Source organism: Equus przewalskii, chromosome 18 (genome assembly GCF_037783145.1).
Source record: "Equus przewalskii isolate Varuska chromosome 18, EquPr2, whole genome shotgun sequence".
NCBI classification, from domain to species: Eukaryota; Metazoa; Chordata; class Mammalia; order Perissodactyla; family Equidae; genus Equus; species Equus przewalskii.
In genome coordinates, this window is record NC_091848.1 from 1,371,740 (window position 1) to 1,443,828 (window position 72,089).

Genomic DNA, 72,089 nt, shown 5'->3' on the forward strand with positions numbered 1-72,089 from the left:
ATCAGTGGGCAGGCAAGGGTCCTCCTCCATGAGGCCCTGCAAGTTCATGTCAATAGGCAAGGATACAGAGCCCATGTGCAGAAGCAGCCGAATAACCGTGAGGGAAAACAATCTGTGCCGCAGCAGGCAGTCTCAAGGCGGTGTGATAAACCAAGGGAAGAAGAGTTTAGGGCATGATGGGAGGTCGAAGGAAGCCCAACTAACTCTGATAGAACTGGGGATTCTGGGAAGGCTTCTCAGAATAAGTGGGGATTAGTCAAGTGAACAGGGTTGGAGGAAAGGGCAATGATTTAGGCAAGAAAAAAAGGCATCTACGAAATGTCCTAGGCAAGGGGAAATGTGGCATATTTGTACTCTGGAGCATGGAACTGAAGGCTGGGGTGGGGCTAAGACTGCAGGGCTTGGGGTCTTATAAATAGGCTGTCCGCATAATTTATCTCCCACTGTGTCTTCCAACTCTAACTACCTTTGAGAGTGGAAGGAGGCACCGTTAATAAACACACTGGGACAATAGGAATGAATCAGGACTAGCCCAGGCAAACCAGCGAGGAGGTCATCCAACAAACACGCCCTGCGCGGCTTGGACTTTGTCCTGCGGACGAGTCTTCAAAGGGCTCTACACGGGGAAGAGGCAGGTTTACACTTTAGGATCCATATTCTGACTGCAATGAGGAGAATGGATTGGGAGGGGGAAGAACAGAGTCATGGAGACCACAGATCCTAGTAATGATCCAGGTGAGAGAAGATGGAGGGCTGGACACAGATATGCACACACACACTCACACACACACACTCACTCACACACACACACATTCTCTCACACACACACACTCACACACACTCACACACACTCACTCACACACACACACTCACTCTCACACACACACCCTCACACACACACTCTCACACACACACACACACACTCACACACACACACACACACACACACACACACACACACGTCTTGTTTATTATATAGAAAAGATGAACTCACTTCTGCCAAATGAAATACTCCTGGCCTACAACTGTCCCATAAAGTCATAGGTTTTTTTCCCAGAGTCCTCAGGAACAAAAGGAGAGACTAACATCTTCAGATCATCACATATAGCCTAAGGAATATTTTGGCGATTAGGGGAGTCCTTCCAGTCACTAACCACATGAGGAAGACTCAAAAATGTGTAAACACATACGACTCTTGGCTCCAGGAAACTGGCTTTCCCTGAGGATTTCTAAGGTAAAATGCGATTGCTATGTACATCCAGTAGAAATACCATCATGCCTTGTGCCCAAGACAGCTCAGAATGGGGTGGGTTCTGACTGCCTGGCTTGGTAGCATTATTGATTCACGTCTGGGTTCTGCTGGGTGCATGTGCTGAGAGCCCTACAGGGAGAGGGCTCAGCATGACCAGCTGGACCCTCCTGCCTGTGGCCTCTTTCAGACAAACACGTGCTTCTCTGTGGTTCCAGGTAAGCTGCCAAGGTTGCGATGTTGCGCTGTATTCTGGGTGAGAACCTGGTGGTGAGTAGAAATTTCTAACCGAGCAATTCTGATCAGGGAGAATTACCCCTAACTGTTGGCAGAACCGACAAGGAATGATTCCAAGGCTCGAGGAGGCCTCCCCCCAACCTAGATGGTGTCATTCCTCTCACGTCAGGCTTGGCTTCCTTTCTCTCTCTGTTTCTGGGGGGCTTTCCCGTTTGGGGAGGTTTTTTTTTTTTGCATTTTTCAAGCACATATTCCATTCTATCAGCCGTATACAGAAGTCTTTGAAATAAAAGTATAGCAGGAACATTCAGCCACTCATCCCTTTCTCTACCTGCTGCAGCAGCCGCATTCCTTCCGGGTCCTGTTCCCATCCACCGCCACATTATACAGCATGCCCTCTTGCTTGTCTGCAATTTTGGAGCTCCATCTGACATGCTCACCATGCTATGCTACGTGCCTCTCTCCCTTGCCTCTGCCATTCTCCTCCTCTTTTCCTCCCAGGACCTTCCCAGGCAGGCTTTGTAGCTGTTACAATCTCATGCAGCTTCCTAGTCCAGTGCTCTCGTCTTCTTGCCACCAGCAGCTTCATTGCTGACCCTCTTGCTCCTTTTTCTTTCCACCAGGCAGCCTCATACAGTTCCCAAAATGTTTTAAAAGCAAATGCCTTTGAATAATAATGATAGCTACCACTTTCTGACAGCTTACAATGTGACAGGATGAGCAATGAGCTCTTTGCTCATTTCATCCTCACCACAGTCAATGAGGAAGGTGCTTTTATTAGCTTTGTTTTATAGAATTGGAAACTAAAGTCAAGTACACAGCCAGAAAGTGTAGAACTGGGTAGGCAAATCACCAATTTCAGTGCCTGATGTAGAGTATGCGTGTGAGTTAGAATTGCGTATGGCTGCAAGTAATAGGAAGAAAACAACAGCTCCAATGTTTTCAAGAGTGGCATCCTCTTCTCACATTGCAAGAAACCCAGCGATAAGAATTGGTTCACCGAGAAAACAATGCCAGGAGTGATGTCTCCCAAGATGGCTGCACAGCTCAGTGACACATCGACCTTCGGAGCTGGAAGAAAAAGGACTTGCCCATAACAGTCTTTGTCTTTTGGGGAGGGGTACTGTGCACACCCCACCCGCAGCCACTACCACCACCAGCAAACTTCCCTTACTTCTCATTGGCTGGAACTGGCCACACCATCTGCCACCAAAGATCATTTACCGTCCAGTGGTAATGGGTTGACCAGGTCTGATTTAGATGGACCATAACTTGTTCCTTGGAGCTCGGGTGGATACCTAGGCTCTGTGAGCTTAAGTTGTCTTTACTCAGTAACTGAATGAACTGGAATTATGTTGCTGGGAAGAAGGGAGAAAGATAGCCATTGGGGAGGCAATTACAGCATCTGCCGACTCAACAGATTTTCGTTCCCATCCCTGCCCCCTTTAGGGTAGAGAGGAATCAACCCGGGTGTGCTCTCCATGGTAAGTTTTCACTATAGCAGCTGGATCCAGGTCGCTGGCCTTTGTAGATGGCACCAGATAAGTCTGAATCCTGGGGAAGGTCAGTCAAATTCTCAGAAAACGGCTAACAACGTCCCTCCATCCCTCCCAATATCTGAGAGTGTCTGACCCCAAGGTCATTCAGGAACATATTTTAAAACTCTAAGTATTTTGTGGGATTCAATGCAAATTGTCTGCTAATTTGAAACACCAAAGACTAAATATATTCCCTAACACATTTTGATCTCTGATTATCTGATATGTTTATTAACAAGTGATTTGTCATCTTGTCAGCTGAATGACTGGCTGTCATTTTTGTGGCTCCCTCCCCAATAGCTGCTTTCCTCTTTTGCCTTGGGTGGTAAAAGTCGTAATGAAAAGATTCACTCTTCCAGCGTCCGTTCGAGGCTGCCAGGCTGTGGATGTGGCTCCTAGAGATGCAGCAACCAACTTGCAACCGCAAAGCAGCAGGCGCGTGGGAGGAGCCAGTGCCGAGGGGACAGTGCAGAGAACTGGAAGGAGACTGGGACATGGAGACATCACGGAGCTGCTGACCAGGCCTGGACCACCTGACCCCTGCACTTCCTGAGAGCTGAAAGAATTCGGTAGTTAAAGCCCTGTCCCCAGCAGCCTGATAGAGCTGCAAGGGATGTCGTTTCCAATGGTGTGGAAGTTAAAATAATTGCCATGTGGGTGGAGGTGGAATTTCAGAACCTTTGGGGTGCAAAACACCTTGCACCTCACCCTATGAAGTAATTTTCATTTACAATTTGTCCCTAGCCCAGAGTAGAGGTGGTCAGCCCTAAACGTCCTCCTGGGCCCTCCCTCCTCCTTTTGCCTCTCCTCCTTAATAAAGAGAGAATCACTGAAAATCCCTTAGCTTAGTGTCTGACCTGAGTGAAGCACTCAGAAAATAGTATCGATTATTAAGTTATTTAGGTAATTTCATTTCATTTTCACTATCTTTAAAATAATTGGAATAGTATTCTGCTGAATTGTCAGGATTAATTGAAGTGACATACGTGAAGCAGCCAGAACGTTCAGTCACGTACTCGGCAAACAGTCACCGAGTGTCCTCTGCGAGCCGGCACTGTGCTAGACACCGGGATACAGCAGCAAACGGACAGACAGAGACTGTTCTCCTGGTGGAGCAGACAGACCGTCAACTACAAACAGCTGAGCCAACCAGATCCTGTCTGCTGGTGGTCGGCGCCGCCGAGAAACCAGAACAGGTGCTGGGAGAGAGGCATGAGCAGGGGTGGATTTTAGTCCCTGTCAGGGAAGGCTTCACGGAGGAGGCGACATCTGAGCTAAAACTGAACAACAAGAGAGTGCAAAGGGAGGCATAGAACTTGATACATAATCATTCTACTATTTATTTACACTGTCTTCTCACTTAAGTCTCGCAACAACTTCATTCTATTATTCCCATTTTACAAATAGAGAAAATTGAGGTCTAGTGAGGTTAAATAACTTGGTTGAGATTACAAAGCAAATACATGGCACAGAGGCAGCATTTGAACACCAATTTAACCTGAAATGAGACCTGGACTCCAACACTCTGGAAGGGAGAGCCCCAAGGCCCAGACGTTTGGGTGCTGCTGCAGGTCCAAGCACACGAGAGGGAGCTCTCGGGCTGGCGGGCCTCAGCGAGGGTTGGGACCGAGCCTTAGACATAACTGAGCTGAGCAGCCAGAGCACAGGGGCCTTGCCTGGCCATGTGGGTCCCTCTGGTCTCTGGATGCCTGACAGACAGGGTTGGGAGCTTAATGAGATGCCCAACGTCACCAAGATGGCCTGCATCTCCGGAAACTCTGGAAAGATAGGCCATCGGTTCCATCCCAATTGTCAGTCCCACGCTAGACTCACCAGTGCCGTATCAACGGTGCCACCAGCCGTGTTCTCAGGGGACTTGAAGGCTGGTCCTGCCTGGTAAACAGGTAATGAGGAGAAAGGAAGCTTGAGAAGGACATCTTGATGTCACCGCACCCCTTCCAAACTCTAACATTCCTTTCTTCATTCAACAAATATTTATTAGCACCAAATATTTATTGAGCACCTACAATGTGTCAAATACAGTGATGAAAAGACAGTCCAGTTCTGTGTTTTCATCCCGAATAGGGGAAAGGAGATGAGAAATAAGAAACAAATTAACAAGAGAAGCTCAGCAATAAAGTGCTAGGAGGAAAATAAAGTCAGGAAACGAGAGGGGTGGGAGGACTCCATCAGAGAAGGCGGCCAGGGAGGACATGTGACCTGAGGCCTGGGGACCAAGATGACAAGGAGGAACCAGCCGTGAGAACATTCGAGCAAAGAATATGCCACAGTCCTTCCCAACCTCAGCACAGCCTGAGGAAAGAGAAAGCTGGTCACAGTCAAGGAACATAAAGGACAGGCCAGTGGACGGACCGTAAGAGCTCGGGGTGGAGGACTGAGATGAGGTTGAAGAGACAGATTGGGGCCAGCTCATGTGGGGCCTTGCTGGTTGCAGTGAGAAAGTGGAACTGACTCTTAGTCTGGTGAAAAGCCCCTGGGTGCCACTGTGCCACACACTCATGTGCTCCCTTGTTTGTGCTGGGAGAGTTTGGGGGACCCCAGGCCCACCCTCCACTTACGCCCTGAGGGGCCTCCATGAGTCCCTCGGTGTCCACTAAGATAATTGGAAGATGACTGAAGCTCTCCGGGTGATATGGAGCTCCATCTTCCTGCCTGTGTGACCATCCATCACTTGGAGGTGACAGCCACTCCAGGAGGCTCAAAGCCAAGGAAAATATATTCCTGTATTTCTTTCTGCACTTCAGCATTTATAATTCAAGAAGCAAGCATTTGCCTCACCAGCCTGTCCTGCAGCCATCCTGAGCTTCTCTGGGGTGAAGGGCGTGGGTTTCCATGCTAAGCTGGCAGAGCACACTGACTACTGACGAAGCATGTCCCGGTCAAGCCCGTGGAATCATTTGTCGAGAATATCTTTGGGTAGAAAATGTCCTTCTTAGGCTATTTATCTCTTATCTGAGGTTATCCCAAAGATACTCTCAAGAACCCAGAAATGTCAGGTATTTTAGTCCAAGCCCATCTCTAATTAATTGCAGTATTTATGTTGAAATAGATCAATAGCCAAGTTTGACCTCAATGTGCAACGTGAGCTATTACAGTATCACTGCACTGTGAAGGGAGCTGCAATACGTGGGCCAGCCAAACCACTTCTATTGAACGCAGCAACGCAGGCGAGCAGTTTTCGTTCCAGTGAACGTTGTAGTTCAGTGTTCAAACTGAGAAGGCCGTTCTCAGGCTCCACCGCCAGCTAAGCTCCGAGCCCAAAGGGAGCAGGAAGAGCCTGGCGACAGCCTGGGCTCCTCCGAGCTGCGAGTTGACCTGGCCAACTGGAACCACAGCACAGTGCAGAGGCAGTCTGTCTGCTCAAAGAGGACAAAGTAGAGACAGAGGAACAACTCCTCCATAACCTACACAGGTTATTCTTCTGTATTTCCCGATTATTGTTAAAATGCTTTTTAAATGAGCCATACTTGTGGGAAATTGGAACCCTAGCATGGTGGGTTGGGACCAGATTGGACTGAGAAGAAATGTTAACATCTTTTCAAGAATATTTACTTTGCTAGATGGTCCTAAGGACAGGAGCCCTCCCGAAAAGAGCAACAGGAAGGGCAGTGGGCAGCACAGTGTCTGATGCTCTTTCTGAAATTGCACCTTTAAAATTCTGTACTTCAAATTTTCAATTTGGTTCTGTTTCCTGGGGACATTTATTAAAATACAAATGTTCTTGGGGCTGGCCCGGTGGCATAATGGTTAAGTTGGTGCACTCCACTTGGGAACCCCGGGGTTTGCAGGTTTGGGTCCTGGGCACAGACCTACACACCACTCGTCAAGCCATGCTGTGGCAGGCGCCACATATAAAATGGAGGAAGAAGAACATGATGTTCACTGAGCAACAACCTTCCTCAAGCGAAAAAAAAATACAAATGTTCTTAAGGAAGAGTAATCAATTTCTATCAACTACCAAGTTATTAATGAAGAATTTAGGCAAAAAATACAACTTCATACAGGAACAGGGCACTTGTATATGTGCTTGCTTGTCTGTGCATGTGTGTGTGTATCTGTGTGCATGTGTGTGTATGTCGCCATGTGGACGTGTCTCTGTGATTGTGTGTGTGCATGTGTGTGGTGCACGTGCACGTTTTGTGTAGCTCTGCAGTGGGGGGCCAGATAACAGGTATTTCTAATTGGAGCAAATCACATGCCTTCTCTGACCTCAGTTTTCTTACTTGTAAAAGGAGGAGACTGGACAGACCATTTCAGGTCTCTTCATGCTCAAACGCTCTGAGAGCCCGTGACACTATGGCAAGGGAGGTGGCAAGCCCAGAGCCCAGCTCTACTCTTTGCAATCTCACCCAGAGCCAGCCTTCCTGGCATGTGTAGTAAACTTAACTGTCTGATTTAAAATTAAGTCATCACTTCCATCTCTCACCAATAATAAGCACACATCATTAACCAATTGTGAAAAAAAAAATCCATTGAGATGCTGACTTTTTTAAAGGCAGGGAGCAAAATGAGCAACATCTCACCATCATTTTTAATTTCTCTTCTGCACTTTCTGGAAGAGCTGTTGAGTATTTTTCTGAGCATAGATGCTAAACTCCTCCCTCGTATTCTGTGGTATCCCTTCAGGAAATAAATGATGTGCCAGAGCTCCGACTGGACCTCTGTCAGTGAAGGCTGCTGGACAAACACAGCACCCAGCTTCTGTAAGGAAGGCCTTCCCTGAGGAAAAGGGAAGGAGGAAGCGGGGAAATCGTTGCAGCTCCCCTCTCTACAACGTACGAAGAGCAGAATATCAGCAAATCACGCTGACCCAAGACTGGTCGGTGTTCCAATTATATTTGTCACACCACCTGTATGATTCCCAGGGCTGCCATACACTAGCTATGTGATCTTAGGCAGGCTTCTTCCTACTTGTACCTACTGTATAGGGTCAGTGTGAGGTTTAGAGGGGTTATTTTATACAAAGCCCTTAGAATAGTGCCTGGCACCTACCACACATGATATACTTGTTAGATATAGTGTCTAATTTTGGCATTCTAAATATGAGTATTTTCACACCAGTGAAGTGAACCATTGGAAAGGGTAAACCTGGGAACCAAGGGCCAGGGAATTCCAGGGACCCTTTCTCTCTGAGTTTACATCGATAAATTATAATCCTACAGAATTTTGCTAGCTGCATTTCTGTGTTATGCATAAAGTTGGGGGCCAAGTGCCAGAAAATCTGGCAACTGTGTGGTGTTTCCTGGGGTGGTTACAGCAGATGTCCATGGCCACAAGCCACACGCATGCCAGGGAAGCTTAGAATAGCCTGTGATCCTCATTGCCTCCCCCTCCCCACTGACCTGATGGAATTCAGAAATGGCGGTTCCCTGCAGCTTTTGAGCAAATAGTGCACTTAATTTTGCTAGTGTAGAAACATGAGTCTCATTTTAATGCCACGCTTGGGTTTTTGGTAGCTAGTGAAAGCGTTTTCCTGTAGGACAAAGGTGTTCTTGCTGAGCCAGGCCGTCCTGGAGGAACGGCATCCCTCCCACACTGACTGGGTGTGGCCACTTGCTGGGCTCTGCTCCACCCACTCTCAGCAGCAGGTGAAATTACACAGTCATGACATAGATGGGCCTAAATAGAAGGTTCTTTATCTTTCTATGAATCCGTTCAGTGGAGCTCTTGAAGCCACGTTTCCATGTGTAGCTAAAAATTTTATCATCAAATAACTCAGTTCCTTGGACTCAGTGATAGATCCAACTCAGAATTCTCCCTCCTTTCCTCAGGGGGTGAGTGAGTGACTACAGATCGCTGCCCTGACTTGGAGTAAGGCGTCTTACCCTTCAGTCCTCCTCAGCCACCTCGGCCGTCGCTGCAGTATGGATTGTCCCTCCTGCCCGCCTCCCTTCCGATGCCAGTCTTACTTCCGGTTCTGATGTCCCCAGCTGATGCCACTTGCGGCCTGCTGTCGCTGACCTGTCAACATGGGGATTTCTCATCCCTGCCTCAGGCGGAGAGGGGCGCATGTGCAGATCAGCTCTATGGAACCCCCACCTCTGACCTGCCCTTTGGAGCTCATTCTCTTCCTCGGCTTGGCCAAGTCCTCTGCAGCTCAGGGTGAGCCCCCCCACAGCCTGGGATGCAAGAAACCTCCGCGTAACCTCACCACCATCAGGGCTGAGCATGTTGCTCTCAGACCTCAACTACCTGCCGAGACCATCCCCAGTGGTCCCGTGAACTTTCCAGATGTTCTCCAGGGTCTGGGAATCGAGAGAGCTTGGCGAGGATAGGAGGGTGTATGCACACCTCTACCTCAGGACATCTCACATCCTCTCTGCCTGCAAACAACAGGGCCCCACTTCCACTTTAAGGCTTGTGTGGGACAAGCTGGGCTTTGTAGGGTGTAACTGAAAGCACCTTTGTTCTTTCCTCATGACTGCCCACCTGCCCATTCCACAGGCTAGTTCTTTCCCTGCCGCCTGCCAACTCGTGAGACAAGAAACAGGCAGGGCCGTGACTTTCCTGGTGGCCCTCGGCTGAGAGGCCCTCTGGGCACCTTAGTCCTCGAAAAGCCTCAGATCCATAATGAATGTGTCCAGCCCGGCTACGAATGAGCACTCTGCCCTCTCCTGCAGGCCCCAGCTTCTCTCCTCGTGCAGTTCGCTCTCACTGTAAGTTGACGAAGCCTGTGGTGGGACAGGGGCCGTGGTCTACTGCTCTGTTACCCCCTCATCCTGTCTAGCGGTCTCGGTTTCTGACTCCTTGTAGGAGCAGGAGCAGGAACTGCATGACTTGACTGGCTTCTGTATGGTGTTGCTTCGTCCTGCTGCAGACGGTTAAAGATAACTCTTTCTTCTGGGCGGCCCTGCCCTCGTCTTCCATTTCCCTGCGTCGTCTCGGACAGGTCACTTACCATGCCGCCTGCAGCCCCTGCCCACTCCAGGCTTGTTCAGCCAAGGTCTCCTCACTTCTGCCTAGGGTCTTCTTAGATGGTGTTACGGGTCGAACTGTGTCCCCCCACCAAAAAAGGTATGCTGAAGTCCTAGCCTCCAGTACGTCAGAATGAGCCCTCATTTGGAAATAGGGTCTTTGCAGATGTAATCAAGTTAAGAAGAGATCATACTGGAGCAGAGTGAGCCCTAATCCAATGACCAGTGTCCTTGGAAGAAAAGGGAAATTTGGACACCAACATGCACAAGGAGAGAGCCACGCGCTGACACAGGCGGAGACTGGAGTTTTGCTGTTACAAGCCGAGGAACACCAGGGACCGCGGGCATCCACCAGCAACTGGGAGAAAAGATTCTCCTTCAGAGTCGCCACAAAGGAAGCAGCCTGGCCGACACCGCGAGCTCCGAGTTCCGAGCTCCGGGACTGTGAGAGAATACATTTCTGTTGTCAGCCTCCCGGTTTGCGGTGTTTCGTTAGGGCAGCCCCACAGCGCACATCCACGCAAATCCTCCCTCAGGGAGCCCCTCCTCCTGCAGGCCCACCCACCCAGCACGGTGGAACACACGAGTCCTCTCACTAAATGTTGAGTGAACCAGTGAGATCTACGTGGTTGGAGAAAACACTCAGGTATTTGGTGATGATTGGCTGTCTAATCGAACAGTTCACTTTTCATTTTGCCAATTCAGTCCTGTACGAAAGAGCTATTCAGTTATAAAACTTTTTTTAAGTCAAGAAAAAGGTGTAGGGGCCGGCCCCATGGCCGAGTGGTTAAGCTCACACTCCTCTTCTGCGGCCCATGGTTTCACTGGTTCAGATCCTGGGCACGGACATGGCACCGCTCATCAGGCCATGCTGAGGCGGCGTCCCACATGCCACAACTAGATGGACCTACAGCTAGAATATATGAACTGGGGGACTTTGGGGAGAAGAAGAAGGAAGGCAGAAAAGAAAAAAACAAGATTGGCAACAGATGTTAGCTCAGGTGCCAATCTTCATGAAAAAAAAAAGAAAGAAAAAGATGTATTACTTACATAACTAAAATAAACCTTTGTTAACTAAGGTTTACAATAGTTAAATGATTCAGTAATCCAATTATGTTTGAGTTTCTTACATGCTGCCCCTATTTAAAGAAATCTCTCCTAATTTGAAAGAAGTGCTACATAAAATTACAGTTGACTGAATTTTGAACGTCCTTTTAAAGGGAGGAACATCGTGATGATACCAGCAGCCAGCAAAACAGTGCCAATCCACAGAACGCTGCTTCCTTGCTTGCCTTCTTACTCTCTCTTTCTTTTGTTCTTAAATTGTTTTCAAATTAAAGCAACTTTGCAAATTCCCAGCCGTCAGAGCGTTCAGACTGAATGCCCCACCTGGCCTAATCCATACACAACGGTCCTTACTGCCCCCAGGAAGAGGCAGCAGGTCTCTTCCTCTCTCTTTCTGGTTAGTTCCGCTTCTTTTCTTGTTCCTCTCCATCGTCGATACGTTTATATTATCAGATGCAAAAGCGTTGAAATCCTGCGAGCCCATATACAGCTCATAGAGGGAGGGGAGCTGAGGCCGCATTCTTCACTGAAATAAGTCTGCACCCCGCCTGGTAGGCTGCAAAGGGCAGGACAGACAAATTACGCAGACATGTCTTTAGCCCTTTCCTCACCAAATCCCTCAGATAATGTGATTATAAATTAATAACCCCAAAGGCAAAAGCTTCCACCGCCCAGAGACGTTCAGGACCTGGGCAATGTGTTCTGTATTCAGTCAACACGTGACGTGGGAAGAAATCGTCCTTGTGCTATCACAGAGCTGATAGGATAGAAGATGCTAACAAACCCAGGGAGGATTTAATTGGTAGGGAAGAAACAGGCTTGGTGGATTTCAGCTTCTGCGCCGGGAAGGTGGGTCATCGATGTAACATACTTTTAATTAAGGAAGTTTGAGAAGCTTCTTTATCACATGGGTAAACAATTTCTTAGAGTAATATAGAGGTTGTCAATGATTCTTTTATGTTCAAACAACCCTATATTGTGCTGTAGGTCAATGAGAAGCTGTGGAAGGTGAGATCTGTTCAATACTCCTGGCCTAAGGTCTGCAGAAATTTCCATAATATAAGGAAGGATCCTACAGGGACGAGAATGCTAAACTGCAGAGATTTTTTTCTCCTGGCTATCTCTGCCCCTTTGCCTCATCTTCCATAAACATCCCTAACAACATGGACCGCTAAATTGCTTTCTTTTAAATAAACCCAGGGATTAAAATTAAAACTTTGGCCAATCAATCTGTCTTAATAAATAAGTCATATCAACCCCAGCAGGCATCAGACAGTTGGGGGAAAAATTGTGGGGATAGAATGAGATTTTACAATGCGATTACAGACGAGGCAGCTGTTTACTTGATTATCTCCTATCTTAGAATCTCGGACTTGAGCTCTATAAATGCCTGGTGGGCTATTTACCCACTGTCAGGATTTCTCTTTGCCTTGTATTTCTATTTTATTTCCACTCTTGTTCCAAACCAATTGTTTTGGGGGATCTAATGATCAAATAAATATTCTAAAAAGAACCATATTTTCGGGGCTGGCCCCGTGGCCGAGTGGTTTAGTTCGCGCACTCCGCTGCAGGCGGCCCAGTGTTTCGTTGGTTCGAATCTGGGGCGTGGACATGGCACTGCTCATCAAACCACGCTGAGGCAGCGTCCCACATGTCACAACTAGAAGGACCCACAAGAAAGAATATACAACTATGTACTGGGGGGCTTTGGGGAGAAAAAGGAAAAAAAAAATAAAATCTTTAAAAAAAATCATATTTTCTTAGTTTTCTTTCAAACCATGGCTGCACATCCAACTCCTTCGTCTCCTGGGCCCATCAAAAGAACATGCTGTTCTTAGCAAATAAAGACAAAAGCGTAAATAGGAAATTCCACCCAATTTAAAATCTGATCTAGATCAGCCCAAAATGAAGAATTCTAACATGAGAGCAACAGATGTCATTCAGCTAAGTTTGCTCGAGTACAGTATTTGGGGAAAAAAAGAATCTCTTCCTGCATCCATCACTACTGACGATGATTCCTCCCTTTTTCCAAGGAAAGCCAGGCGGCTGGGCTCTCTCTGCAGCTCAAGGGGAGGGCCTGACATGTCTCTGTAGCTACGATTGAGGGCATTAAAGGTCCTTTTCCTGGCAGCACTGACTGGGGGACGTTTGTGTTTTTTTCTGCCAAGTGCTCCATACCCTCGGGGACTTCCTGCCTTTTGAGTTTCAGAGTCAGGTAGAGGCCACTCCACCGCCAAAAGTGGAAACTGCCACATGGTTGCTTCCCTACGTCCCTTGCTGAGTGGGTGTGATCTTGTGAACCAGCCTCCAAGAGTCAGAGCCAAGCATACCGGACAGAATCGGAAGCCAAAGGTACAGAGAAGGGGACACTATATGGATCCCTTCTCTCGTGGCCAGGATGGTTGGTGGTTGCAGGGCCACCAGGTTCCAGGTGCTGAAGTGGCTGTGCCTTAAGTGGCATCATCTTGTGCTTGCTGGGTGCAGCCATGGTTTTTCTCATCAGGCCTGCTCCGTGGCATGATTGTGGCTGTCGTCTCTGGCTACTTAGCCTTAAGTGCATTTCTCCAGCCCTCATGGTGATCTGTAAAGTACTCAAGGACTTTTCATACATGTCTTGCTGCTGAAATCAGCTAGAGTTCTATTGCTTGCAACTGTGAGCACGGATGTTCATAAATAAATATCAGCACTTCTTTTCTCTAACTGCTGTGTAGGGTATGGGAAAATTTTCATTTATATCCCCTAAGGGAATGTTGTTACTGAATGTTGATTGCTTTTCTTTAGTCTAAATTAATTAAATGACACAATATCCATTGTAGAAAATAAACAAAGATCATTTTACACAGTATACCATAAATAGTGATTATAATGTGTGATCTTTCCAGAGAAATAGTAGGAAACAATGTGTTCATTCAGACAGCTCCTGTTGGAAATTGCAAGGCTGTCCTCTACATTGTAACCCATTTCCTCCTCAGCTTTGATGCAGCAAACATGGCAGTGGTTTACTAACAAAGTGACAGCAGTGAAATCCAAGGTGGGGGTAAGTGTTGGAAACAAAGTGGCACATGAATCCTGCTCTATGAAAGACATGTGGGAGGGCACAAACATTTCTCCTTAAAAGACGTGAAGACAAGGAGCCAAGCTATTGTCTCTGACTTGTGGACCAATGAAGGCTACTCTCCATGCTCAGCTCCAGCCTTGGGTCCACCCAAAAGCCAGAGACTCAGGATGCCGGGTGAGCTTGTTGTTAAAGGAATTCTATGCACTGAGACTTTGCTGTTCTTTAAAGCTGACCTGGGGGAGAAGCTGCTCATAATGCTGACCAGTGGAAGTGCCAGACCACTCTGCCACACAGAGGGCCCCTCCTTTCATCTAGCCTCATCTGTATTGCTTTCTTGGCACTTCACTCACTTCCTATATTTGATTATATGCTATTCAGCATCCACAGGCTACTGACTGTGGCCCTGTCTCTTCAACCCCTTGGTCTTCATCGAGAGCACAGTTGACCCTTAATATGCATTTATTGGCTAAGTCAGAAGAGCTCATGGATATGTATTCAGACTGGAGCTGAACTTTATCTGTTTATTCATTTATTCACTTATTTATTTTTGGCTGAGGATGATTTGCCCTGAGCTAACATCCACTGTCAATCTTCCTCTTTTTGTATGTGAGCCACCACCACACCACGGCCACTGACAGACAAGTGGTGTAGGTCCGCACCTGGGAACTGAACCTGGGGTGCCTAAGTGGAGCATGCCAAGCTTAACCATTAGGCCACCAGGGCTGGCCCTGAGCTAAACTTTTAGGGAAAGGAGATAATGAAATAAATATCCCAGCCACATGAAGGAGATTTGGATCTAGAACCACGCTGAAGGAGAGGACACCAGCAAGAGTGTAAGGAATGTGGACACATATGTGGGCTCTGGGAGAAAGTGGGAAGGGTGGGGACTTTCCTCTTCTTACTAAGAAAAGCAAAAGCCAGGTTGCAGGCAATTAGTCAGCTAGTTGGTTAGCTAATTTGTCTGTTTGGTTTGGTTCAGTCTCCCACACAAAGCACCAGAGCTAACAGGGAGGGTCCAGCACAGGACATCATTGTTGTCATCAGCACCTTCTATCAGGTGGAACCAACGAGCACGGCATGAGAAGCGGCTTACCAACAGCATTCTACATTTATTGGACATCTATTAAGCTCAGAGCACTATGGGACGTGTTAATTTATTTAATCCTCACACCCTCATGTTGCAGATTTTCTTTCTATCCCACTTTGCAGAGAAGAAAATTGAGGCTCAGGATGTCAACCTCTGCCTGACAGTCTGAGGTGGTAGATGGCACCATGGGACACACACTCCAGGCCTTCTTAAACCATTCCTGCTGCTTTGTCACATCTCTCATCAAATTCCTTTCTAAATACAAAAACTAGCTGTTGTAAAAGAGTAATGAGAGCTCTCATTCACTCATGTATTTGTAATACATTTTCCATACCGGAATACTCAGGTTTTTTTTTTTTATTTTTTTTTATTTTTTTATTTTTTTTAAAGATTTTATTTTTTCCTTTTTCTCCCCAAAGCCCCCCGGTACATAGTTGTGTATTCTTTGTTGTGGGTTCTTCTAGTTGTGGCATGTGGGACGCTGCCTCAGCGTGGTCTGATGAGCAGTGCCATGTCCGCGCCCAGGATTCGAACCAACGAAACACTGGGCCGCCTGCAGCGGAGCGCGCGAACTTAACCACTCGGCCACGGGGCCAGCCCCTCGGAATACTCAGGTTTTAATGACTAGGAAATGTGTGACAAGTAGACAACTCGAAATAGATGAGAATGAATTGAGTTACTTAAGTGTGACAGTCCCAGGGGTGGTTCAGTCCTCTGCTCTCTTCCCAGAGAATGTTCATCCTCTGAGAAGGTGGAGCCTGTGTCGTAGTTCATCTCAATCCCGATGCCTCCCGAAGGTCTGTCTCCAGGCCCCTCCTGCCCCCTTCCCTGGTGTTCCAGCTCTCTGGCCGCCACTGCTACCTTCACTTGAAGCCTCTCAGCCAGTCTTGGACGTGGCTTCCCGAGGGGGAAAGCATATGATGGCCTTTCCCTAGGACTGGATTGTACTCTGGACCACTTCCGCCCCCACCCCAACTTTTTGGGAGCTGGCGACATCTTTTGTTTAATGTCATTCTGAGAAATAATTAAGTTCCCTTGTACCAGCTTGACCCTGAAATACAGAAAACAACAGAGTAGCTTCAGAATAGGTGAAGGAAAGAAAAAATACAATAGTTATTCAGGTAGTTCCTAAGAAACCCAGATGGAAAACAATTTGGGATAATTTTCTGCATGTGGAATAACCCAATTAAGCCTAAAATCTGAAAGAACAGAAATACTGTTTATTATTTATTCAAAAATGGTTATTGGCACCTACATATACCAGACAATTTATACAAGCTATCTTATTTGAGCCTGGCAACAACCTGGCCGGTATTAGTAATATTCTTCCCGTATTTATGCATGAAGGAAGACAGGCTTGGAGGGATTTTGTGTTCAAGAGCACCTAAGTAGTGAGGAGTGTTAGGACTGGACCCTGGTGGGGCCCCCAAGCCATGCATGCTCCTCCCCCTCATTAGTGCCACTGCCCTGGTCCACTTCATCTACTCAACCAAGATGAGCATTTACATATGCCTTTCAAAAGCCAATGTCAATATCTGCCAAGGATTTATCACCTGAAAATTAGTTATTGAACAAGTTTATCTCTTCCTACTTGACCTCTTGTAGGCCTGAGTTACACTTAACTTTATTATAAGCAAACCTCTGCTCACCCCACTTATCCGTCCCAAGGTCTGAGCCCCAGGATCTCTACATGAGTGCGGAGAATTGAAGAAGAGACACGGAACAGGTCATAGGACATCTCAGCAAAGAGTCACATTGAATACTGGCTTTACCTGGTATTTGTAAATTTACATTGTAAACGGGGAGTCGATTTGCCTGAATCTGGCTAACGTGGGGAAGGGAGATCTTTCAACTATGTAGACAGTCCGAAACTTTGAGTTAGAAGGTCAGGCTACATAAGTTTTTAAAAAGAACAATGAGACTCCAAAAAACAGCAACATCTGCTTACAGAAGGAAATAAAACAAATAAATAAAACCTTTGGAACTCTTTCTTTTTTTTTTGGTTTACAAATGACAAAACAATGAAACCAATATCCACGTCTCTGCACTGTGTCGGAGGGATTGCTAGAACACCTCTAAGCAACTTCATGGAGTGCAAAACTTGCTGAAGACAGGTGATAAAATTGCAGCATGGATCTCGCCCTCTTCCTCCCCAAACAAATATATGTGGTTACATTTAAGAAATCGAAAAGCATCTTTTAAGTAACATTTAAATCTTTTTCCTTCTTTCTTTTTATGTCTGCTACACCCCTTCACCAATTTTCTAAAATTCTAAAATTTTAGGCATTTGGCAGTAGGAATTATTCTGGAAAGCAGATAATCCTGATGTTGATGAAGTCAACATCTAATAATAATTAAAACATACTAGCTCATAAATACTATCAAATTTATTGGGTTTCCAGGAGCTGTGCTTTCATGAGTTCTATGCCCAAGCTTAGCCAATGTTCATTTCAACTTTTCCATTTATTCCCTCTTCCAAATCATCCTTTCCATAATGTTTGCAGTATGCAAGAACCACCCCCTGCCGCCGCCACACACACGAAGATCTCAAGCACCTCTTTTCTTCCACTGTTTCATAAGGTTTGCGTAAGAAAAGTACTAAGAGCAAACATATGCAATATTTCTCTGACTCACATCAATGAGAATAAGGATATATCTGTATTTGAGCAAAGTACAAGATTTCTGTGTGCCGTATGCACACGAAGCTCTGCATCTGTGTGGCTGCTTTTCTTTCTGTGTTTCATCTCCTTTCACAGTATTTATGAAATGTCTCCATAAGACAATGTTTCTTTTTATTTTATGATTTTATAATTGTAAGTATTGCCCAAGCAATATCGTAATAATAGCAGACATTTTCAAATGAGGACATTCATCATTCCACTTCTCAACAAATCAGGCCTCCATTTTTCCTTTTCTCTCCCATCTCTGTCCATGTGCATATGTAATATTTACACAGCTGTAATTCTTTCTTTCTTTTTTATTTTAAAGATTGGCACCTGAGCTAACATCTGTTGCCAATCTTATTATTTTTTCTTCTTCTTCTTCTCCCCAAAGCGCCCCCCCGCCCCCAGTATATAGTTGTATACTCTAGTTGCGAGTGCCTCTGGTTATGGCATGTGGGATGCCGGCTCAGCATGGCTTGATGAGTGATGCCATGTCCGCGCCCAGGATCTGAACCGGCCAAACCCTGGTCCGCCGAAGTGGAGTGCGCAAACTTAACCACTCAGCCACAGGGCCGGCCCCTGTAATTCTTCACTAAGACAAATCTTGCCAATTAGTGTATTACCCAACATTGTGACGTATTTTTATGTATAATACCGGGCTGTCCATAGTCAAATTAACCTTGCCCATCTCAACCCTGATAACTTGAGAGGCATTATTTAATTATTTCCAAAAGGCTGTCATTATACAACAACTTTTGAGCTCCCATTTCGTAAATTATTTTTGAGTTTGCTGTCATGTGTTGGATCTGTCTCCAGTGTGAGAAATCTTTGTATTTGGAGGGGCATTTGATTTTTGGACTCCATCATACTTTGTCAAGTCAAGTTTGGTAAGTAACATTAAAGTTGGTTAGAAAAGCAGGCAAAAGTAAAAAGCAATGCAGCTGATGGGTAACACCTTGAGACACTGAGCTTCCCATGTGACACCGAGATTGGCTCCCAAGGTCATTTCCAAAGAGAGGTTCAAAAGTTGCTTGAGAAATGGCAGAATCAGTGTAACAATGTTGGTCTCCCACGGGACTGGGCAGAAGGGTACAATGCTCATTTGGAAATCCCAATCCTTGCATGTGATTTGTAAAAGCAGTTCTATTAATTCATAACTTGACACCCCAGCCCACCATGCCACCAATGGCTGTCTCGTGCTTGGCTCTGGAGGGACAGCTGCCCCTGAGGCTCTGGGGTCCCAGGAGTACACACCCCTCAAACACCTCAGGTCTAAGGTTTTTTTTTTTTTCCTGCTTTGTCTCCCCAAACCTCCCCTGTACACAGTTGTCCATCTTAGTTGCAGGTCCTTCTAGTTGTGGGATGTGGGACGCCACCTCAACGTGGCCTGACGAGCGGTGCCATGTCCGCGCCCAGGATCCGAATCCTGGGCCGCCGCAGCGGAGCACACAAACTTAACCACTCGGCCACGGAGCTGGCCCCAGGTCTAAGGTTTAAACATCTGCTGTTAGAGAAGTCAGGCTCTTCCCAGATTAGCTACATTTGGGGAGAGAACCCAAAGGAGAATCTCTAATATTCTTTGCACTTCATTTTAGTCTCCGAGGGCCTGGTCATCTGTAGTGAAAGTATGGTGGTTCATGCAAAGAGCCTCAGTGTGTGAGGATCAAAAGTCTAGATTCTAGGTCCAGCCCTGTGGCCAAGTGGTTAAGTTCACAGGCTCTGCTTCAGCAGCCCAGGGTTTCGCTGGTTCAGATCCTGGGTGTGTACCTGGCACCGCTCATCAGGCCATCCTGGGGTGGCATCCCACATAGCACAACCAGATGGACCTACAACTACAATATACAACTATGTACTGGGGGCTTTGGGGAGAAGAAGAAGAGAGAAAAAAGATCGGCAACAGATGTTAGCTCAGGCGCCAATCTTTTTTTTTTATTTTTTTAAAGACTAGATTCTAGTCCTATCCATACACCAACTCGCTTTTGGGAAGCCATTTCTCCTCTCTGGCTGCAGCTTCTGAACTGGCAATTCTCCACTGATTCCCCCAGCTTTGTTCTCTGTCTTGCTCTGCCCTGCTTGGGCCCTGGGAGCTGACCCTTGTGAGCCTTTCCTACCCTCTGGCTTCTCATTGAGTTTGGCAAAAGGGAGCTACCTGCAGGAGATCAGAAGATACAAGGAGAGAGGTTGCAGTATTAACTTCACACACACACACACTCTCTCTCCTTCTCCCTGTGGGTGCTTTGCCAGTGGCTGTGTTCCCCTGTGGCCTCTGCTCCCATTAGGTGAGCCCTGTCCACAACTTCAGCTCTTGCCAGATTCTAGTAATGGTCCTCGGTCCTTGAGCCGAAGAGTGGTAAAAGCTTCCCAGTGTTGCTCGTGCCCAAGAGCTTCAACATCCCTAACTGCCCACACCTCTGAATTGGTCCCTTCGAAAAGCTCTCTGTAGTTAAACCTTTCCATGTGCCGTCTGTGCCCCGGGGGAGGGGCGGGGAGGGGGGCGGGGGCCCCTGTCTGATGGGGTTGTCTAACGTGTGTAATAAAGGGTTCGGACAAGTTGACCCTGAGGCCGCTTTAAGTCCTCCTGTTCTCTGACTGCACTATGTTTGCTGATGGGAGCAGGTAATTTTACAACCGCAGACTTGCTTAAAGAACAGCTTTTCTAAGGAGACCTTGACTTTCAACTTCATTATTTTTAAAGTCAACCTGAGATGACTTTAATAGTCAGTAGTCATCATCCATTACAGGAAACTGCTTATCCAAAATATTTGGCTTCGAGTTGGCAAATAGACCCAAAAGCTATTTCTTTTTATCTCAGTCTTTTTAACGAACCTCAGGATTAAAAAGCCTATAATTAATTAGGGCCCGTTTTCTTTTGCTTCATGATTCATGAGGTCCACCTTGCCCCCGTCATATCCCAGCTGACCTGTCTGCAGGTTTGTCAGTCTGTCTCGCTGGACCCCCTCCATCTGGCCTATCTAATTGTAACCGCTGGGATGTAAGTGGACACCAGTGGCATTCTTCTCTGTGAGTAATCGCATCAGTGAGTTATACTAGCTGTCATATTAAAGTAGCTCTCTGCTAACCTCCAGTAATATGAGAACGTAGTCGCCATTAGCTTTCCTTTCAGTTGAGTAACACTATCTCCCTAATGTTTTTGCCTCCTTAATCCAAACTGAGAAAAAGAACGGAAAAGTAAGGGAGTTTTAGAGTGGTTCCATATTTCATTTCTGTAGCTATTTTTTTTTTCTCAAAAAACAAAACCAAACCCGTTAAGTAGCGATCTGGGGGAGCTTCAGAATGGTGATTTCCTGGGAGATCGAGCACACCTTCTCTCGGGCAGCGAGGAAGGGTGATACAGGCTTTGGGAACATAAAGTTGGAGATAAGTGGGGTGGGGAGGGGAGAATGGATCTAATCATTCTGTCAGTTTTATCATTTTGCCCCTTCCCCAACAATATTAGACCAGAATTAAAATAAATATCAGCAGCTTACTTAACTGACATATTTTATTACTCATCCAAGATGAAAAAGTAAGTGGTTTCCAGTTTTTCATCTCTTCAAACATGGATTCAAAATCATTTTACTGGATTTTGAAGGAGTGTTTACAAAAATTCCTGGGATTGCATTTTTTCCTATTTAAAATGGATCAAATATACTTTGTTTTCAATGTCTTGTGACTCCTTTATATTTCTCAATGAGTGTGATTTGAAAATAACAAATGCCAATTTTTCATAAGCTAATGTCACCTGTCATAAATTCAAATTCTCAAACCTTGTTAAACTCAGACTCTTGCTACTTGGCACTGTCACGGCCCCACCATCTTTCTGCACTTGCCCTGGAGGCAAGAAGATGGGAAACAGGAAAATCAAACTGAGAACATAGATGGGACGTGAGAAGAACTTGAGGGGATTACTTTGTGTAGAAAATTCAAAATAGCCGTCCTCTAGCTGCACACACACTCCCTCTCCCCGCCGCGTGGAGGAACGCTGTTGGGTAAACCACAGTTTCAAGGAAGAGAAACAGACAGAATTATTCAGTTCAGTAAAAATGCTTCCAATTAAAAAGTTATAAGTTTTGGTAGCTCTTTCTTTTCTTTCCTCCCTTCCTCCTCTTTCCCTCTCTCCCTATCTCTCTCCTTCTTTTCTTTTTCCCTTCCTTCCCTCCATTTTTATTCAGTAAAGTGGCTAACGCCAGAACAATAGAATTATATAAATAGGAACATTGCGATAGAATTGGATTCCTTTAAAATGTATTAATTAGATAGCAATCATAGCATCTTGTGTATTATGCCCTATTGCAAATGTTGAGAAAAGGGTGACTCTGTGTTTGGCGTTACCTGCCTATGTCCCATTAGTATAAATACACAGATTGAATTCCCACTCTTTTGGCAACCACTTCTGCTGTTTTTAGCAGCAGCTGCTCTCCTGCCACTGCTACAATTTGCCACCACCACCCTGCTCTGTCTTTCTTGGTAGAAAGTCGGTTTGGTAAACTGCCAGCTCCAGAGAGGATTTCTATAGTAATAGGATGCCCCGGGCCATGGAATTACACACAGGATCATCAACTTCTGTCTAAATTGAACAACTGTGATAACTATAGTAAAATAAAGCCTTTATAATTAAATGCTTTAAGAACAGAGCCAGGCAGAGAAAGGGAGGAGGCAGGAAATCTCCCTAATGAATGAAACTCTAATCACATAATGCAGTCTTCTTACTTCCAGCAATGTATTTGTTATAAGCAAGACAAGGAAGTAATTCCTACTTTGGTCTTTTTCTGTTTGAAAATATCTTTCTAACAATGAACGTGAATATACCAAGCCCTGTTTAAACTCTGAATTTAACCCCAAATGGCATTTAGTCCTGTCTCACATGCCTATATTCACGGCATTAGGACTGCAAGTGGTCTGAAGCAGTCATTTGGCCCAAGAAAATGAGAACCTTCCAGAACAGATATTTTTCTAGTCTTTTCTTGAAGACCTCCAGGATTTGAGATTCTATAGCCTTCCTCAGTGATGTATTCCAGTGTTACATGATTGTGGGACACAATGCATCTGTTCTAGGTTAAAGAGGGATCTGTTTCCTGTCCTTTGTTCCTCTGAAAAGTAGAAGACAGTGACTTCACCGTACCAGACCTCATCTTCTGCTTTTCTATAAAATGAGGAAGACTGATGAGATGATGTACAAACCCCGCTCTCAAAGATTCTGATTCCTGTTCATTGATATTTTGGCTTCTCTTAAAAAGCAAACTATCCTCTATGCAGACAGAAGTCCTGACACGTAGAAGGAACCAGGAACGTTTGCTGCATGCATGAATAAGCAAATGTATGGATGTCCCTTCTAAACCTTGTTCACTTGACCTAGCAATTAAATTTCCCTCAAAAATTTTTTTTTCGCTTGACTAATTTTTCTTCATAAAAAGCAGGGAGATTAGGATGCATAGGGGGAAGAAAATGGGCTTCCACTCTACATCTATTAATTATATAAACTGGAACAAGTTGATTAACCTCTCTGTAGCTTAGTTTTCCCTTTGTAATTTGGACCAATGAAACTGACCTCAGGGTTGTTGAATAACATATGTAAAGAGCCTGGTGCACGTTGAAAAAGCACAAAATTTTATTCCTATTCTCTTAAACTCCCCAGTTACTCCATTCTTTTTAGAGGAGAGCATGGCAGAGACTGCTATTTTCCTATCCCTATCTGCTTCCTTTCCTTCCCTGCCTTCTAATAATGAGACCCCAATTTTGAGCTGGCCAAGCTAAAGACTACATTTGCTAGCCTCCCTTGCAGCTCTACATAGCCATATGAAAAAGTTCTGCCAGTAAATAGAAACGAAAGGATCATGCGTCTTCCTCCAGAAGGTCTCCTCAAAAGGAGAATAGCATCCTTCTTTCTTTCTTCTTCCTGTTGCTTGGACCGTAGATACTGTAGCTGCAGCTTCAGCTTCCATCTTGAACACAAGGGATGCAAATCACACAGTAGGGATGGCAGAATGGAAAGCTGGAAGGGATTTAGTGACTCTTTGAGGTTCTACACAGGCCTCGTCTGCCTATACTCAGAATTCCTTTGTTTGAGAAGTAGACTTCTATCTTGTTTATGCTATTGTTATTTTGGTGCTTTCTATTATATGCAGCCAGGCTCAGAAGATAACCTCAAGTGTACAAAATATGTATTAAATTTTAACGCTAACTAACAAGTAATTAGCGTGTATTCCTTAACCACTTATATATTATGCTTCTTTTCCTCCCTGTCATCATGTTGACTTTGACTACAGTAAAGCTACAATGATGGCTCACACTTAACCTGTAATACTTATATTTTTCCTTTAATATTTGTAACTAGGCTGTATTAAGTTTCATGCTCATTTTGGCCTCTTCTAGACAGGCCAAAGTCATTTCAATTTGAATTAATTTTTCAGTTATTAATAATATTACTAATTCATAACAGTTTAGATTGGTAGATGTGGTAGAGTTGAATGACCTAAGACTTGTAGTTTGAAGACCTAGACCAACCCTGAAACTAGTACTTATTTGTCGTGTGATCTTGAACAAGTCATTTAACCTCTCTGAGCCTCTGTTTTACCCACAACTAACAAGCGTAATAATAATCCTGCCTCGCTGACTTATTGGCACATAGTGAGAATCAAGTAGGAGAATATATTTGAAAGTACTTTGTAAGAGATTAAGCACCATACAAATGTTGGTCGTTATAAATACTGCTAGAATCTTTAGATATAAAAGGCACATTCTAAGCTTCTTTATACATACACATGTTGGATAGAATTATGAGAAAGGATATTTTAAAAATTCCAACATGTTGGTTTCCAGTATCTTCTATCACTCTTTTGTAAATAGAGACCTTACTGTAAAATTTAAATGAATCATAATAATGGTCATGGACCATGGTTTTTTGTTTGTTTGTTTTAACGTTGTTTCATTGCAGAATAAATGAATATTTAAAAACTTGAATTCTAAACAACGAATCTGAGGATCTTTGTACACTTGGCTCTCTCTGTCTCCTTCCTCCCCATGCCATGCCATTCCATGCTGGTATGGATCAGTGGAATCTGAGTACATTGCCCTTGAAGAACATGACAGAAAGGTCAAAGTCATTCTTTTACAGCTTGCCAATCATTTGGGACACAACTGAAAGTGTCAGTAAAAATCGAGTTAACTTATATCTGTTACTTCTTCACTGTCCAGGTAGGCAATCATAGCAAGAATTATTCAAGCTCAATTTTCTCTTCAAAAGCTGTATTGATTACTGCATAATGTTTTCTGATGGTCCAAGGATCTTATGATAACCCCCCAAATGAACTGGGAACACCTATTTGATTCCTACCAATCAAGTAAAAATTCCAGTTACAAAGAAAACTCTGATGATGAATATGATTCAGTGGAAGAAATGAACTTAAAATCATACGTATTTATCTTGCATATTATGATTCTATTAATCTGGTGCACTAATATACCCTTTCAGGGTGACCACACATCTCAGTTTGCTTGGGACAGTCCTAGCGTATGTCTGCTGTCTCAGCATAATTATTAATAGTGTCCCTTTTACTTTCTAAAGCACTCTGGTTTGGATGACAAATTATATGTTTAACCCATTTTAGAGGGATTTTATTGTATTGGGTTGAATAATATGAGATAGCTTTATAATTTCTAATTAGGGACCATTCTTTTGCAAATAATCTGCCCGGTTGTGGAACTTTGAAAACAACATCTGTTATAATCCATGTTTTCTTGAGACCCAGGAACAGACTGACTGGCCCTCTTTTAGGGAAGAAAGGCTTTAAACTATCACTGCCTCTGAACATCTGTATCAGGGTTGACAAATTTTTTGTAAAGGACCAGATAGTAAATATTTCATTCTTTGCGAGGCATATAGTCTCTGTCTCAACTACTCAACTCTGCTGCTGTAGCACGAAAGTATCCAGACAATATGTAACCCAGTGGGTGTGGCTGTGCTCCAGCAACACGTACGTGTGTACAGAAACAGGAGGAGGGCAGGCCTTGGTCTGTGGGTCATAGTGTGCTGACCTCCGATCTAGTGTTTTAACATTTTCTCTTTATAATTGACTAAATGGAATCCATATTTTCCTGATTTCTTTTCAAATGTTAAAAGGAGCAAAAGACGCTTGGCCCTAGTTAGACTGTAACTCACATCCTGGAAAGACACTCTCATTTCTTGCAAACAAAGCTCCTAATCCTTCTGTCATTGACACATCCTGTTCAATCCAATGGATTACAGTCCACAGTCAATCTAAAGAAGTCCAATGAAGACGCTCCCTCTTTAAATAGTCAACCAAATGTGTGTCCTTCAAGTGCTGTGGAATTGACAGGGAGCTAGATTTCATTGTTTAGGTGTTTTAAAAATTGTTTTGTTTCCAATATGTATTACAAAGAAGTTTCTGGAAAATTTCCTTTTATTCTGTATCTCCTTGTGTTTTCATAGGATGGGGACAAGCGTACGGATCTAGTTTTGGGAAATACATCTGAAATGCATAGATAAACAAGCTTGAGTAGAGGAATCAGAAGAGGGAGAATTGAAAACATGCTAGTAGTCAGAATACAAAAGGAAGGTCCATTGCCCTTTAAATTGAAACAGAAGGAAAGACACGAAGGAAAGCCTTGAATAAAATTAAATAAATGCTGAAACTATACTCAGAACACATCAAAGCACTGGACTGTTTTCTTGCTACGTTGGGAATTGTGATAATATGGTATGGTGCACAGCGGGTGTGAGCACGTGTGTGTGTGTCTGATCGGGAATTAAAATTAGACAGCAGCAAAATATTAAGACTGAGATATTGGACATATTAAGCAAAGAAATGTATTCAGTCAATGTAAACAGACAAAGCGTGACATGCTCTAAATGATGATGAGTTGATGAATTCTTTGCTGTCTGACCTGGGATAGCGAGCCCCACTCAGAAACGAGTGGACGATCTCTCCTGGAGAGGTAGACACCAATTGCAGCCTGGGGAAAGAAGAGACATAAAAGCAGATCTAGATTTGCCTTGCAATGACAGCTGCATATTAATCTAAAGAAGGTCTAAAAAATCAAAAAGACACTTTTCAGCAAAATACACCCCTGGAGCCTCAATCATAAAGCAGGGGAATAAACTTGAAACAGGATTGATTTCATCTTAAAGGGAATATTTCTTTGAAATACTACCAACTGTAGTTGTCTTATTTAGTTTTCAATCCTATAACAAAATTGTGCCGTATTGTGTCAAATAAGAAGATAATATAACGGCTTTAAACAAATTTTGTAATTATGGCATCAATCAAAAGTGCATTAAATTTGTGTGTGTTTTGGGAAGTTACGCCACTGAATACTAAGCAGCTCTAGATATCAACCTTCATTCTTCACTTCAGTTTCAAGACCTTGACTCTTAAAGGATTTGATTTCCCTAATAGAAGTTACAGACTAGAAGGGATCCTGTAAACTTCAGCTGTTGGTTTTCTCTTTAGAAAATGTCAGGCCCTGCCCTGGCAGAGACTGCAGATACCTAGGCATGAATGAGGCATGAATCATGAATCTCATGCCTCTTTCATCAGACCCTAAGTACAGTTCCAACCTTTGGACATATTCAGGTTTCACTGGGACGTACTTTCCAGACTCATGAAAAATGGGGTTGCTTGTGCTGAGGAAGAGTTGACAATTGGATCCAATTTGTTTCCATTTTTACAAAACGATGTTTCCAGCATTTGGTGTCCTTTGATCAGAGAGGTTAGAAAGGTCTTGTAGATGTTAAAGTGTCAGGCAGGCCTGGGGTTCAAGCCCTAGTCCAGTTCTCACCAACATGGACAGGTTGCGAAGAAGGCGTTTGCTTCTCTGGGCTTCAGTTTCCTCCTCTATAAACTGGGGGAAATGTTACAACCTCTTTACTAGGTTGTTGTGAGAATTATCTAAGATAACGTTTGCTAAGTACAAGGCCCCAAGTCTGGCACATAATAGTGGCTCAACAAAATATAGCTGTTGACAAAGACCTCAGAGGCATAACTAACTAAACCCGTCTGGGTTTCTAAGTAACATTAGCAGAAAGTAAGTAGAGGGGAAGTTCTCTTTAAGGTATTTTATTTCAGTAGCACCAAGAGCAGGATCAACAATCTCAACTGAAGTTGGGAAGCCAGAGGATGTGAGCATAGAGAACTGGATGGCTCCATACTCTTTACACTCTTCTTTCCAGAACTTTCTTTCGTCACTGGGCTGTTTTATTAAAACATTTTTCCTGTAGTCTTTTGGCATAAATTGGCTGTGTGTTCGAGCTTTTAGTGCACAAGTTTAGAAAGTGATACTATGTAAACATATTTTTTCCTCCCTGTGCTAACACGCTTCCACAGAAGAAAGTGAATGTTGGAGCTTTGCATTTTCTTTTTCTGTTTATTAAAAAACCTGCCTGCGTGCAAGGCCCCTGGCAAAGTGGCAGTTTATCCTTAATCTCTTAGGACATGGTTCACCTTGAGCGAGCTTTTTAACAAGTTCACTGAGCTTACACTGTGACCGACGTGTACCACACGGGCGTTACATGAACCCTGGGGAATGAATAAGTCACACAAAACTGCCCGGGGAAACACAGGGAGAGGTGAGAGGAGAAAAAGAGAGGGGGCCTGTCCTCCACTGGACACCAAGGGCATGTCACATCCTACACCAGGGCCTTTCTGCAGCCTCACAGCAGTCTTGTGAAATGCACGCCACCATCTTATGGATGGAGACACTGAGAATCAGAGAACTGAGAGCTCCACCCAAGGTCACATAACTACCAAGTGGCAGACCCAGGACTTGGACCCAGGGCTTACATCCCTTCCACCCTAGTCAAGGGGCCATTAGCACCTATTCCATCTTACAAAATGACAGTATCAAAGGCTGATTCTGTCTCAGGAGCTCCACTTGAAAAGCTGTGCTCTGCTTCCTTAAGGAGCAGTGGGAACAGAAGAAAAGAGCTTCTCTATAGCAGTAGTCTCGAAGTGTGGTCTCCAACGGAATCCAAAACTCTGGGGCGGGACCAGGAGGCTGCATTTACCAGACCCTCCGGGGGATCTGATGGGTGCTAAAGTTTGAGAGCCACCACTCTGTGCTCTGGATCCCCTGTCTTCAAGTAACAGGAGCCGGCTGCAGACCTGCTGTTTGCTCTGCCTTTTTGATCCATGGCCAAAAATTGATCCTGCTGGGAAGGGCAGAGGTGAGAAGAATCCAGTGAGCAATGTTGAAAATATTTCCGTGTGGAACCCAATGTTAGCTTTCAGCTTTTTCAAAAAGTAGTACAAAACACACTCGGGCCATTTCTGACAACAGCATGGAAGCCTTTTAATTAGTCCACCCTGGAGGAAATAGAGATGTGCTCATTAAGTAATTGCTCTGATTAGCAGTGGGCAGGGGTGTGCATTGTTTTCTGATGCATTTGTCAGGAAAGCGCAGTGCTACCAAACCAAAGGGTCCTTACAGAGAGTGTTAACATAAAAAGAACCCCAACAAGCCTCGTGGGGAGAGGAGGTGGCATTGATGGCAGGAACAGTCACAGAGCCAAACACACAAAGAGACACACATGTACACACTCACAAATACCAGTTCACACTGTGGAGATTGATCAATGGCCTGTATCCCAGGAAAGTGTACATTAATGTTCCGGTACTCCCTGGAAGTTCCAAGACAAGATCAAAACCCTGGCACCTTCCTCCAAGTTCCCATTGCCTAGGGTTAAACGTCTTTATTTTCCTGAAGGTGACTCAGCCCAGGGACAAGAACATAGAGACCCAGGTTATAGGAATAGGAGAAATTGAGAGAAATACTGTTTATAGGAATGTCCCGTCTTACAGCTGTCAGCACCTAATCCTGGCACGCATTCACCTCTGGTAATGAGTCTGAGTCATGGTATCAGAAACTCTCACAGTTAGAAAGGAATTCTGAGAGTGTCTCCTCTGCCTGCCTCCCCAACTAAAGAGCCTTTTCTGTGATAGCTCTGCCCCAGCATCACCTCTCTAAACCACACAACTTGGGTCGAGTCTGTTGCTGGCTGGGCCCAGGCTGTTGGAGCTACACACAGAAAGGGCTGTGGACCCAAGTCACAGAGACCAGCTCCAGGAATTGCTGGTCCCCCAGAGCCCCTTGTCAGGAGAGAGGAAAGAGGCCACAACTAAGTACCTAGCCTTTCTGCCCTTTAGTTTAAACCTCCAAGAAGTAAGAATTTAATTGGCTCGGTCCGATAAATCACCTTGGCTGAGATACTGACTCCCGGCCCAAGCAGTGAGGCCAAAGGCAGTCTCTTTGGGGTCCTAAAGAAGAGCAGATTCTCTAGGTAACGTAGTGTGATGGGGCTGACAGTGAAGCACCAGATACCACATTGACTTAAAGTTAGTGGTGGACATGTCTGTCTCCCCCACTAGATCATAAGCACCATCCCAACAGCTTATTCATCATAATAAAACTACTTGATAGAGGAATCTCAACCTCTAGCTTGGAGTGTATGTCTATACTTCAACCTCTAGTTGGAGTATAGACATGAATTAACTTAATTTTTTCGAAAAAAAAAATAGCTATAGGCTTTAGGGCTACAAACAAATATTTCAAATTTCTTCCTCCTGGGCTCATGGTAGAATTTCACCTCCCCACCCTGATGAAGTTAGGTGTGGCCATGTGACTTTCTTTGGTCAAAAAACGTGAGTAGAAATAAAGACCCATCTGGGCAGAAGCCTTTAAGAGCCAGGGCATGCTCCAGCACAGCCCTGCCCCTGACCTGAGGACTGTGGAAGTACACCTCAAGGTGCTGCACTATCAGCCAGGGTCCCTGAGTGACCACAGTGAGCAAGTCCACTGCTGACCCACACAGCGCAAGTAGCATGAGAGTGTACTGAACACTTGTTGTTAAGACATTGAGATGTGGGAGCTGTTTGTGTTACAGAGAAACTTTGTACTTGACACTTGTTAAAAAGGGCAAGACAGATTTTATCTGAGCTAGTGCAGTAGGGGAGAAAGACTTCAGGGCAGAACTGAGCTCAGTCTCCGATACAGCAAAGACATGTGGGGATTTATAACCAATGGCAGAGTGCAGAGGTCAGTGGATAGAAAATTACCAAAAGGAGCTGTATTACATATCAAAGGTGGAGGAATTTTGATAAACTAGCTTAGTAGGATTCTTTGCTAAATCTGTGTTTGGCATGCCAAGGATGGCAGGCCAAGGTTGAGATCTTGTCGAGAAGAGGACTCAGAGGAGCCTGATAAAGTTTGGTCAAGGAAGGAGTCCTTGTCATTTGTTACCACAGCCCAGATTATCTCTGCCACTTTGTTAGAAAACACTTCTTTCTTTTGAACCACACATTCATTTGCTATACATATATACACATATACATATATACATGGCTGCCATAACAAAATACCACAGATTGGGGGTCTCGAACAACAGGAACTTATCTTCTTGCAGTCCTGGAGGCTGGAAGTCCGGGATCAAAGGTCAGCAGGGTTGGTTTCTCCTGAGGCCTCTCTCCCTGGCTTGCAGATGGCCACCTCCTTGCTGTGTCCTCACACGGTCTTCCCTCCGTGCACGAGCACCTCTGCTGTCTCTGTGTCCAAATTCCCTCCTCTTGTAAGGACACCAGTCAGGTTGGATCAGGGCGCATCCTAACATCCTCATCTTAATGCAGTCGCCTCCTCACAGGCCCTCTCTCCAATACAGTTGCACTCTGAGGCTCTGGGCTTAGGGCTTCCACACAGGAATTTCGCAGGGGAATAATTTAGAATGTAACAAGCCCAGTTTTGTTCTCTTCGGTTTTCCCACACTGGCCCTAGTTCTGCTCTCTATAGTCCCCAGAGTGTGTTGAATGCTCTCCTGCTCGTGCTGGTCAACCAAAGGTAGGTTCTTCTTCCAATGTGGTCTGAACAGTGCTGAGGACCATACAACTCTTCCCCGCCTTGTTCCAAGCTCTATTCTTCCACTGGCCTTAGCTTGACGCCCATGTCCTTCAACCAGCTCTTCGTGACCCTAGAACCCCTTGGAGTGGCTTTGCTGTTCAGTTAAATCCCCCTCATTCTATCTTCATTCAATTGATTTTCTGAACCCAAATTCAGTCGTTTATATTCACGTTTGTTTTTGTCGATGATTGTAAAATGTATATGTTTATTATCATCTTCCTTACATTTCCTCTTGTTATTTGTGACTTGTTTGTGGTTTTCAAGAGCTTTTGAATCTTAATGCCGTCATCCCATATCCTTGCTGGTCCTCTCAGCTGTGTGTCCACTGCTGGTTCCTGGGTGTGCCTCCTTGGCCTTTTTCTAAGCTGTTGGGAGACACATTTAACAGGAAAGGTCCAACTGGGCTCTGGTCAATCTCGGACAGCTCCCTGTAGGTTGACATTCGTCCATCAAACAGAACACTGGTGAGCGCTCTATGCTGCCCTGCCTCGAGCCAACATTTGTCATCAGGGGTTCCTGTACCCCTGAGTAAAAAAGCTGACACGCACACTCCCAACACACTCCTCTTCAACTTTTTCTTGGGCTATTGTGCAGAGGGTTAGCCCACTAGGACTGAAGACACATCTTGATGCTGGAGATTTGATTTCTCTGTTGGCTCTGACTTACGGACCCCTTATGTTCTGGATCCCAGCAGCTCAGCAATCACTCAGCTGGATCTGCCCAAGCAGAGCTTGCTCAAAGGGGACCCGAAGAGGATGCTCCCGGGCAATCCTGAAGCTCAGGTAAGCCTCCCTTCTGACAGTAGGCTGGGCATTCCAAAGGGATTTCCCTTCACCAGGGGTCCTTGGCACTGTATCACGGCCATTCTCAAATTCACATAAATAGATAAAATAAAAAGCAGTCCCAATTTAATCTGCTGCTCCAGCCCCTGCGAGGACACAGCTGGTGCTGGTGCGCTAGCTCTATTCATGAGCCAGTCCCTGCTCTCCAGCCTTGCAATAATTTTGTTGTCTTTGTTATTCCATATCCTGCGGTGACTTCCCTGAGTGTAGCGAGTGATTAATTTAGCTGGTGTCACGGGCTACAACATGTTGATATAAAGGAAAAAAGAAGAGAAAAAGGCAAGTGTGGATGGGGTGAAAGGCTGCTTCAGCAAACACACACAGGACCCAAGCTCTAGCCCTTGTACAAAACGCTCCATTGGCCAAAGTGACCCTGTGACATTGTTTTCGTGAACATGAGTATGAACTTCTGAATGGCTGAGTTCCGAAATTCAAAGCCTGAAACTCTCCTAGGGCTTTCTCAGTTCCCCCACTGCCTCTGAAACATCTATAGCTTCAGGAAATACTGAAAAACAAATCAGAAATAAATCAGAACTTAAAAACCCACGGCTGCCTATGAAATGGGCTTCTACTGTTCAAATGCCAGTTTACAACAGAGCGAGATTCAGGATCTCGTGTAAAAACAAACTCCAGGTCTTTTTGCAGTTTTGATGCCCAATTTAACCTTTATTCTTCTTGGCTCGTGAAGTTGAGAGGGATTCACGTGGCCACAGATTTCTGACACATCTTACTGTTCACCAATCCCTGGGGGAAGCTCACCTGCACATATGCTTGTCAATATTGGTGAGGGCGTTAACCCAGGTGATAATGGTACCTATAACCCATAAAAGGTAGTTTTTAAAAAAAATACAATGGAAAGGGCTTAATTTCATAATGTCTAAACCTCTGATTTTGAGTCTGTGGATCATGGAAAGCCTTTCTGTCATATATATTCATATGTCACATATTCATATATTCATATGTCATATAGTTTTCACCATCTGTAACCCAACCCCTCCCTTGCCATTTCGTAATCTGGCTTTTAAATACTGGGTTAAGAAGTTACTAAAGAGAGAATGATTTTTTTGTTTCCACACAGCCTAGATTTTGACATTTTTATCCCAAAAATGACTTTTAAAGAGATAACTGTATTAATTTCCATTAAAAATTGATACAACTTCTTTGAAGAAAATATAGGAAGTATCTCCTAAAAAGTCTCACAGAATCTCACTGTTCAGAGATTACCACTGTTAATATATTTGAGCTATTTTTTTCTGATCACAAATGTACATATGTGGATGTATATTTCTATACTTCATTCTAAAAATGGGATACTGCTGTACTCATTAGTTTGTAGTCTACTTCTCTACTTAAATTGCAAACATCTTTTCATGGCATTCAATTTTTTCTACATTATTTTAAATGTCTGCACAGGATTCATTTAATTGAAGGATAGGGTAAATTAACATATGCTCTGATTTAATTTAAAAAATATGAGAGAAAGTACAAATTACCTAAATTCCTCCCGCTTAATAAAACCGTTGTAGACATTTGTGCAAGGCACCTTCCAAGAGCTCTCTTTCCATACAGTTCTTTGCGCTCCTATGGTTTCCTGCAGTCTGCTTTCAAGCACTTGATAGCGGGTCAAGGAGAAACTTGCGTGTCCCTACATTTAGATCTCTATTGTTATTTCAAAGGGCTACGTTGTAGTCCATTCATTACGTAACAAACACCCACTGACGACCATTTAAATGGCTTCCTTTGCATGTGTGTGTGATTCTAAACAACGTGGTGATGAACATCACTGAGATTTTATCAATTTGAACTTGAGTGATTATCTCTTCAGAGTAAATTCCTAGACAAGGGATTACTGGAATAAATAGTGCATATATTGTTCATTTTAACTACTAAAGTGATGTTCAGAAAAGTACAAATTTTTATCTCCACCAAATAGTGTGCTCAACAACACTGAGTAACTTAAAATTTGTATTTTTGTTCTTTTGGGTGAAAAATGAAATTCATTGTTTTTATTTACATTTCATTTGTTATTAGCATGGTTGAAATCTTTTCATGTACTAAACGTTTTGTGAGTTGTCTGTTCACGTCCTATACTCTTTTTTTTGTTTTTTCTTATTGATTTGTAAGAATATTTAGTTAATAATATTGAATTGTGATCTAACATTTGTCTTGCAAATATGTTTTCCATTTTGCTTGTCTTTCAACTTTGTTTATATTTTTAACTGAGCCAAAGTTTACTCTTTGTGGTCAATTTGCTCAATTTTAATGTTATCATTAAATGATTAGAAAGTTCTTCCCCAACCCAACATTATGAAAAATTATCACCATCTTCTTTCAAGAACATTAATGGTTTTATTTTCTACTACACTTGAAACTTTGATCCTTCTAGAATTTATTTTGGTCTATCCAACTTTATTCTAAATGGCCATCCAGTTGTGCCAAAACTCTTTATTGGATAATTCATCTTTTCCTTACTAACTTGAAATGCTACATTTATATATTATAAATTCCCATATGTTTTAGAATTTATTTTTAAAAGAATTTGTTTTTATTGCAAAAATAATATATGCACATGGTAAAAAAAACCATAAGCATCAAAAAGTGTATACAATGATACGTTTCCTTCTCACGAACAACCTCTTCCAGCTCCTAGGTACCCTCCCTAAGGGAACCATTTTGCAGAAGTGTTCTAGACATATACAAGCATGAGAAGTATGTGTGTGACACATATATACCACATGCAAGTGCACATGTATGTGTATCCTGTTTCATGTTTACAGAAATTAGAGCATACTACATATACTGCTTGGCATTTAAACTAAACAGTGTATCTTGGAGCTCTTTATAAGATCAATATAAGTACTTGATTCTTTTTTATAACTGAATAATATTCCACTGGAAGGATGTACCATAGTTCATTTAAACAAATTGCCTATTTGTTGACAATTTTTTCAATCTTTTTCTATGACCAAAAACACTGTGATGAACACCTCACCTCATACTTCTTGCACATGTGTGGATATAATATGGGACAAATTCCCCAAAGTGTCAGCTGCCTTACCAAAAGGTATGTGCACCTTATATATAGTAGATGTTACCAAATTGTCCTCTAAGGATGGCTGTCTTAGTCCTTTGGGCTGCTATAACAAAATACCTAGACTGGCTGGCTTATAAACAACAGGAATTTGTTGCTCACAGTTCTGGAGGCTGGGAAGTTCAAGATCAAGGTGCTAACATGGTCTGGCGAGATCTCTCTTCCAGCTTGCAGACTTCTCATTGTATCCTCACATGGTAGAAATGGCCAAGAGCTCTCTCTGGGGCTTGTTTTATAAGGGCATTAATCTCATTTGTGAGGGCTCTAGCCTGATGATCTAACCATCCCCAAAGGCCCCACCTCCTAATACTGTCACATTGGGCATTAGCAGTTCAACATACGAATTTTGGTGGGGGACAAAAACATTTAGAACACAGCAAGGGGGAACCAACTTACACTCCCGTATACAGTGAATGTGCATGCTTACATCCCTGCCTCAGGTATTTTTAAAATTTTTCTCAAGCTGAAAATTGCACAATGTTGTCAAATTGTTTTTTTTTAATTTTTATTTTTTTAAGATGTACATCATATTTCAAATTCTGGATACATTACATCATGTTCACCACCCGAACACTAATTATAGTCCATCCCCTCACATGTGACCCTAATCACCCCTTTTGCCCTCCCCCTCCCCCTCCCCCCTTCCCCAATGGTAACCACCAGTCCAATCTCCAATGCTATGTTTTGTGGGTTTTTTGGCGTTTTTATCTTCTACTTATGGGTGAGATCATATGGTATTTGACTTTCTCCCTCTGACTTATTTCACTCAGCATAATACCCTCAAGGTCCATCCATGTTGTCACAAGTGGCCAGATTTCGTCATTTCTTATGGCTGAGTAGTAGTCCATCGTGTATAAATACCACATCTTCTTTATCCATTCATCCCTTGATGGACACCTAGGTTGCTTCCAAGTCTTAGCTATTGTGTATAATGCCGCAATGAACATGGGGTGCATGTATCTTTATGCCTTTGCGTTTTCAAGTTCTTTGGATAAATACCCAGCAGTGGAATAGCTGGATCATTTGATAGATTTATCCTTAATTTTCTGAGGCTACTCCATACTGCTTTCCATAGTGGCTGCACCAGTTTGCACTGCCACCAGCAGTGAACAAGGGTTCCCTTCTCTCCACACCCTCTCCAACATTTGTTGTTTCTTGTCTTGTTAATTATAGCCATTCTGACCGGAGTGAGGTGATACCACATTGTAGTTTTGATTTGCATTTCCCTGATAGCTAATGATGTTGAGCATCTTTTCATATGCCTGTTGGCCATCTGTATATGTTCTTTGGAGAAATCTCTGTTCAGATCTTTTGCCCATTTTCTAATTGGATTGTTGGGTTTTTTGTTGTTGAGCTGTATTAGTTCTTTGCAGATTTTGGATATTAACCCCTTATCTGATATATGGTTTGCAAATATCTTCTCCCAATTGTTAGATTGCCTTTTCATTTTGTTGATGGTTTCCTTTGCTGTGCAGAAGCTTTTTAGTTTGATGTAGTCCCGTTTGTTCATTTTTTTTGTTTGTTTCCCTTGCCCGGTCAGACATGGGACTTGAAAATATGCTGCTCAGACCAATGTCATAGAGTGTACTGCCTATCTTTTCTTCTAGAAGTCTCATGGTTTCGGGTCTTACATTCAAGTCTTTAATCCATTTTGAGTTGATTTTTGTACATGGTGTAAGGGAATGGTCTACTTTCATTCTTTTGCATGTGGCTGTCCAGTTTTCCCAACACCATTTATTGAAGAGACTCTCCTTTCTCCATTGTATGCTCTTGGCTCCCTTGTCGAATATTAGCTGTCCATAAATGTGTGGGTTTACTTCTGGGCTCTCAATTTTGTTCCATTGATCTGTGTGTCTGTTTTTGCGCCAGTACCATGCTGTTTTGGTTACTATGGCTTTGTAGTATAATTTGAAGTCAGGGAGTGTGATACCTCCAGCTTTGTTCTTTTTTCTAAGGAATCCTTTGGCTATTCGGGGTCTTTTGTTGTTCCATACAAATTTTAGGATTCTTTGTTCTATTTCTGTAAAAAATGTTGGAACTTTGATAGGCATGTGTTGAATCTATAGATTGCTTTAGGAAGTATGGACATTTTAACAATGTTAATTCTTCCAATCCAAGAGCATGGAATATCTTTCCATTTCTTTGTGTCTTCTTCGATTTCTTTCAACAATGTTTTATAGTTTTCAGTGTACAGATCTTTCGCCTCTTTCGTTAAGTTTATTCCTAGGTATTTTATTCTTTTTGTTGCAAGGGTAAATGGGATTGTATTCTTCATTTCTCTTTCTGCTACTTGTTGTTAGTGTATAGAAACACAACCGATTTTTGTACATTGATTTTGTATCCTGCAACTTGACTGCATTCCTTTATTATTTCTAAAAGTTTTTTAGTGGACTCTTTAGGGTTTTCTAGATATAAAATCATGTCGTCTGCAAAGAGTGACAGTTTCACTTCTTCTTTTCCAATGTGGATCCCTTTTATTTCTTTTGTTGTCAAATTGTTGAAGTGAATTTCTTTGATTGTTAGTCAGATTAAGAATCTTTCCCTGTATTTATGAACTTTTTTCTTTTTTTAACTTGAATTCATGTTCCTGTTCTTTATCAAGTTGAGAGAACTCTTTACATATTGAGAAAATTAATCACTAGTCAGTAAAATGTTTCCCTGGTTGGTTATTTGTCTTTTGATTATATTCATGACGATATTTTTGCCTTATAGAAAATTTAATTTTTAGATAGTGAAATTTATTAACCTTTAACTTTATGGCTTCTGGGTTTGTTTTCTTGCTTAGAAAGGCTCTCATCCTATCAAAAATATAGGGAAAACTCATGTTTGCTGCTAGTATTCCTATGGTTTCATTTTTTATATTTAAATCTTTGATTCATCTTTCTGTTAGAAGGAAGATTGAGTGATTTCAGTTTTATTCTTTCCCCAGAGGTCTAGATAGTTTTCCTAAAACCATTTATTGAAAAATCCATTTTTCCCATTGATTTTAAATCATGGGTTTATCAAACATGAAATTTCCATATAATAAGTCTATTTCTCAATTCTGCTCCATTGGTTTAATCTTTCTAGTCTGTGCTAACACTGCACAGCTTTAATTACTATAGTTTGATAACACATTTTAATGTATGGTAGGGCAAGCCTCCCTCAACAGTCTTTTCCTACTTTTTCTTACTATTCTTGATGAGTTCCAAAATAAACAAGCAATGCACAAAGAAAAGAAAACAAACTCCAGTGGGATTTTTATTGGGATTGCATCAAATTTATAGATTAATTTAGGAATAACTTGCATCTTTACATAGTTGCATCTTTCTGCCTACTTACTAAGTTTCCTTTCATATCCTTTACTAGTTTTAGAGTGTTCTTTATATATTTTCTGCACATTTCGTATTGAGTTTAATTTGAGATGTGTAATGATTTCTGCTACTCTTGTGACTAGGATAATTTCTTCCATTAAAGTTTCTTTCAGATATTGTTTGTCTATTTAAAGCACACTTAAATGAGACTTTTTTCCTTGCCTCATTTCGGTGCTGACATTCTTACTTTTATAGAGAAGTCAGATATGTAACCATCACATTATCAAAGACAGTGGTGCACGTGACCCAGTTCAAACCCCAACGGGGTGTGAGGTGATGAAGAAATGATAGGAAACACTTACCAAGTAGATTGTTAAAATATGGATAATGGACAATCAATTTAATCTTCAGGTAATTGTACAGTTTTAGAGAGTTTCTATAATTTAACATAAAAGCAAAGGACAGTGTCATTCTTAGCAGAGGACAATAACTTAATATGAATCAATGCTGGTGACCAATGTACTATGAACATTTTGTCACCAATTCCTGACCCCTCTTCCTTTTCTTCCTGTCTGTGTCAGAGATGCTTTCTCTTAATGCATTCAGAAAGGCTATTTTGGGACTTGAGTCACCTTTTTCTCCTTGTGTCTCTGCAACAGACACAATCCATCAACGTCCTATCATATACAAAAGAAAAAATCCACTCTCCAAGATAGCAAGGCGGTCACTTGGTGCTATGTGTTATCATGAGGGCTGAGCCCAGGTTCTCTGATGTTTCTGAGTGTGAATTCTCAGCCACCTCAGATGCCCACATTTGGTGCCCTGCCTGGCTCAGTTTAGAATGAAACACTTTTCCTGACAAGTTGTGGGGTGCTGATTATATTTCAGTTAGCAGTTGGTCAAAACCCTGCAGAAACCCAAAGAATAGCCCTTCCCGGGTTCTGATAAGTCATATGAACTTATGCATAATCATCACATCATGGACAAAGAGACTCTGCCCTTAGCTAATACATCTTTACATCAATAACTGAAGTAGTAGATGCCAATGTGGTTGCAGTTAAAAGTAAGCCTCACTAATCAAGAGAGAATAAAGAAAAAGAGAACCTGACATTTACGCAACTGGGTGGAGGTGGCCTGCTACAAAGAAGAGTCCTAAGGAATGCAGCCTGTATAATAATTCTTTATAAAAGGGAAAGCTGACCTTTATCCAGGGGTTAGACCCTCTTTTTGAGAAAGCAGCTTCGCGACTCCTAATTCACACAACAGCTCTATCGCCCAACACATGGGAGGACGTGAAAAGCCAGGAGGTAAACCATAATGGCCAACCACCTACTTGATGGCTTCACTCAATTTTAACAGGACCAAACTGAGTTTCTTTCTTCCCCCAAACCTCCTCCTCCCCTAGTCTCCCCACCCAGGAAACTTCCTTCATGCTTGATGCCTCTCGTTCTCTCACAGCCCATATCTCATCCATCAGCAAATTGGGGCGGCTCTACCTTCAAACTCTCTCCAAAGCCAACCACTCCTCATGTCCACACTGCTACTACCCACCATCATCTCTCCTAGACCCGCTCTGCCCCTAAGGGATCTATTCTCAACAAGTGGCCAGAGTGACCCTGTAAAAACTAAATATGTTCATCGTTCCTCTGCTTAAAACCCTCCAATGGCTCCCATCACACTCAGAGTCAAAGCCAAGCTTCTCACGGCGTCCTGCAGAGCCCCCAGTGCCCTCTCTACCGCTGCACTCATCCTTTACACTCCCCTCACGTGTCCTCCCCTGTCATCTTGCCTCACTGATGTTCCTCAAGGCCAGGCGTGCTCCCACCTCAGTCTGCACTTGCCGATCCCTCCGTCTACAACACGCTCCCCCTGGGTGTCACATGCTCGCTCTCTCCCCTCCTTGAGGTCTTCTCTTGAATGTCATGGTATCAGTGAATCCTTCCCTGGACATACTGTCTAAAATTGCAACCCACTTGTCACTTCTTCTCCAGGTTCCCTTCTTCATTATTGTCCTCAAGTTTCAGCACTAACATATTTCATATTTTATCTGCTCATTTGTTGCCTGCTGGAGTTCAAGGTCCTGGAGGGTGAGGATTTTTGTCTGATTTGTTCTCTGATACATCCCTTGCACCCAGAACAGAGCCTAGCACAACACAGGCTTTAGAAATATTTGTTGAATAAGTGAATATGTGAATGCATAGGTATTTGAGAGCACGGCTACAATAAAATAATAGCATTGAATTTTAACAATAGGCTTACATTTTCACTTCTTAAATTCGATACTTGAAAGGCTCATAGATAAAGCATATGTTTATGTCTTTTTATCATTTCTAAAATAATACCATGAACTTATCAAAGCTTTGAAGGTTTAATTAACAACTGCTACCCCTTCAAGTTCTTTTACTTTTCCTTGAAAACTCTGAAAGGAAGGGAAGGTAGGACTGTGTGGTTCTTAGCTTAATGCGAAGACTGCAAGTTCCCATTTTAATTACATTGTCATTGATAAAGACAACAACGTCCAACGTTGCTCTTTTCAGTAGGGGAAGGGATTAGGGGAGGCTTTCACGGGGCCAGTTTACCCCTGATTATAAAGCCATTAATCAAGTCCCAGGGATTACAGGTTAACCTGGTTCAAATGAAGTCAGCCTAAAGACAGACAGATTTGAGCATGGCTGAAACATTTGCAATGATATTTAATCTAATATAAAAAGCGATCAGAATGATCTGACTTAAGCATTTGCCTGGTGGGCCATTACAGGGACCCAGAGCCCACAAAGCCATATGTCACGACATTCTCAGGGGCTCTGCTCAGCAGAGCATGGGGTTTGATCATCTCGATCACTCAAAATTTTCTCTCTATTGATTTAAGTCATGTGCTCATTAAGTACCCACCTAAAAGTGAACTTTGGTTAAACGAAAGCTAATTTACATTCATTATGCACGCTGCTGCCATTAACATCGAGCCAATTTGGATTTTGCTTTACATTCCCCCTCACCGACTAGTTCATATTGTAACTGGGCTCCTAAAGATTAGAAAACTAGCAACTCCTATACAAAGCCAGGTTGCTTTAACATTAAAAACTAAACTATAGCCATACTATGAAAATGAACTTCATTCTAAGACTAGTTGATGGAGTCAGGGGAAAGCGGGGCAAGTTTGGAGGGGGTGTTCCCAGATTAAATGCAACACAACACACTCTGCACACACTGCGTGATTTCAAGATGTGGCTGGCACTTGGTAGCTCCTAGAATTTCTTTGCATGGAGCAAAAACATATACATGAAGGCTTTCAGTATGCCTGATTCTGGTCTTCCTTTATCAATAAGGCTGTCTACCCCAGTTCCCACGAGGAAATTCAGTACCGCTGTAATACCAAGCAAATCCTCACAAGGAACTATGGAGGGTTGCACATTTACATTGCGAAGAAAATATCCAAGCATGAATAATGTATTCCCATGATTCATCCTACAGGAGTGATTTTCCAGTTTTACTGGTCCATAGGTCACTTTCTTAAAATAGTGGCATCTGAAGGATGAGATACCCATTCCTCACTTGACTAGGGGTGGGGAGAATGGGGTATGAGGTACAGCTAATGAGAAAGGCATTCTGTTTCACAACTTGCAAACGTTGGAGGAGATAAGGAGAAACATTTGCTAAGCAACAGGCCTCTATGTTTAGTTTTGACGTCTCTTTATTTTTAACTACATTTCAAGGCTGTTGTGTTGAAAGGGAAATGTTTGAACCCTGTGTCTCATCCAGATTGAACCCTATATGACACAGGTGGTGTCATGGAGTTCTGCTGTTTCTGGACCCATCAGTTGGATTTTTTTTTAATCGCAGGGTCCCCCAGAAAGTGCTCTCAGGCATTCCAGATCCTGATCATTGTGCATGGGGCCTCATTCCCTATCTCTAGCCATAACTAGGCTTACAATCCAGAATCTAGATTTTCTGCCAGATTGTGAAATTAATTTAATGTGGCCCAACCAGTGTTTTAAACTTTCACTTAAAGTGAAATAGAATAGAAAATACCAAAGAGTATCATATGCAATAAGAATAAGTATTGTTTTACAAATTGTGTGTGTGTGTGTGTGTGTGTGTGTGTGTGTGTTGGGTATTGATATGGAATTGATTGCTTCCTCTAGGTTGTAGTCCAAAAAATTTGAAAGCCAAATGGCAAATTATAAGTATTCATCAATATTCATATTTTCTCCTCCTTTCTGGTGGCACAGCTAGGTCGTTCAAGCCTCTTCTGTAGTTAGGTGCACTCAGATGACTGAGTTTTGGCCGAGGGAATATGAACAGAAGTGCCACACATTCCTTCCAAACTTTGCCCATGAGAACTTTGCAGATGTAATTGACACTTCCCCCTCATCTACACCTGAACTGAGAGAATCCAGGGGAAGGTGGAGCCACAAAGCGGGAGGAATCTGGGTCCCTGAATACACACATGGAAGGCTGCTTGCTCATCAACCCTCAATGGACTGTAAAGGGAGTAAAAAATAAACCGTTTGTATTAAGCCACTGAGATTGGGAGTTTGTTATAACAGCTCGTTTTATTTCTTCTAACACAGGACTGACAAAAGGGTGAACTCCCAGGTGAGGTGCTCTGTCTTCCACCTCTGGTCTTAGTCCAGCTCCTCTAAAGCAAAGCACCCAACCAGCACCAAGCTCCACCTCCACAGAGCATGCATGAGGCCTGGCTCCCCTCACAGCCCATTGCACTTCCACGCTCTAACTGGGGCTCAAGCTCCCAGGTGGACCTTGGTTTTCTGCTAGACTATGTTCGTACCCTTGGCTCAATGCCTTTCAGTAATTGAGCCCCTGGGACCTACCCCACAGCCAGCCCTTCCCCACCAATCTTCTCTAGATCCTTGTACATAATCTATCATCTATTTCAGCCTTAGGGGGTAAGTAATAGCTAATAAGTAAAATTTATTTCTGATCAAAATTTTAATGTATATGAGAACATTCTCTTTCCAAGAAAAGAGTTTAAATAGTTACAACAACACTAACAATGAGGAACAATACTTAGCATGTACTGAGTGCCTATCATCAGGCGTATATCATCCCTAATTCTCACAACAATCCAGTAAAGTAGATATTATCACACCCATTAAAAGATGAAGAGATTGAAGCTCAGAGAGGCTGGGATTGGCCCCAGGTCACACAGCTAGAATGTGCCAAAGCCAGGATTTGAACTCAAGTTTGTCTGATGACCAAACCTACTCTCTTTCTACAAGATCCTGCCCCTTCCTGATGACAAAAAAGAACAAGTGTCCATTAGCAAGAAGCTCAGATTTCTATACACTGACGAGGCTGCTAGGGAACCCTCAGCTCGCCCTGCAGAAGAGGAGCTGTCTGCGGAGGTCCCACTGTGCGCTGAGCCGTGCTGAGCTTTTAGTTCATTTGTGGCTTGTGGGAAACAAGGGAGATCGGAGCTTAATTGAACAGCTCGACGGAGGCTCCAGCCACCATCTGCTGTGCATGTGGCAAGGGAATCCCAAACTTCCCACTAAGGAAAGTGCCCGGCACAGCTCTCTGAAGCTTGGTCAAGGAGCTGGGGACTGAGAGGAACGAACGAGACCATGAGAGGCTTATTCCAGGAGCAACAGAACTAGCCAGCTGGTATCCTCGATATAAATCTAAACCAAGGCTCTTTGAGGCGGACGCTCACAGCTCGTTTCCTTTGGAGCGTGGACACAAAATATGAGAACTTCTTTTAACATAGCAATTCTATTTTAAAGGAAGACATCTAACATCTAACATCTAATAAATAGACTAACGCCAGTGCTCTCATCCCTTCCTTATGTCACACAGGACCAACAGCACACATGACATGCCCTGAGGGAAGATGGGAGTTCCATGGCACAGCAGCGCCAGAGCAGAGACCTTACTCATTCTCCTACTTGGTTGTTTTGCAACCCTTTTCAGTCTACACAGCCCTGTTTAAGTGGATTTATATGTTATCTGGTTATGTTAGTCAGCGTTCTCCAGAGAAATGGAACCAACATGGTACATAGAGATATGGGAGGAGATTTATTACAGAAATTGGTTCATGGGGTTATGGAGGCTGAGAAGCCCCACAATCTGTGTCAGCAAACTGGAGGACCAGAGAAGCTGGTGTGTAATTCAATACGAGTCTGAAGGCCCAAGAACTGGGCGGCAGATGGTCTAACTCCCAGTCTGAGTCAAAGGCCTGAGAATCAGCTGGCTGCTGACGTAAGTCCCAGAGTCTGAAGGCTCGAGAACCAGCAGCTCCAACATCTAAGGGCAGTAGAAGATGGACGTCCCAGCTCTAGAATAGAGAGAGGGAGTCCGCTCTTCCTCTGCCTTTTTGTTCTATTCTGGCCCTCAGTGGACTGGATGACGGATGCCTGCCCACACTGGTGAGAGTGAATCTCTTTGCTCAGTCCACTGAAGCTAATCTCTTCCGGAAACCCCCTCTCAGACACACCCAGAAGTATTTTACAAGCCATCTGGGCACCCCTCAGCCTAGTCAAATTGGCACATAAAATTAACCATCACACTGGTTTTAACAAACAAAACCAATTGTTCTGGTTTTAACATGATCAATCTTGGGGAAAAAAAAAGTTCATATGGCTTAAAATATTCCTGCCAAAGTATCTGAATGCTGAAGCAGGTACTACTGAGGCAAGCACAGTTAACAACAAGATGACAGAGCTGATGGTGTCCCACTTATGGTACCCTTGACATTTGTTTTCATCCCAGCCATATCATGAGAAAATCATGACGATTTACTCAAACATAACAGAAATCATCCGGGCCCTTTAAAAGGTGGACTATCCACTGTCATGAGTGGTGCACCTCAAGCCAGCGTATGTTTTCTTTGAGATATTAAGTAATTACTGAAATACATGTACAGAGTTTATGAATAAACTGAGAGTGCTGCTCAACAGTCTTTTACTGATAGTAACACCTGACCAAAAAGTTTGGAGACCACTGATATAGAAGACCTTAATCTGGCCCATCCTAGGGCACTTCCCATCTCCTGAAGCCACTATTGGTAACGAACAGCTCAGTCCAGACAACCCACGGGGACGCCTTGGGCCTCCACATGAGCCCTCCTGCCCCTCCCATCGTGCCTCCAGAGCTGCACTGGTGTGACTCTAATCGCCTTCGTAAACACAGCGAAATCATTTTCAGCTGCCTGTGACTCTGCTGGGAGGATTTTGCTTTTCATCAGACTCTTGCTGTTCTCCATCAAGCATGGTTGGAATGATTGGGCCTTGTTTTGGATTCAGAAGCTTCCTTCACTTACTGCTCTAAGCAAAATTTAATCAAAATATTTACCTCAATAATTTGGCCCAAGACTTTCCTCAAATTAACTAAGGCAAACTGTTCAGCCAGGTTACTGCAGAAAGCCCTAGAGCGAGGCAGAGCTGTGAAAGCGGAGGGCGCAGTAGGGAGGGGAAGCCACACGCTGACTAGATGCAGTCCAAAGTATATACAACATTTATTAGCTGAGGACCGCGAAAGGCATTCTAATCAGGTAGTTTCCTCTCATTAAATGGTAATTAGCTCCTCGGAGCTTCCTGTGTAGGAAAGGACGGGTACTTAACCAGCATTAGGAGAGGCAGGTCACACAGGGCATCTGGGGAACAGCAGACACCAAGCAAGGACACTGTCACCTCGCTGGTGACTTTCTGTTTGAAGGCATATGTGAGCTTCTTGAGGAGGATCCAGAAGGTCGGCCAGAAACAAACACAGATTAAAACGTTCATTCTGGCAACCAGGCTCTGCAACAACGTTTGCTGAGTTTTAAAAACACATTTAATGGGATTAGCTTCTGAACCAAACACTATGATTATATTTAGATACATTTGCTCACACCGGTTAAGCCCACAGAACAGGATAACCATATCGTATTAAATGGCCTTTTATGTAGATTGTTTTAGTATGCTGGCTTATAAACCACGTTGGTGAAAAGTTATAAAAGTAAGGGGAACAAACTGAAGCACTCTGTGGACCACAAGATCATTAAGTGATGTGAAAACAGGTCATGGGATCATGGAATTTGGGGCCGGCAGGGACTGGCTTCTTGAGACCATGAAGCAGCCAGTCCACCCGAGCATGGCCACACCATGCTTCTGGCGGCCTCAGTTCTGACTGGCCAGGGCCTGATGGCAGGCAGTTGCTGAATATCGAGAATATCACTCCTGATAAGGTCCAGAGCACTCATCTCACAGATAAAGACACAGCGACCCAGAGAGATCAGGTGACCTGCCCACACTATACTTCTTAAGAGAATAACGGCACTTGGACTCGAGCCTCATTCTACGCACACCACCCTCTCGCTCTGAACTTTGCTGCCATTTCTTTGTATAAACTGGTGATGCAACAACCACCTTTTGACACAGAGTGACAAGGGTGGTTAAGCAAATTGGGCCAATGCTTTGATTAGAGGTAAAAGAACTGTGAATTGATATTTTTAAAAAATAATGTCAAAGGCTGGCCCGGTGGTTTAGTGGTTAGGTTCATGTGCTCCGTTTCCATGGCCCAGGGTTCGTGGGTTCACATCCTGGGTGCAGACCTACACACCGCTCATCAAGCCATGCTGAGGTGGTGTCCCACATACAAAATAGAGAAAGTTTGGCTTGGATATTAGTTCAGGAACAATCTTCCTCACCAAAAAAAAATAAACAAATAATGTCAAATATTTACTGAGTGCTTATAATGTGACAGCTATAGATACTTTACAAGCATTAACTTGCTTAATCTTTACAATGGCCCTACTAAGTAGTTACGACTATTAATTCCATTTAATGGATGGAAGAACCAAGGTAAAGAGAGGGTAAGTAACTTGCTATGGAGGCAGACTTCTAAGATGGCTCCCAACTGGTATTCATACTCTGTATAATTCCCTCCCTTTGGCTGTGGACTGGACCTAATGACTCACTTCAAATAAATAGAATACAGCAAAAAAAAGTGATGGGATGTCACTTCCATGGTTAGGTTACAAAAGCCTATGACATCTGTCTTGCTATCAGACTCTTTTTCCTGCTGGCCTTGATAGGTCCTATGTTGGAAACATCTATGGGGTGAGGAACTGAGGGCAGCCTCCAGCCAACAGCCAGCAAGGAATTTAAGCTCTCAGTCCAACTGTCCTCAAGGAACAGAATCTTGCCAAAAATTCGTGAGTGAGCTTGGAAGTGGATCCTTCCCCAGTCAAGCTTCAGATGAGATCACAGATCTTGAAACAACACCTTGACTGCAGCCTTTTGGGAAACTATGATGCAGAGGACACAACTAAGTCGTTCCTCAATTCCTGATCCTCCAAAATGGTTGTAAGTCACTTCACTTAAGGGTAATTTGTTGTAATTCAAGCGGTAACTAACACGCTTACTAAAGACTACATAGCAAGTAAGCGGTAGAGCCAAAAGATGAACCCAAGAAATCTGACTCCTGAGTCTATGCTCTTAACCACTGATACCACACTCTCTCTCAGAAGGTACACCATGATCCTCACTGACATCATCACCAGCATCATTACCATCATCACCATCATTATCACCATCACCATAATCACCACCACTACTACTACACACCAAACATTGAGCTAAGTGCTTTATATAAATAATTTTACATAATCCTCAAAATGGCCTTCTGATCCCAATTTTACAGTTAAAAGAAATGAGTCCCAGATATAACATAAGCGACCCCCCTAGGGGCATAGAGAATTCAGAGCTTGGCCCAGCTGAGTTCAAATTCCTTGCCCTTCCTGCAGAATTTCGGAATTTTGCTGTTTGTCACCAAAGAGCTCTATCTAACCAGTTAATGACCCCCTAAGAAGTACTTCCTTCCAACACTGGAAAAAAAGTATCAAAATGTTTTGGTAAATCATTGATAACAGAATCCAATTGCTGCAGATTTTTCTAACTTTACCATAGTTACAAGGCCATGGAGAGTTTCAGGATGTGGGATGTGGGAACACCACAGGAAACTGAAAGCAAAAAAGAATGCTTTATTACATTGTGTATAGCACTTCTTGTTAGCAAATATAACAAAGCATGAATTAAGTAACATCAGTCATATGATACTAAGTTTCTTCCAAGAATAAAAGTCATAAAATCTAATTAGAATTATAAATTTAGAATTATAAAATTAGAATAACAACTTGCATTGCATATAAAATCTTTAATGATTCCCTCTTTTACATTGGATGAGAGAACTCACACGTAAACCTTGGCATCAAGGTCTGACCGTCTTAGCCCAATTTAGCTTCCAGCTTAACCCTTTATACAGCTACCACCCGTGAAACTTGAGTCTGATCGTGGTACATCACGGCCTTGAAACAGACCTAGACTTTTGCTTCTAGATTGAACACATTGCTTAGCAAATGTGCAAAAATATTTTTGAGGGAGAAGAGAAGGAAGGGTGAGGAAGGAAAGGAGGGAGGATAAAAGGTAGGAAGGAAGAAAGGGTGGGAGGGAGGAAGGAAGGAAGAAAAGAAGGAAGAAAGGAAAGGAAGGAGGGAAGGAGGGAGGGAAGAGAGGAAGAGAGAAAGTAAGAGAGGATTCCACCCTAGCAATGAATCCCCACATTCACTAACATATTCTAATTCTATCTTAAGTGAGTCAATTAAGTAACATCAGTCATATGATACTAAGTTTCTTCCAAGAATAAAAGTACCCTGACACACTTTGGTACGTAATAGAGTTCCCTCTGCAAATTAAACAGAAAGAGAGCAGAAACATTAGGTACTTTGGGTATGCAGTACATCAAGTATTCGACTGTAAGCCTTACACCTTCTGCTCTTTTCCAAATCCTGTTCTCATGGTCCTGAGATCCCTTCCAATTTTGCCCCCATGGTTTTTGAGTTTCTGAACCAGAATTAAATGCAAAGTACCATATGTACTTTTTTAGCTCAACTAAGAACTCTGCTAAGTTTGATGCGCTTCAGCTGATGGAACCAATGGGCTAATTGACTACAATGAACCCCAGTCACATTCTTTCGAATATTTTCAGGGTTAGCTAGGAAGGCACAACATGCACAAAACCATGCAATAATGGAGAAACCAGTAAGCATCATTTTAAATGGTCCTTGAGTTCACGCTGTAGATGAGACTTTTGGCATGGTCCCAGACACTGTCACTTTATTAACTGTCAGCTCAGGGATTGCTTCTATTTCTGTATGAAGTCTCTGACCTGCTCTTTGGGAGGCCAGCATCGCTGTCGTTGTCCTGACAGAGTCCTTCAGACTTCAGCTGGCGGCCTTCGTCCTGCAAGCTCGCACCCTCTTGTCCCTAATTGTCTTAGAGTAAGGGAAAAGGAAAATGACCTCAGTGCTCTTCATTTGGCTCAGCGGGATGAAGGCGTGGCTGGAAGAGGAAGAGGTGGGGCTGCTGCCTGTAACCCAAGGGGCAGCCTCGGGAAAGCAGGTGTCAAACCTGCCGCTCTCTCCTTCCCTCGGTTCCAAGCCCCGCAGAAGCAGCTAAATGGCAGTTTTGCCCATCTTCAGTGTGTGATTGTACTTCTCGTCCTTTTCCTTACAGTTTGTCCACAGCTGACTGTTTAAAACAAGGTGCCTAGAGCCACGTCCCATTAGAAAATGCAAATACCATTGTCCACCATTTCTTATTTCCGTCTCCCTCTCAAAATCTCTGGGTTTTTAAATCCCTAATCATCTCTCTGCTCCCAAGCACCCCTTGTTCGCTCCTGCAAGGCACCTTTTATGCCCAAACACTATTTAGTAGCATCTTTTAAAATTTATTTGGATGGAAAGCTTTATAAAATAGATTATGCCCTTTGACCCAGGGATGCCCCAGGGACCGCTGAGGTGTGCAGAGCTGTCTGCCCCTCCGCTAAATGGTCCCAGACCGCTAGACTAGCCCAGTGCTTATGTCTGTTTCCTATTATTTTCTGCCTCCTCTCTGCTGCCAATTTATTTTGCCTACTTCATTTGCCACAAAATGTGTCTCTTAAAAATCAATTTTTCTTTTTGGAAATTAGAAATAGCTAGGATCGTAGCCATCTCTGTTCGTTTCTGACCCATGAGATTAAAGTTTGCACACAATGAGATTCTTTAATAAGTATTCCAAGGGACTGAAGAAACACAGTTGTATAAGATGTAAAAGATAGTCACTATAGGACTAAAAACAAAAAGTAATATTTATGGTGATGCTCATCGGCTATACTTAGCATTTTATTTCAAAAATTGATTTCTCTTTTACTCAAAGTCCTGGATATAGCCAGATTTATAGGAGGCAGTTTTTCCTGTAGTCACATCTGCTTGACTTTATTGAATTTCCTTTTCTTAATGAATCATGAGGGTTGAGTTAAATGTTAAATATCAGTGTTTATATAAGGAACATGCATGTTTGCTTTTTCTTCAATTAAGGAAGAGCAGGCTGACCTTCGTGCCACTGAGCCTTGAGTTTGTTAATGGCATGGTTTTCCCATTTAACCAGCCCTTCTGGTAAGATCCACCACACTATCTCGTATTCATAGAGAAAGCATGTGACAGCTGGCTACCCATTAGGTGGCATCTGAGAAGGAATCCGTGCCCCACAATGTGGAAGCTGGAAAACGAGGAAATGTCTTATCATGATGCTTTTGACTCTGCACAAATGTACACATTAGGATCCTGGGGATGATAAAAGGTCACTTCAAAAATTCAGAGCTAGGAGGCAACTCAGTCCGAGTTTAGGAACTCAGCTGCACATGGAATCATCTAGAGAGGTTTTTTTTGCACCTTTTGACCCCCCTTCACCCATTCCTCCAACCCCCCAGCCCCCATCTCTAGCAAGCACCAGTCTGTTCACTGTATCTATAAGCTTGGTTTATTTGTTTGTTTTGTAGATTTCGCATATAAGAGAGATCATACAGTATTTGTGTTTCTCCGTCTGACTTGCTTCACTTAGCATAATGCCCTCAAGTTCTATCCGTGTTGTCACAAACGGCAAGATTTCTTTCTTTTTTATGGTTGAGTAATACCCCATTGCATATATACCACAATTTCTTTACCTACTCATGCATCATGGGACACTTAGATTGTTTCCATATCATGGCCATGGTAAATAGTGCTAATGAACACGGTACATGTGTCTTTTCCAGTTAGTGTTTTCATTTTCTTTGCATAAATATCCAAAAGTAGAATTGCTAGATCACATGGTAGTTCTATTTTTATTTTTTGAGGAACCTCCAGACTGTTTCCTTTAGTAGATTCACCAATTTACATTCCCACCAACAATGTACAAGGGTTCCCATTTCTTCACATCCTCACCAACACTTGTCTTTTCAATAATAGCCATTCTAACAGGTGTGAGGTGATATCCTATTGTGGCTTCTATTTGCATTTCCCTGATGATTAATGATGTTGAGCATCTTTTCATGTACCTGTTGGCCAACTGTATGTCTTTTTTGGAAAAATGTCTATTCAGATCTTCTGCCCGTTTTTTTAATTGGATTGTTCGTTTTTTTCTATTGAGTTGTACAAATTCTTTATATATTTGGATATTAACCCCTTGTCAGATATGCGCTTTGCAAATATTTTCCCCCATTCAGTAGGTTGCCTTTCTATTTTGTTGATGATTTCCTTTGCTGTGCAAAACCTTTTTTGTTTGATGGAGTCCCTCTTGATTTTTGCTTTTGTTGCTTCTACTTTTGGAGTCTGATTAGAAAAATCATCACCAAGACATATGTCAAGGAGCTTACCACCTATGTTTTCTTGTAGGAATTTTATATTTTCAAGTCTATGTTCAATCCATTCTGAGTTAATTTTTGTACATGGTATAAGATAGAGGTCCAGTTTCATTCCTTTGCATGTGGCTGTCCAGTTTTCTCAACACCATTTGTTGAAGAGACTGTCCTTTCCCTGTTGTATATTCTTGGCTCCTTTGTCATAAATTAATTGACAATATCTGCATAAATTTATTTCTGGGCTCTCTATTCTCTTCCATTGGTTTATGTGTCTGCTTTTATGCTCATATCATACTTTTTAAAATTACTTAGCTTTGTAATAGAGTTGGAAATCAGGGAAATTGATGCCTCCAGCTTTGCTCTTCTTTCTCAAGATTGCTTTGGCTATCTGGGGTCCTTTGTGGTTCCATACAAATTTTAGGAATGTTTGTTCTATTTCTGTGAAAACTGCCATTGGAATTTTGAAAGGGATTGCATTGACTCTGTAGATCGTTTTGGATAGTATGGACATTTTAACAATATTAATTCTTCCAATCCATGAGCATGGAATATCTTCTCTTTTATTTGTGCATTCTTCAATTTCTTTCCTAAACATTTTGTAGTTTTCAAAACAGGTTTTTCATCTCCTTAGTTAAATTTATTCCTAGATATTTTATTCTTTTTGATGCAGTTTTAAATGGCATTTAAAAAAAATTTCTCTTTTGAATAGTTCATTATTAGTGCATAGAAACACAATAGATTTTTGTGTATTTATTTTATATCCTGCAACATTACTGAATTTGTTTATTCGTTTTAACAGTTTTTTGATGGAGTCTTTAGGCTTTCCTATACATAATACCATGTCATCTGCAAATAATGACAGTTTTGCTTCTTCTTTTCCAATTTGGATATCTTTTATTTCTTTTTCTTGCCTACGTGCTCTGGCTGGGAATTTCAATACTATATTGAATAAAAGTGGTGTGAGTGGATGTCCTTGTCTTGTTCCCAATTTTACAGGAAAAGCTTTTAGCTTTTCACCATTGAATATGATGTTAATTGTGGGCTTGTCATATGTGATCTTCATTATATTGAGGTATATTCCCTCTATACCTGCTTTTTGAGAATTTTTATCATAAATGAATATTGAATTTTTTCAAATGCTTTTTGTGCATCTATTGAGATGGTCATAGGACTTTTATCCTTCATTTTTTTTTTTTTTGAGGAAGATTAGCCCTGAGCTAACTACTGCCAATCCTCCTCTTTTTGCTGAGGAAGACTGGCCCTGAGCTAACATCCATGCCCATCTTCCTCTACTTTATATGTGGGACGCCTACCACAGCATGGCTTTTGCCAAGCGGTGCCATGTCCACACCCGGGATCCGAACTGGCGAACCCCAGGCTGCTGAGAAGCAGAACGTGTGAACTTAACTGCTGCACCACCGGGCTGGCCTTATCCTTCATTTTGTTAATGTGCTGTATCACACTGACAGCTTTGCAGATGTTGAACCAGCCTTGCATCCCTGGAATAAAACTCACTCAATCATGGTGTATAATCATTCTAAATTTGACTTGCTAATATTTTGTTGAGGATTTTTGCATCAATGTTTATCAGGGATATTGGCCTGTAATTTTCTTTTCTTGTGGCATCCTTGTCTGGTTTTGGTATCAGGGTAATCTGGCCTCATAAAATGAGTTTGAAAGAGTTCCCTCTTCTTCTATTTTTTGGAAGAGTTTCAGAAGGATTGGTATTAATTCTTCGAATGTTTGGTACAATTCACTAGTGAAGCCATTCGTTCCTGGACTTTTGTTTGTTGGGAGATTATGTTTCTTGAGGTAGGCATTTATTGCCATGAACTTCTCTCTTAGATCTGCTTTTGCTGCATCCCATAAATTTTGGTTATTATATTTCTATTTTTGTTTGTCTCAAGGTATTTTTTCCTTTTTTCTTTTTTTTTGAGAAAGATTAGCCCTGAGCTAACATCCTCCACCAATCCTCCTCTTTTTGCTAAGGAAGACTGTCCCTGAGCTAACATCTGCGTCCATCTTCCTCTATTTTATATGTGGGATGCCTGCCACAGCATGGCTTGATAAGTGGTGAGTAGGCCTATGCCCAGGGTCTGAACCAGCGAACACTGTGCCACCAAAGTGGAGTGTGCAAACTTACCCACTATGCCACTGGGCCAGGCCCATGTCTCAAGGTATTTTTTAATTTCTCTTTTGCTTTCATCTTTGGCCCATTGGTTTTTCAGTAGCATGTTGTTTAATCTCCACATATTTGCAAGTTTTCCAGTTTTCTTTGGGTAATTGATTTCTAGTTTCATACCATTGAGGTCAGAGAAGATGCGTGATATGATTTCAATCCTCTTAAATTTATTAAAACTTGTCTTGTGGTCTAACATACAATCTATCCTGGAGAATGTTCTATGTGCACTTGAGAATAATGTGTATTCGGCTGGTTTTCGATGGAATGTTCTGTATAATGTATATATCTATTAAGTCCATCTGGTCTAATGTGTCATTTAAGGCCAATGTTTCCTTACTGATTTTCTGTCTGGATGATCCATTCGTTGATGTAAGTGGGGTATTAAAATCCCCTACTATTATTGTATTGCCAGTTATTTCTCCTTTTAGGTCTGCTAATATTTGATTTATATATTTAGGTATCCCTATGTTGGGTGCATAAACATTTAGAAATGCTATATCCTGTTGTTGGATTGACCTCTTTATCATTATGTAATGTTCTTCTTTTTCTCTTATTACAGTCTTGGTTTTAAAGTTAATTTTGTCTGATATAAGTATCAGTACCTCAACTTTCTTCTGGTTTCATTTGGATGAAATATCTTTTTCCATCCCTTCACTTTCAGTCTGTGTATGTCCTTACATCTGAAGTGAGTCTCTTGTAGGCAGCATATAGATGGGTCTTGCTTTGTTATCTATTCAGTTACTCTATGTCTTTTGATCAAAGAATTTAGTCCATTTACATTTAAAGTAATTGTTTATAAGTATGGACTTATTGCCATTTTATTAATTGTTTTCTGGCTGTTTTTGTAGTTCCTCTCTGTTCCTTTCTTCTCCTCTTGCTCTCTTCCTTTGTGGTCTGATAACTTTCTCTAGTGGTGTGCTTATATTACTTTGTCTTTTGTACATTTACTATAGGTTTTTGGTTTGTGGTTACCATAAGGCTTACATAGAACAACTTGTATCTATAACAGTCTATTTTAAGTTGATACCTTAAGTTTGATTGTATTCTAAAACTCAACATTTTTACTCTCCCCCACCAACTTTTATGCTTTGATGTTACATTTTGCATCTTTTTATCTTGTGTATCCCTCAACTAATTATTGTAATCATAGTAATTTTTGCTACTTTTGTCTTTTAACCATCATACTAGCTTTATAAGTGATTGATCTACTACCTTTACTATGTATTCACCTTTCCAGTGAGATTTATTCTTTCATATATTTTCTTGTTGCTAATTAGTGCTCTTTCTTTTCAGCTTAAAGAAGTCCCTTTAACATTTCTTGCAAGTCCAGTTTAGTGTTGATGAATTCCTTTAGCTTTTGCTTGTCTGGAAAACTATTTATCTCTCTTTCAATTCTGAATGATAACTTTGCCAAGTAGAGTATTCTTGGTTGGAAGTTTTTTTCTTTCAGCACTTTGAATATATCGTGCCATTCCCTTCTGGCCTGCAAAGTTTCTGCTGAAAAATCTGCTGATAGTCTTATGGAGCTTCCCTTGTATGTAAAGTTGTTTGTCTCAGGAGAGTTTTTTAAAAATAAAGAATTCCAGGGCTGTACTCAAATCTATGGAATCAATTTCCTGTGAGTGGAAACTTGGGAATTTGTATTTTTAAAATCTGTTCCCAGCTCCCTTCCACCCTCTACTCTACTAATGCAACTTGAGAATCACTGCTTGAGAGGTCATTAGTCCAACTCCTTGCCAGACATGTGAGTGTTCTTTCCAACATTCCTGAAAAGTGGACTTCTATCCTCTATTCAAATACATCTATAAATGAAGAACTCACTACCTTATAAGGTAACTGTGCCATTACGGGGCAGTTGATACCATGAAAAAATTCTTCCCCTACAAATAATTAAACTCTACCTCCTTGTAATATCCTCTAATTAATCCAAAATGTTTCATCTGAAACACACAAAATAACTTTTAAACACGTGACAGCTCTTCAAGCATTTGAGATGGCTTCTAAAGCCTCTCTTCCTCTGGGGAATCTCATTCACTCTCAAGCCTTCCGTTACTCATTTTATGCTAATGACTCCTAAACCGTTATCTTTAACTCATACTCTCTTCTAAGTACCGGGCCTGTATATTCATCTGCCTACTGGATACCTCCACATAGTTGTTCTGTTCCACTGCCAGTTCAGTCTGTCTGAAAGCATACTACTCATGGTCCCCTTAAACTCTCTCCTTCTCCTGTTTTCCCCATTCAGTAAATTAACCTCCTTCCCATTGTCCAAGCTGATTCCCCTGGTTGCTAGGGTCTCATTCCAGCCCCCTCTATTCCTTCATCCCCCATACCAAGTTCATCATTATCAAGTCCAATCAATCTGGCATCCTAAATTCCCCCTTGAATCTATCCATTCCTTCTCATCTCCACAAACATCACCTTCCTGGTCCAAATTCCCATATTCTCTCCAGGAGTTTATGCAGGGTCCTCTCAATTGAACTGCTTTCAGATTTACTTATTTCAACTCATCATCACTCCTGCCAGAATAACCTTTCAAAAGCACAAGCTAATCATATCTTGTTCCTACTGAATTCTCTTGAAATATTACTTCAAAGTCCTCAACATGACCTACAAAGTCCTTCATGGTCCGTCCCACGCCCACCTCTTTAGCACTCTCTCTCACCTCTCCCTTTGTGTACTCTACACTGGTGCTACTCAAAAGGAGGTCCTCAGGCTGGCAGTATCAGCATTACCTGGGAGCTTGTTGGAAATGCAGAATCTCGGGCCCCCATCCCAGACTTTAAGAACAGGAATCTGCATTTTGACAGGGTTCCCCGGGTGATTTCTGTGCACATTAAGGCTTGAGAGGCACTCTGTTCTAACTTTTGAGCCTTCGGACCTACTATTTCTTCTTTGTGAGATATTCTTCCTGGTCTCACACCCCAGTCTTTTCTGACTCACACTTTTCAGGTGTCCATATAGATGCCGCTTCCTAGAGAAAGCCTCCTGTAATGTCTCACTCCTGAGTTAGGAGGTCCCTCAAATCTATTTCCCTTGCACCTTCCACGTTGCTCCATAATCAACTTTGTGTAATTATTTTCTTAAGAAAGACCTTAACTCCTGTCATATCCTCAGTGTCTGAAACATAGTAGGTGCTCAATAAGTATGTGTTGAATTAATGTTAGATGAATAGTGAGTGCTCATTAAATGTGAGTGCCAAACTTCTTGCTGAAATCCAGATGTGCTACACCTCTAGCCTTTCCCTGACAATGCGACACTTAGAGATCCTCGTAAAGAGACAGTGAGGTTAGGCTGGTGGTATTTGTTTTTCACAAGCTATTGCTAGACCCTAGTGATCATCTCTTCCCTTTGTCAATGCTCAGATGCCAACTCTGGATAATCTTACACATTCACAGACTGTTAGAACAGAGAGCGGCCATGGAATTCATGTCATTCAACCTCTGAGTCTATAGATGACAAACCAGGACTCAGAGGTCAGCTTTCACAAAGGGGTGTATCAAGTTTGCACAGGAGCCCACAAATCCTCCTCCTTTTGAAAAGTCATAGTTGCTTATTCCTAGTGTGTCTCTCCACACCCCTGTGTGTCACTCACAAGTTCCAACCTACTCAAGTCTCTCTCAGTTCCCTAAAACATATTAGTCCAGCAACAGATATTTTAATTCATTATTAGCACTCAGAATGATCTCTTCATATTTTATCACATAGTTGGCCTTTAAATACCTTATATTAAGGTGAAGTCTAACCATACCTGCTGGGTAATAAGTTTTCTGAAGGAGAGAATGAAAGTTAAAAACTAGTTGAAAAGTACTAACATCAAATTATCTTCCCATATCAGCAGGTTTGTATCTTCTTTCTTACCCTTCTTGCTCTGGACATAGCTTTAAAGACTTATTTTCATCATGACATTTTTACAACCATCTTCTATATATTTGCTGTCCAATACAGTAGCCACTAGCCACATGTAGCTAATAAACACTTGAAACTCGTGGCTAGTCCAAATTGAGATATGCTGTGAGTCTAAAATACACATTCAATTTTGAGGACTTAATGAAGAAAAGAATGCGAATTATCTGGTTAATAAATTTTTATATTGGTTACATGCTGAAATGATAACATTTTTTGATATGTTGGGTTAAATAAAATATGTTATTAAAGTTCATTTTCTTACTTCCTTTTACTTTTTTAATGTGGTTATTGCAAAATTTAAAATTGCAACTGAGCTTCACGTTTCTATTGGGCAGTGTTACTCTAGGCTTTAGTCATTAAGATTGTTCTCTCAGTTTTATATTCCTTTTAAAAAAGCAAACAAACATGTTCTTTCACGTTTTGTGTACCTTCTACTAAATAAGATTTCATCAGGAGCTTCCACAGCTACCACACTGAGCTCTGCACATCTCTCCTCACTTAATTATTCACTAGAGTTCTTTGCTTGGGGTTTGTCAGAAATTGGCTTTTAAATGCTTCCCAAAATTCTCAAGTCATTTTCCCTTGGATGGTAATGAAACAGCATTACTAAAAATAACATGATGATGCTAATCACAATAGCGATCATTTGCAGAGGCATTACTATGTGTCAGGCCCTGTGATAGGTACTTTACATACATTATCTCATTTACTATGTACAATAACCAAATAAGGTATCTATTATGATGTCATCATACAGATGAGAAAATTGACCCTCATTGAGGTTGTGGCAAAGACAGTCTAACTCTCCCCCAACTCCTTTCTCTTTCCTTCTCTGCTCACAGCAAGGTTCTTTTTCCCAGTCGTGACAACCAAAAGTGTCTTCGGATGATGCCAAACGTCCCTTGGAAGGCAAAATTGCCCCTTTCCCCCCGTTAAGAACCATTGCCATAGAAATTACCTTTGTTATTTCCTTTAAATTTGGGAGATAAAATTTTTGGCAACCCGTGTCAAGGATTTATCAGCTACACTCTTTAAGCAAATGAGACTGTTACAGGCTCTTAACATCAGCCCCAATATCAGTTCCCCCACATTGAGCCCAGCATATATGGGGTTAAAACTAAAACCCACCACCCCCTTTCCTGCTTCTCTAGCTCCACTCATACGTAAATACCTGTTTCTTTAAACTTTGACTCCTTGAGCTTTACAACTAAATGGAAGTTACAAATTGTGAAAAGCCCAGGTGGCCTGGAGTTGGAGGCACACTAAAGTATAGCTAATCATGTGTCCTTGAAGTTTGCCAGGAAAGGCGCTGTCTCAAGAATATCAAGGAGCGGAGGCTTCCCAGACCTCAACTCCTCACTCCCGGGGCTTGAACCCGCCTCAAACAGGAAGACGAGACAACAGCGAAGGACGCCCACCTGCCATCCTCCTATCTCACCATGCCCCTCCCTCGCTGCAAGCAGCCTCTCAAGGCCAAACGCAGGCTGGTGGGAAAATGCCAAACTGCACAAGCTACATGCGCCCCCTCCCCTACCCAAAATCCCAAATAAAAATCCCTACCCATTCCTCATCGGGGAGCTAGCAATTTTTGAGGCATGAGCCCTTGCTTTGCTCCCTGTGCCTGGCATAGTAAAAACCTTTCCTCTTCCACTCAAGACTCTGTTCTCGTTATTTGGATTGGCATCGGGTTCAGAGACCGAACTTTCGGTTACAAGACTTCCTGCAGATGCCCTATAGTTGCAATCTGCCCTCTTTGTCCCTTTGCCAGCTTCAGGCTCTGCCTAGTATCCACTTAATTTTTCTGGCTGGTGAGTCCATACGAATATTCCCTCACGGCCCTCACACCACTGTTGTTCATCTTTTCCCAAACACTGTCCAGGGTAGTCCTAGTCCAAAAGTCATAATTGCTAATGGTTTTCCTGCCACATATGTGGGCATCTCCACCCCAGGGCAAGAACCAGCCAAGAGATTATTTTGGTTGACAAAAGTGCTGGATTTCTGGTGAGAAAGAAGAAAAGAAGGTCAAGAGACACCTGTATCAAAAAGCTCTCAACAGGCATAGATGGAAATTTGTTCATTGTGTTTAGTTCAAGATTTTATCATCCAGTTCCTTTATTTACACTTCCTCTAAAGCTGGGTGGTTACAAAAGAAAAATAATTCCAGTCCTCATTCAAATGACTTGGAAATCAGCTAGAATCTATTTCTCAGTCTTTTACATAATAATTACTGTTTTGAAATGCACAGTATCTGCGTCTGTTTCCCGTCATGCATTCCTTTTTCCTTCTCTCCAGCTGTGCCCTGGAGCCCTGTCACGTGGCCCAGGCACAGATCGCTTGTTCAAGCCCCTGCCCTGAGAGTCACATCAATCGAATCTCCTCCGTTTGTCAGGTCCGGCCCTCTTCTCACTGACAACACGATACCACGATCTGGTTAACGTTAAGTTGTAAGCTCCACAAAGCAAGGATCACCATGTATCCGTGCATGTTCCTGTGTGCGTACCTGTGTGTGTACGTGTGTCACAATTTTGACTTTCTTTACAGTAAACTTAGAGGTAGTCTCCTTTGCTATTTTTTATTTTGAGGCTCTTTGGTGTAGACAAAGAGGGGTCGTTTTCTTTCCCTCACTCTCTTTCAAATCAGGTGCAGTTTGGAAGAAAAGTAACGATTTTTTAGTCCATTTCCTTTCCAATAATAAGGACAAATATAGAAAGGTATCCTGCTGCTTTGTGTAGAATTATTTTAAGGTTGTTAAGTTGGTCTATCTAACTTTAATCAGGTGCAGACGAGAGCTTGCTGATCTGTGCATCCTGATATTTCATTGCTCCTACACAAACTCACTGCCTGGAAACAAGGAAGCCTGACACTTGGAGGGCCGTGCTGTCTGACAAACTGGATTAATAATGAATGAGCCCGTCTTGTATAATCAGGAAGGGGAGAAACGCTACACATTAGAAATAAGCATGTTCTTCATTACGGGGGGCAGCAGGATGCTGCTTAGGGTATCACTGATGCTCAAATTAGCTGTGGGGCACAGGGACCACTTGCTGCCTCTTGCTGTTTCTTACTTTCCTCCTGAGAGTTTACTTCTCGAGGGATTCGCAAAATGAGAATTTCTCAAAATTCAAAGTTGGGAGATGCACTTGCACCATATGAGAATGACAACTTATTATTCATCTAGGGTGTACAGATATTGTAAATGGGTTACATTTCCACCTTAAATTAAGTTAAAGTTCTCATGTTTTCCATATAAATTAGATCAAAATTATGGCAAGATGGGAATTTCTGCAAGATTTCTGGTATTCTCAAGAGGTGCTTACCCTGAATATCATGTACTTTCAGAGAAAATGAGCTGCCCATCTCGGAACCAGGGGAAAGTTGCTGGGGTTTTGCTGGATTGAGGCTTGTTTTGTTTTGCATATGCTACCAAGGACTAGCCCTGGTATTAGTGTTGTGTGCGAGTGTGCACACCCAAACCTGAGCAGGCACAGAAGCGAAACAAAATGAAAGATCTCAGGGAAGATGCGAGGGAAAGCCACCCAGCATCACCTCACCAACCAAACCTGAAAATGTGTTTGTGTAGGGCAAAGAGTGGACAGTCTATACATGTAGGCACCACAACTATCTCCTAAAACATCACTGATTCAAGAATGGTCCTTGGAGCTGAGATCAACTGACGACCTGCCCGCGGATCTCCAGTGGGCGGTGGGTGTGGCAGGAAGAATTCCAGTGATTGGTGGCTCTGACCCCGTCTACCTGTCAGGGTTTCCATAAGCACTATCTTGGTTCTCTTAGGCTATGAAGATCTCTTATATTGAGGTAAAAGTCGATTGAGGTCAGTCGAGGTGGCCCGGACATCTGTAGGCCCTTAAATCCACGGAGGGAAAGCATGGACACCCAAGTTATGCCTCTTTTGTAAGAAAGGTCTGTGCTGGGTCAAGGTTAAGGACCAATTGATGTAACTAATGTGATATTTCTAAGTCTGTAATAATCGTTCCTAGAACACACCAACCAGCAGGGAAGATATTATTCAGACATAAACTAAGTAGCTTCCTACTTGTCTACCTACTGGCATCGAGTATGCGGCTCAGAGTATCAGTTTGGGTCTGGAGGCCCTAAAAAAGATCCCCCCAAATCAGGACAGTATCTACAGCAGCTGATTAGATTACGGGATAAGAGGGTTTGGGGGAATGGAAGATTCCAAGAAGAAAAGAGCAGGTCATGGTGTGGCAGCAGAAAGCCTTTGCAACGACAAAAAGTGTCCCCCTTAGTTAGGGTAGCCAAACTGTGGTTGAAATATGCTCCAGGGAAAAGGGCCCCTCTATGGAGAAACCCCAAGTCACACTGACCTGTGTTCACTTATCTGGCCCATCCTTCCCGTTGCACATGAGTAGCCCTCCTGAGTCGCTGTTACTGAGCTGCACTTTCAAAAAGAACACCTGTGGTAAGTACAGTAATGCAAGATGTCCATGCCCATAGTCCCTGGAACCTGTGAATAGGCTCTATTACATGGTAAGGAGGAATTAAAGTTGCAGTTGGAATTAAGGATTCAGCAGACACTGAGATGGAAAAGTTACCTTGGATTATCTGGGTGGGCCCAATGTAATCACATGAGTTCTTATAAGTGGAAAAGGGAAGCAAAGAGAAAGAACCAGAGGAATGGCATCGTGAGAGACTTGATGAACCATTGCTGGCTTTGAAGATGGAAGAGGGCTATGAGCCAAGGAACAAGGGCAGCGTCTTGAAGCTGGAGAAGAGAACAAAATCAATTCTCCACTAGAGCCTCCAGAGGAACCGACACCTTGATGTTAACGCAGTAGACCCATTCAGGCTTCTAACCTCTGGAGCTGTAAGTCCATAAATTTATGTTGCTTTAAGTCCTAAATTGGTAGTAATTTGTTACAGCAGTAATAGGAAACAAATAAATTACCCATAGAAAATGATCCTTAACATATCCTTATATATGTTTGGAACTTGTGTCAGAGGGAACTATGCAGGCAAGATGAGCTTCGTGACAAAACCTCAGATGGGCTGGGGGCGGGGGACGAGGAGTGCACGTGGTATTTGTCACTGGCTTTTGTTACCAGGCTAGTACCCTGGTGAGGAGCTCTTGGGGGCTACAGAGTAACAAATGAAATAACGGTTTTCAATAAAACCACCATAAAGCAGCAGGCACAGAGAAGTGTTGCCCAGGCGGGCACAGAGACCTGTCTACTCTGTGCTCCAGCCATGGAGTGGGCTGCAAAGGGCTCTGGACCTCAGAAAGGCTGCAGAGATGTCGGGCGGTCCCTTGGGCCGTGATGCCCAGCATTGTGGGGGCAGAAGTGGCAGAGCCCAGGAGCAACAGTCATTTGCATGGTGGATACAGCAGGAGATCTTAGAAGGAACACCAATACACAGTGAGCGCGGTGCTGAAGAGGCAGCAAGGCCCTTCAGATGCCCTGTGGTGTGGGGCATGATTATTCCTGAACAGAGCTGAGCCCTCCTGGAAAACATCGAACAGAACTTTGTGGATGGCTGATGGTCCTGCGTGAACAGGTGAGTGGCGAAGTTGTCATTACTTATGTGACCCTCTTTTAACCGTAGGCTGGGTGGCCTGGAGTCCCAAGGTTTATCATAATAGTACCCAGGAGTGTATAAATGATAGGCACAAAAGAAAAGGGAGAATTTGTTGATAATATCAGGATAAGGCAAAACTTTCCTGGGAACTTTGTATCTGGGACTTCTAAAATTTGTCTATGTGGGATCTAAACCAGATTTAAGCCTAAGGCAAGGGAGCTGTGAGGCAAGTATTCTAAATTGCTTTGTTACCAACTGTTAGCAGAAAATTTTTCATCCACTGTGCCTTCACTGATGTGGTATCAGCCCGACAGAAACTCATATTGGCAAATAAAAGACATAACATTCTAACTTAGAACCTACATCCTGGAGAAGTCAGATGTTTAACATCAAAAGAGGATGTGTTCTTATTTTCGTCTGAGAGCAGTTTCCAATAAAAGAGGATTAAAACCCGTTCTACGAAGCGGACGCTCAGAGTGTCCTCCAGCATTACAAGCTCGCTACAAAAGAGCACAGGGGATGGGTCTGCCCCGCCGGCCACCTGCGCCAGGGAAGACCATGTGACATGCTTTCTCAGTTCTGCGTCCATGTCATTCCGCTACAGGCACCACGAGGCCGAAGCTTATCTCCTTCAAAGTGTCTTCTCAGTTGATAACGCCAGGGTCGCCGATGATTTTTGCCCCAGTCCTGCTCATACAGATCGACTGTCCTCTTTGTCAGAAGCTTTCCTGGCCTCACTCCTGGAGATACCGGCCTCTGTTCGGTTTGCCATATGTACATAGAACCCCTGCCATTTACTTCAATGAGATTTAAGGGTCCCTCTCAGGGAGGAGAAGAAAGCCTCTTATTTGACTAGTTGAATAGGAAAGAGCAGAGATTGGTTGCATTTACTCAGAGCTCACACAAACCCCAAGCAAAATGAAGCTGAAAACACCCTTTTTGACTGATTCAAAGTCAAATTCAATCATAGGTTTGGGGCAGCTGCAAATCCCAAACCATGATCCAAGCCCTTCTCCATGAGCTCTTTCACCAGCCCGAACCTAAAATTCAGTACTTATTTACAGCTCATTTTCTTTTTATTAGGCGCAGGCCAGTGGTTCTTTAATCCAGTTTCACAGCCATTTATTGAAGTAGAGCAGGGCAAGGAAAAGCTAGAAGGTGGAGTCAAAAGTCTTGAACTCAAATCTAGAAACTTCTAGTTCTTGGCCGTTTGACTGAAGATAAATTGCTTAATCTTCTGAACTCAAGTTTTGCTTCTGCAAAGTGGAGAAGTTTTATTGCCCTCACAAGATTGTTGTGAGGCACAGTGCAGACAGGCTACGTGAGTGCTGTGTGTTACACAGTGTTATGCAAATCTTGTTGTTGGCTGGATAATGTAAGGGGCATGAATATGTACAACTCATGGTCCAGACCCTCAAGGAACTTACAACCTGAGAGGTATACACCGCTGACCGTGAAATGCTGAGCAGTTGAATGCGATCACGGCCATGGGAGCCCAAAGTCCCCAGCAACTAGGGAATGTGGGAAGGTCATGAAAAACGGCACTGAGGACATCTGAACGGTTGGTAGCATTCCACAGGGATGGGGAGAAGGCACCTTGGCAGGAAGAGCAGCATGACTGGAGATGCCCAGACTGTGCCTGAGGAACCTCCTGGCAGGAGCAGCAGTGCTTGCCATGGAGGAGCATGGGCATCAGGAAATGGTGCAACCTTTGAACTGAGAACCCTGGGAAATACGAGACGTATTGAGATGAGCATGAGTATGAGCCACAGGTCCTATTGTCCCAGCAACAGAGCTTGAGCTTGGATTGGTAGGAGAGTTAATAAGGTCACTGAATTTTATCCCAGCGAAGTATCTTGTCCCTACTTTAAAATTTCCCCACAACCCGATTCCCTCCCCTAAGGCTGATCCTTAGTCGTGGCGCGCTTTTTTTTCTCTCATTAATTAGAAAGAATGAGTCTTCTCAACTAACATCCCACTGGATTTTTGTGCTTTCTTCTTATGCCTCACCAGGTTCAAGCTGAGGAAAATTTATACTTTAAGGAAAGCCCAAGGTGAACTGTAAATATTCCAGGAGTCACAGTCTATTATCCTCTCCACAGCTTCTAAACAATGCATGCCGGTTAATTTCCCAGGCCAACACATGCTCTCTGGTACCCAGGGCCCCTGTGGCCAAAAGAGGCGGTGCAGCTGTCCTGCAGCTGAGGAGCGAGTTGCGCTGCGCTCCCTGTGAACTGTTCCCTGCTGCTTCTCTCTTCGCGTTATCTTACACCGCCCCACCCGTAACAACCTCTTATTCTGGGCCCTTCTCCTATGCTATGGAATAAGTGGGGCCTGTTCCTTGCCCCTCTTCATAGTGTCACTGTGGGGAAATCTACTGTCAAATGTTACCTCACCCCTGCTGATGAGAATGACATCTGAAGAAGGGTGTTATTTGTATGCATTTTAGTGACATCTCACTCACTCCTTCCAAAATTGCTTCTTTTCTCCAACACCCATTATTTTTTGTCCCTCAAATATTTTGACCTAACTTTCTATTCCCCCCCTAGACAGCACTTTAATGTTTTAATGTAAATAAACCTGTTACAGATTCTAGGGTCAACTATTTTCCCCTCAGCTTGTTAAAAGATGCCCTTTGTGTTCTAATAATTGTATGCTGATTTACACAAAACACATTTTTAAAGATCTCAATTATTTTCTTAAGTAGTGTTTAAAATCATAAGCACAACTTTTGTTAAACAACAGGAACTTTTGCCTAGACCGTAGGTCAGTGAGATAGCCAAAATATCAACTTTCCAGGTTCGGTTTACTTCATGTGTTACAATTTTAGTGCGGAACTAAAAAACAATGAACATTTTTAGGTTTATAGGTCACTTGAAATAAAATACTGTAAGAATTATTAAGTGTCAGAATTTTTTTAAGACACAATTTAAATTTTAGGAGCTTTAAATGTGACATTTAGGAAATCCTTTTTAGAAGAAATTCCTTCACAGCCTATAACCCTCAATTCCATGGAAAATATCATTTTCAGAGAAACAGACACTTGTAGTAAATAGAACAAAGGAAACTACAGTATCACATAGAAAAGAACCAAGTATTTGAAATAACATGTTTAAGATTTTATGATGTACTCACCACCAAGTTCAGATAGGCAACACACTCCGTGCTTTTACCCCCAAAAATGAGTCAATTCAATGAGAAAAAAGTCCAAACATCAAAATAGCGATTTTGCATCAAATGAAGATTTTTATCAATCTTTCAATTAGCAATATCAATTAACATCAAGGATTTGACATTCTTGTCACTTAAAATGAAGATAAAATAATTATATTGCTTAATGATACACTCTGTAATTTGACTGACAGGATCCACCTAAAATATTTTAATTGCTGTCTGAGATGGGAAGTCTTGGGGTGGGAGCCCTTCTGTTTTCCTTGGTACATAGGGTGTGATAATGATCAAGAGTAGTGAATATTGCAATAGTGAAATGTTCAAATAATGCCATTTAGCTTTACAGGTCTAGGTCTAGAGTAAAGAAAGAAAGCCAAAAAGGAAACATTACGGAGGAAACTAGTTCTTGCCCATCATTTGGGAAACATGTTTTTAGAAGAAATGCTTACCATCTCTAGATCAGAAGCTCTCTGAGGGCAATATGGATTCAATTTTGTTCATTGTTGGATTTCCTGTGACTCCTAGAAAAGTGCCTGACACGTGATGGGTGATCATTAAATGTTTGCTTGAGGGAATGAAAAAAATTAAATGAACGGACTAACTTTATTACTGAGAAATGTTTGGCGAAAACATAAGAAAGTGAGAAACGATAGTGACATAAATCAGATGATTTCGTAGCTCATATATTTATTCATTCAACTGTTGTCTATTGAGCTCCTGTAACATGCCATGTCCTGCTGTGCACTGATGACAGAAAAGCTCACAGTCTGAAGTAGGAGATAGAGACACAAGCAATCAATCAAATGTAATGTGAAAAGTACAATGACTGAGGTTTGTAAAATATCCGATGAGAATGTAGATGAGAAAACCGTCAGTTCTGCCTAAGGAGAGAAGCTGGGGAATGTCTCCCAGAAAAGGTGACATTTGATTTGGGGTAGATGGATGAGTAGTTAGGTAATTTGGAGGACCATCAGAAGATCGTTACTGTTGGTAAAAGTAAGAACACAAGCAAAGGCTCAAAAGCATGAGAAAACATTGTGAACTATGATATTGACTGACAATAGCATGTATGAAGTGGAGATCGGGCCCAGAAAAATATGCATGAATCACAGTGTAAAGGATCTCATAGGCCGTGCCACTCCGTGTAGCCAGATCTCTGGGCAGTGGAGAGTCTTCCAAGGTTTTTAGGAAGAAAAATATATATGAACTGTGTTTTTAAACTGTACTTTCCAGTGTGGGAAGACTGACTCATGGCAGATCAATCCTTTTGTCAAGAACAACTAGAAAAGGTAGATTTAATATTTTTTTTAAATTTACTTTGAACACATTGGAGAGTTACTAAATCACCTAAGACTTGAAGAGCCAAGGTCTCAGAAAGAAGGGAAACTCCTTGAGGTGAACATGATGGTCTACACTGCTTTTCCCTCAAAGTCCTTCAAGCTTCTAAACATCTCGAGTGCAGAGAAAACAAGCAGGTGCTAAAAGACGCGGAGACTAAACATAGTTTCCGCAATCTCACAGGGTCGGCGAGACAAAAATTGGAGTTCAGGGATACCGAGGCAGTCAGGACTGGAGGGGTCAAGATTTCAGAGAGAAGGGAATTGCACAGAAGTGAAAACAATAGTCTAAAATCCTTTCTTATCAAGGTTATTTGATTATTTGTAAGCTGTGTGGCAGATAATTTTAAAAGCAGAACAGAATCATAGACCTAAATGTAAAACACAAAACTATAAAATTTTTAGAAGATAACAGAGGAGAAAATCTAACTAACCTTGGTTTTGGCAATGGTTATTTAGATACAATACCAAAAGCATGATTTGTGGAAGAAAAAATTGATAAGTTGGATTTAGTTAAAATTAAAACCTTTACTCTGTGAAAGACACTGTTAGGAGAGTGAAAAGACAAGCAGAGACAGGGAGAAGATGTTTGCAAAACACATGTTTGATAAATGACAGGCATCCCGAATATACAAAGAACTCTTAAAACTCTACAGTAAAAAAACCAAACAACCCAATTAAAAAATGGGCACATTATCTGCAGAGATCCTTCACCAAAGCAGATACACAGATGGCAAATATGCATATGAAAAGATATTCAATGTCACATGTCTTTAGGGAAATGCAAATTAGAACAACAATGAGATACCACTACACATCTATTAAAATGGCAAAAATCCAAAACACTGACAACACCAAATGCTGGCCAGGACACGGAGTAACAGGAATTCTCATCATTTAGTGCTGGTGGGAATGCAAAACTTTTTCAACCATTTTGAAAGACAGTTTGGCAGTTTCTTGCAAAACTAAACATACTCTTACCATACAATCCAGCAATAGTGCTGGTTGCTATTTACCCAAAGTGTTGAAAACTTATGTCCACACCAAAAAAACTGTACACAAATGTTTATAGCAGTTTACTCATAATTGCCACAACTTGGAAGCAACCAAGGTGTGCTTCAATTGTGAACGCATAGACAAACTGTGGTACATCCACACAATGGAATATTATTAAGCAATAAAAAGAAATGAGCTGTAAAGCCATGAAAAGACACAGAGGAACCTTAAATACATATTGCTAAGTGAAAGAAGTCTATCTGAAAAGGCTACGTACTATGTGATTCCAACTCTATGATATTCTGGAAAAGGCAAAACCGTGGAAACAGTAAAAAGAGCAGTGGTTTGCAGGCACTTGGGGTGAGGGAAAGAGGGATGAACCAGTGGAACACAGGGGATTTTTAGGGCAGTGAGACTGTTCTCTATGATACCGTAATGGTAGCTATATGGTATTACACATTTGTCAAAACCCATAAAATGTACAGCACAAAGAGTGAATGCTAATTTAAACCATAGGATATTAGCCAATAATAATGTGTCAAGATTGGCTCATCAATTGCAGTGAATGTACCACACTAATGCAAGATGTTACTAATAGGGGATGCTGTATATGAGTGTGTGGGTGAAGTAGTATATGGGAACTCTCTATACTTGCCACTCAATTTTTCTGTAAACCTAAAACTACTCTAAAAAATAAAGTCTACTAAAAAAACTGAAGAAAAAGCAGCAGCTAAGAGTCCAAATATCATTGTCTTATGGTGCTGGGGATATAAAAATTGGAAAGGGAGCTGTGCTAAGCAGAGAGGGCCTGGTACAAACGAGACTGTTGGTTGGAATCTTAGATGGACTAAACTTTAAGAATAAGGCAGAATCAGAAATAGGCTAGGACATATAAGAACTGAAATTCAGCCTTCAATGAGGTCAATCATTTGATGAATTAAAGTTAATATGCTCCTACCCTGACGCCTTCTAGAAGCTAAAGAAAATTCTCTGAAGGACGATGACTTGATCCATAGCCTCTACAATTTATCATACCCAATGTCTGTAATTCAATAAAAAGTTACCTTCTATACCAAGGATAAAACCAAAAGGCAAAATAGAAAATAAAAACAAAACCATAGGTGAAGAGAGATGATAAGATAGAGAATTTTATCAGAGATATGGAATCTACTTTTAAAAGAATCAAATAAGCTTTCTAGAAGGTAAAACACAGCTGAAGAGAAAATTAGTGATTTGAAATATAAGTTAACAGAAAGTATTTAGCTTAGAGCAGTTCAAAGGCTAGAAAATATAGAAAAATGGAGGAAACATATGAGTTGCTCTTATCTCTAATATATGTGTCACTAAAGTCCAAAAAGAATAGGATAGAGAATATAAAGGAAAGGTAAAGTTTGAAAGGATAATGGCTGAGGGAAAGATGTTCCATGCTCATGGCTTGGAAGAATTAATATTGTTAAAATGTCCATACAACCCAAAACAATCTATTGATTCAATGCAATCACTATCATAATTCCAATGACATTTTTCACAGAAATAGAACAAACAATCCTAAAATTTGAATGGAGCCACAAAAGACACTGAATACCCAAAGTAATCTTGAGAAAGACAAAGCTGGAGAGCTCACACTTCCTGATTTCAAACTATGTTACAAAGCCATAGTAAACATAAAAGTATGACATTGGCATAAAAACTGACACATAAATCAATGAAACAGAATAGAGAGCCCAGAAATAAACCCACACGTATATAGTCAATTAATTTACAGTAATGGTGCCAAGAATATACAATAAGGAAAGGATAGTCTCTTCAAAAAATGGTGTTGGGAAAACTGGACAGACACATGAAAGATTGAAACTGGACCCCTATCTTACATGATACACAAAAGTAAACTCAAAATAGATTAAAGACTTGAATATAAGACCTGAAAGCACAAAAATCCTAGAAGAAAATATAGGCAGCAAACTCCTGGACATGGTCTTGGTGATGATTTTATAGATTTGACCCTGAAAAAAAGGCAACAAAATAAAAAATCAACAAGTGAGACTACATCAAACTAAAAAGCTTCTGCACAGCAAAAGAAATAATCAAAAAGATGAAAAGGTAACCTATGAAATGGGAGAAAATATTTACAAATCATATGTCTGAAATGGGGTTAGTATCCAAAATATATAAAGAACTCATACAATCCAATAGCAAAAAAAAAAAAAAAAAAAAAAAAAATCCAAGTAAGAAATGGGAAGAAGAACTGAACAGACATTTTCCCAAGGAAGATGTACAAATGGCCAACAGGTATATGAAAAGGTGCTCACTATCCCT